At 42.8% G+C, this 72,089-nt stretch overlaps 1 long non-coding RNA gene across 1 annotated transcript; it reads left to right on the top strand.

Moving 5' to 3' along the window:
* The first annotated feature begins 22,565 nt into the window (after nt 1–22,565).
* Nucleotides 22,566–51,500, top strand: LOC126298619 (uncharacterized). The gene is made up of 3 exons (XR_007552630.1): nt 22,566–22,652; nt 48,101–48,330; nt 51,097–51,500. It is a non-coding gene; the product is annotated as an uncharacterized LOC126298619 (long non-coding RNA).
* Nucleotides 51,501–72,089: the final 20,589 nt, after the last annotated feature.

The raw sequence follows: 72,089 nt of genomic DNA, 5'->3' as shown, positions 1-72,089 counted from the left end.
TATCATTTTTGTCTGGTAAGATTATTTCGTTCAGCCCTAAAAACTAAAACTAAACTCCGCCCGAACAGGCCATGAAGGCCTTACGGTACCGACCGGCCGCCGTGTCATCATCACCCACATGCGTCATTGGATGCGGATATGGAGGGGCATGTAGTCAGCACACCTCTTTTCCGGCCGTATGTCAGTTTACGAGACCAGAGCCGCTACTTCTCAATCAAGTAGATCCTCAGTTTACCAGGGCTGAGTGCACCCTGCTTGCCTACAGCGCTCGGCAGACTGTATGGTCACCCATCCAAGTGCTAGTCCAGCCCGACAGAGCTTAACTTCGGTGATATGACGGGAACCGGTGTTACCACTGCGGCAATGCCGTTGGTTTCGTTCAGCCCTACCGTTCATTGATACTATCATAGCCACGTGGCCACTGATTCCTGTGTTTGCATTCACTAAACTGAAAAATTTGGGAATGCTTTTTGCCATCAGAGATATACTCCCCACAGTACAGGTATACACAAAATGTAGGCACGCATTCCAGAACTGACACCAGGTCATAGTAACCAAGAAAGAAAATAAATCAGAAGCACTGTCGAAATCGGGTGCCACGAACAAGCAGCCAAAGATTCATAAGCAATCATTCAATGTGTCCTGAAATCAGGTACCTTCAGCGACAGTTTTAGTGTGAAAGATAGACGAGTAATTAGGTACTCTTTAGATAGAAAGAGAGGAAAATTCTTTGACAAAAGACGAGTGATACACTATGTGATGAAAAGTATCCGGACACCTCCGAAAACATACATTTTTCATATTAGGTGCATTGTATTGCCACCTACTGCCAGATACTCCTTATCAGCGACCCCAGTTGTCATTAGACACCGTGAGAGAGCAGAATGGGGCGCTCCGCGGAACTCACTGACATCCAACATGGTCAGGTGGTGGGGTGTCACATGTGTCATACGTCTGTACGCGAGGTTTCCTCGCTCCGAAACATCCCTAGGTCCACTGTTTCCGATGTGATGTGAAGGGGAAACTTGAAGAGACACATACAGCACAAAAGCGTACAGCCCGACCTCGTCTGTTGATTTACAGAGACCGCCGACAGTTGAAGAGGGTCGTAATGTGTAATAGGCAGACATCTATCCAGACCATCACACAGGAATTCCAAACTGCATCAAGATCCTTTGCAAGTACTATGACAGTGAGCCGGGAGGTGAGAAAACTTGGATTTCATGGCCGAGCGTCTGCTCATAAGCCACACATCACGCCAGTAAACGCCAAACGACGCCTCGCTTGGTGTAAGGAGCGTAAACATTGGACGATTGAACAATAGAAAAACGTTGTGTAGAGTGACGAATCACGGTACACAATGTGGCGATCCGATGGCAGGGTAAGTGTATGGTGAACTTCATCTGCTAGCGCGTCTAGTGCCAACAGTAACATTCGGAGGCGGTGGTGTTATTGTGTGGTCGTGGTCTTCATGGAGGGGGGCTTGCACCTCTTGCTGTTTTGCGTGGCACTATCACAGCACAGGCCTACATTGATGTTTTAAGCATCTTCTTGCTTCCCACTGTTGAGGAGCAATTCGGGGATGACGATTGCATCTTGCAAAACGATCGAGCACCTGTTTATAATGCATGGCCTGTGGCGAAGTGGTGATACGACAATAACGTCCCTGTAATGGACTGGCCTGCACAGAGTCCTGACCTGAAGCCTATAGAACACCTTTGGAACGTTTTGGAACGCCGATTTCGTGCCAGGCCTCACCGACCGACATCGATATCTCTCCTCACTGCAGCACTCCGTGACGAATGGTCTGCCATTCCCCAAGAAACCTTCCAGCACCTGATTGAACGTATGCCTGCGAGAGTGGAAGCTGTCATCAAGGCTAAGGGTGGGCCAACAGCATATTGACTTCCAGTATTACCGATGGAGGCCACCACGAACTTGTAAGTCACTTTCAGCCAGGTATCCGGATAGTTTTGATCACATAGTGTAGTTATTCTTATGTACAAGATAAGCAACAAAATCCTAAATATTTTCTTCCGATGGTTAGTTGCTTATCACGAAGTACTTGGCTTATAATCCTGTACTATATGCAAATTTTTGATCCTAAAAATTTAGAATACCTTGTATAAGATGCGTCATTGTTAATGGCAGATGAAATTACAATGTTACACTGAATGTTTAAAAATTAAAAGCTTACCAAACAATGTCACATGAACAGCAGTAAAGGCGTGAATTTGTTATCTCATTCCTTAACCATTACTAGTGGTACTATCGGAGTTTCATTGCGTACCGTGCCTTGTGTAGGAGGGGTGTGAAGTTGATGAACTAAAGGTGGGGAGCAGATGCGGAACTCACTCACGAATAGGGCAAGGTCGTCAATTTAATGATGATGGGGTGGCAACCATTTTAATGACTGGAGAGGGGTCAGTTGGCAGCAACAGGTAAAATGAGCCGCAGAACACTCGTAACGTAAAGACAACAGAGGGGAATAGGGTCTGGCTGAATTACGATCAGTAGAGCAAACACAAGCGTAATTACAGCGGACAGACAATACAGTGATTCACTTTGAAACTGGCGAAAAGCAAAGAATTTTGTGTGTAACTACACATAGATTTACTTAATGATTTAGCATTTATCTGATATCGCATCACGAAGAAAATGTAATCGTATAGACGATACACATTTTACTTTAAAAAGTCACAGATTTTATGAATGTCTCGAACATTTCTCGACAGTCAGGAAGCAGGACTTGCAGAAGCTGGAGTAATATACACTGTTTTTCAGGGAGGTGTTACAGAACTAAGACTGTTCGTGTTATATATTAATGACTTTGGGTGTGGGACAGCTTCTCGTAGATGCTAGGGTTATCTACGAGGAAAATTTATCGCATGAAGACTGTAGTAATAATATCCAGTTAGATTACTACAAAATATTAGCATTGTGCAATGAGTGGCAACTAGCTTTCAATGCACGTAAAGTTAAAGTTGTGTACTTTGCAACACATGGAGACGTAGCATCCTTTGACTGCATGATTAATAAGTCACAACTACACACAGTATTGAATGTCATACAATTATTTAGTAGTGATAATGTATAGGGATACGAAGCAGACTGACCTAATAGGCTCAACCATATGTAATGGAAATGAGATGTTTAGATTCATTGGTAGGAAACTGGGAAAGTGCTGTTTATCTATAAGGGAGGTTACACACAAGACACTTGTACGGACTATCCTTTAACACTGCTCACGTTATGAGATCAATGTCAAATCAGGCTAACGGGGCATCGAATATATACGAAGAAGGATGAGTGAAATGGTTGCAAAACCCAGTGTATGTGAGAACGTGAAATCTAGCTGAATCTCTAATTAATCAAGAATCATTCACACCCTTGAGATCCAGTGCTGAATTTAATGTACGCAATGGGATTACTAACGCTTTAATTTACTGGCACTATCAGTGAATCTGAAGGTGGGGAACTGATATAATATTTCATTAAAAGAAATTGGTTATTATAATAAACTCAAGATTTAAGTAACATTATGGTTTATTATAAAAGGCAGACGAGTAATAATGTAACAAAACACAATTATGTGGCCAAGAAGCTTTACAAAGGTCAATAACATTCCAGAAATGGACTGACCTGCCCCCAGTGCCAACCTGAATTCAATGGAATGTCTTTGGGATAAGGTAGAACGTCGACTTCGCTCAAGACCCTAGCATCCAACATCACTACTTTCTCTGGTTATGGTTCTTGAGGAGGAATGTACAGACATTCTTCCACAAACATTCAGACACTTCAGTGAAAGCGTCTCCAACTGAGTTCAAGGCGTCATAAAGGCGTAGGACTGACACACCCCATGTCCACAAATAGGTTGAGAGGTACTTTTTTTGACGCAAAATAGAAGGTGCCCTCTGCCACAGGTTTTTTTAGTGATTCCAGATAGAAATGTAGACGTAATGTGTAAAACTTTCTTTTGTTGTTATTACAGTGTTTAAACTTTGGGGAAGGGTTTCCAACGTGGATACAGATTAACAGGACAGTATCAGTGCTTATGCGTTTCACACCAAACGAAAAGAAGACAGAGGCTCACATCTAAGAGACGACTCGAGCAATCACTAGTAATTTTTGTGTAAGACAGGAGTTCATTTGTGTCACCAACTTATCATGCTAAAGCTGGAATAATCGCAGTCTTATCTTAGTGGGCTAAATGAGTTTGAAGACGGTGATGCGACTACCTTGAGTGTGTCTTTCACGATGTGAACTGTGTGGATTTTTATCAGTCAATAATGACCGTAGTCAGTCGAAACCAGCAGTAAATTATGTGATCTGTCAAAGACGACTATATACTTCGCCGTATATTTTTAAGTAAATTAGAATATTAAGGAGTAACCCCCCCCTATGAACCATGGACCTTGCCGTTGGTGGGGAGGCTTGCGTGCCTCAGCGATACAGTAAGCCGTACCGTAGGTGCAACCACAACGGAGGGGTATCTGTTGAGAGGCCAGACAAACGTGTGGTTCCTGAAGAGGGGCAGCAGCCTTTTCAGTAGTTGCAGGGGCAACAGTCTGGATGATTGACTGATCTGGCCTTGTAACAATAACCAAAACGGCCTAGCTGTGCTGGTACTGCGAACGGCTGAAAGCAAGGGGAAACTACAGCCGTAATTTTTCCCGAGGGCATGCAGCTTTACTGTATGATTAAATGATGATGGCATCCTCTTGGGTAAAATATTCCGGAGGTAAAATAGTCCCCCATTCGGATCTCCGGGCGGGGACTACTCAAGAGGATGTCGTTATCAGAAGAAAGAAAACTGGCGTTCTACGGATCGGAGCGTGGAATGTCAGATCACTTAATCGGGCAGGTAGGTTAGAAAATTTAAAAAAGGAAATGGATAGGTTAAAGTTAGATATCGTGGGAATCAGTGAAGTTCGGTGGCAGGAGGAACAAGACTTCTGGTCAGGTGACTACAGGGTTATAAACACAAAATCAAATAACGGTAATGCAGGAGTAGGTTTAATAATGAATAGAAAAATAGGAATGCTGGTAAGCTACTACAAACAGCATAGTGAACGCATTATTGTGGCCAAGATAGATACGAAGCCCACACCTACTACAGTAGAACAAGTTTATATGCCAACTAGCTTTGCAGATGACGAAGAAATAGAAGAAATGTATGATGAAATAAAAGAAATTATTCAGATAGTAAAGGGTGATGATAATTTAATAGTCATGGGTGACTGGAATTCGGTAGTAGGAAAAGGTAGAGAAGGAAACGTAGTAGGTGAATATGGATTGGGGCTAAGAAATGAAAGAGGAAGTCGCCTGGTAGAATTTTATACAGAGCACAACTTAATCATAGCTAACACTTGGTTCAAGAATCATAAAAGAAGGCTGTATACATGCAAGAAGCCTGGAGATACTGACACGTTTCAGATAGGCTATATAATGGTAAGACAGAGATTTAGGAACCAGGTTTTAAATTGTAAGCCATTTCCAGGGGCAGATGTGGACTCTGACCACAATCTATTGGTTATGACCTGTAGATTAAAACTGAAGAAACTGCAAAAAGGTGGGAATTTAAGGAGATGAGACCTGGATAAACTGAAAGAACCAGAGATTGTACAGAGTTTCAGGGGGAGCATAAGGGAACAATTGACAGGAATGGGGGAAAGAAATACAGTAGAAGAAGAATGGATAGCTTTGAGGAATGAAATAGTGAAGGCAGCAGATGATCAAATAGGTAAAAAGACGAGGGCTAGTAGAAACCCTTGGGTAACAGAAGAAATATTGAATTTAATCGATGAAAGGAGAAAATATAAAAATGCAGTAAGTGAAGAAGGCAAAAAGAAATACAAACGTCTCAAAAATGTTATCGACAGGAATTGCAAAATGGCTAAGCAGGGATGGCTGGAGGACAAATGTAAGGATGTAGAGGCTTATCTCACTAGGGGTAAGATAGATACTGCCTACATGAAAATTAAAGAGACCTTTGGAGATAAGAGAACCACTTGTACGAACAGATGGAAACCCAGTTCTAAGCAAAGAAGGGAAAGCAGAAAGGTGGAAGGAGTATATAGAGGGTCTATACAAGAGCGATGTACTTGAGGACAATATTATGGAAATGGAAGAGGATGTAGGTGAAGATGAAATGGGAGATACGACACTGCGTGAAGAGTTTGACAGAGCACTGAAAGACCTGAGTCGAAACAAGGCCCCGGGAGTAGACAACATTCCATTGGAACTACTGACAGCCTTGGGAGAGCCAGTCCTGACAAAACTCTACCATCTGGTTAGCAAATTGTATGAGACAGGCGAAATACCCTCAGATTTCAAGAAGAATATAATAATTCCAATCCCAAAGAAAGCAGGTGTTGACAGATGTGAAAATTACAGAACTATCAGTTTAATAAGTCACAGCTGCAAAATACTAACGCGAATTCTTTACAGAGGAATGGAAAAACTAGTAGAATCCGACCTCGGGGAAGATCAGTTTGGATTCCGTAGAAATGTTGGAACACGTGAGGCAATGACCCTACGACTTAACTTGGAAGGGCAAACCTACGTTTCTAGCATTTGTAGACTTAGAGAAAGTTTTTGACAACGTTGACTGGAATACTCTCTTTCAAATTCTAAAGGTGGCAGGGGTAAAATACAGGGAGCGAAAGGCTATTTACAATTTGTATAGAAACCAGATGGCACTTATAAGAATCGAGGGACATGAAAGGGAAGCAGTGGTTGGGAAGGGAGTGAGACAGGGTTGTAGTATATCCCCGATGTTATTTAATCTGTATATTGAGCAAGCAGTGAAGGAAACAAAAGAAAAATTCGGAGTAGGTATTAAAATCCATGGACAAGAAATAAAAACTTTGAGGTGTGCCGATGACATCGCAATTCTGTCAGAGACAGCAAAGGACTTGGAAGAGCAGTTGAACGGACGGACAGTGTCTTGAAAGGAGGATATAAGATGTACATCAACAAAAGCAAAACGAGGATAATGGAATGTAGTCGAATTAAGTCGAGTGATGCTCAGGGAATTAGATTAGGAAATGAGACACTTAAAGTAGTAAAGGAGTTTTGCTATTTGGGGAGCAAAATAACTGATGATGGTCGAAGTAGAGAGGATATAAAATGTAGACTGGCAATGGCAAGGAAAGTGTTTCTGATGAAGAGGAATTTGTTAACATCGAGCATAGATTTAAGTGTGAGGAAGTCGTTTCTGGAAGTATTTGTATGGAGTGTAGCCATGTATGGAACTGAAACATGGAAACACGATAAATAGTTTGGACAAGAAGAGAATAGAAATGTGGTGCTACAGAAGAATGCTGAAGATTAGATGGGTGGATCACATAACTAATGAGGAGGTAGTGAATAGGATTGGGGAGAAGAGAAGTTTGTGGCACAACTTGACAAGAAGAAGGGATCGGTTGGTAGGACATGTTCTGAGGCATCAAGGGATCACCAACTTTGCATTGGAGGGCAGCGTGGAGGGTAAAGATCGTAGAGGGAGACGAAGAGATGAATACACTAAGCAGATTCAGAAGGATGTAGGTTGCAGTAGGTACTGGGAGATGAAGAAGCTTGCACAAGATAGAGTAGCATGGAGAGCTGCATCAAACCAGTCTCTGGACTGAAGACCACAACAACAACAACAAGGAGTAAAAGAAAAGGTTGCAAAATGACTCAGTTCGTATCTTTGTGATAAGAACCAAAGGATGTCAGTAAGAAAGAGGCCTGTATTAAGCAACATTGTCCATTACTCAGATGACGCAGAGATATGTAAATCTGCAAATCTGTTGCCTTTAGTATTTTCAAGAGCATAATGGCAGGTGCCTGTACGAACCATTAAGTTACTGAAATACATGAAATATGAAGTTATTGTTTAATGGCTGCTATGAAGGCTTCATGGTGTATACATGCATAGTTCTTCATTTATGTTCGTACAAGTAATAATTACAGTGATAATCTCTGTTGCTATTTGGGTAAAGTGAGAACAATTTCCGACCGGCCTTAATATCGAGCAATCTGTCTGTGTCTCAGTCGCCTGTCTCGAAGGTGCAAAAGAACAGACGAAGAAGTCTTCTTGGAAAAAATTGAGATGCACAAGGTGGAATTTTAAACCGAAGAGGTCAAATACAGACGAAAAATATGTATCATATTCTGAAAAACTGGAGATTAAAAGGCTATAGGACCTAGCTGCCACTGTCCATTTAAATATTTTGAGACAGTAAAAAATGATTCATATGTCTCTGAGCACCATGGGACTTAACAGCTGAGGTTATCAGTCCCCTAGAACTTAGAACTACTTAAACATAACCAACCTAAGGACATAATACACATCCATGCCCGAGGCAGGATTCGAATCTGCGACCGTAGCGGTCGCGCGTTTCCAGACTGAAGCGCCTAGAACCGCTCGGTCACACCGGCCGGCTTTTGAGACAGTAGGTGAATGCAATATGAGGAACTGGTGATTTTGATGTTCAGAATGCATCTGGCTGTCAACCAGAGGAATATATGCAGGTGAAAGGTCACTTCTGAATATTCATCAACTTTTTTCATCACCGAGATATGATGTCATGACCCAACATAAAATAAATTTCAGGGAACCCTGGATGCAAAACCCACCTCTTACTCTTCGATTAAATATGACGGACCCAGTCTCACTCAAAAGAAGAAATTTGTAGACGTTCTGTCATTCTTAGATTACATTACTCCTATTAATAATCTATTTTTAATGTGACTAAAACTAACATGTTTGGACAATGGACACGTAAGTGTAAGAGTTATGAGTGACTTAACGAGCTATACAGTTAAATTGTCCAGTAACTCTGTGGAAATTTTCTCAAATGGTTATCTATCACTAAGTTTTATTGTTAGCGTATGTGATTTGGTTAACACAGTGGTATCTCCACTATAGTTATATGTCTATTTTCGTATATTTCATGTGTTACAGTTTGTTTTTTGTTATTTTATGTATGTATGGAAGGACATAGATGTTACACAAAAATTGATGTTAGAACAAAATTATTCAAAATTTTGGATCAGTTGCAAACTTTAATCGTCTCTACCTCCCAATCCCAATTTGGACTCTTATCATTTTGTTCCGCGAGCAGTTCTGTTATCGGAAAACAAAATAAGTTTATATAACATGCTGACCACGTCTCATCTGATGGCAATGTCTGCCTGAATACGATTGTGCCATAAAGAAAGGAAGACGAATGGAGAAAGGTACAGGTTTGATGTCCCGTCGAAAACGACGTCGTTAGAGACGAGAGTACAAGCGTCCCCGTATTTGCCTAAGCGATTTAGGGAAGCTACTGAAACCTAAATCTGTATGCCAGTACGGGATTCTAACCACCGTCCTCACTAATGGGTCCCGTACCTTAATAGTTACACCTCTGACTAAAGAAATTTGATAATTTAGTGATGGATGATGCTTTCTTTCTCCATGATACATTTGTAATAATATCCAACTTCGATATAACGACCGAGATAATCGCATAGTTCGTTAGCCCCAAATCATTGCTTGGGGGTCATTAAAGGCTGATATCAAGTGATTGCTTTTGAGGTGTGTTTATTCGTTGTACAAATTCATCCACTTACCACGCTGTTTTAATACACCAGATGTTGCAGTTATTAATTCTTGAGCTCTCGTTTCCTTAAAATCACTGCGAATTACGGATCTGTAATTATATCTTGTTTTAGGCTACAAAGAAGCTTCTTTGTTTTGAAAAATATTTTAGTTTGCGTTGCAAATCCTTGCATATTTTACACACAGATGAAATTAAGAAAACCGTCTAAAGGTTACTGCCTTATTCGTTCCATCATCAGCTTTTATTTTATTTTATTTTTTGCAATGAATCAGTATTGTGGCGTAATTTTTCTCTTTTTCCTTTTACAGATCTATGTACTCTTATGCACCTGAGCACTCCAAGACAGTTTTAAGTGCCTGACCCGTGTGATATTTTTATATGCTGGTAAAACGATACAGTGAATGTCTTACTCTACAGAATTCACTGTGGGAAAAGAAGAAACGACGTCAGACTGCAAATGACCATACGAAAACAGGAATGTGCAAAGGTGTACAAGAATAACACTGTAAGTAATACTCCCCGTCCGTACATTGGTAAGAGCGAGATAAATAAAGGGGAACTGTGTAACCGGGCCCAAAAGGCCACGTAGCGCTGACTGGACCCTGTAACATCCACTGAAAACGGTCTCATTTGGATGCGGAACGCTTTGTACCGCTCTCCTAGCCGTTGACTGCCTCCAGAAGCTTACAGTCGCTAATTCTCAATATTGGCTACATGATGCTGAATGCACTCCGTTCCCAGCACTATCACGGAAAAATTCCTAGTAGTTTCGTGAACTGAATTTTTTGGGAAACAAATATGTTTTTATTTGCGTATAACAAGGTGACAGAACCACGTTTTTTGCGATTCAGATTAGTTTTTAGCTTGTTAAGTTTTAATCTGCTTTTGTTTTAGTTACTCTGGTTGTAAGTTACGTTTTCGGTGGTTTTTTTTTCCTTTCGCGTGTAATGATTGGATAGGTATATAAAGCAGCATAATACACTACCGGCCATTAAAATTGCTACACCAAGAAGGAATGCAGATGATAAACGGGTATTCATTGGACAAATATGTTATACTAGAACTGACATGTGATTACATTTTCCGCAATTTGGGTGCATAGATCCTGAGAAATCAGTACCCAGAACAACTACCTCTGGTTGTAATAACGGCCTTCATACGCCAGGTCATAGACTGAAACAGAGCTTGGATGGCTTGTAGAGGTACAGCTACCCATGCACCTTCAACACGCTACCACAGTTCATCAAGAGAAGTGACTGGCGTATTGTATGATCCAGTTGCTCGGCCACCATTGACCAGAAGTTTTCAGTTGGTGAGAGATCTGGAGAATGTACTGGCTACGGCAGCAGTCTAACACTTTCTGTATCCAGAAAGGCCCGGACAGGACCTGGAACATGCGATCGTGCATTATCCTGCTGAAATGTAGGGTTTTGCAGGTATCGAATGAAGGGTAGAGCCACGGCTCGTAACACGTCTGAAATGTAACGCCCACTGTTCAAAGTGCCGTCAATGGGAACAAGAGGTGACCGAGACGTGTAACCAATGGCACCCCATACCATCACGCAGGGTGATACGCCAGTATGGCGATGACGAATACACGCTTCCAATGTGGGTTCACCGCGATGTCGCCGAACACGGATGCGACCATCATGATGCTGTAAACAGAATCTGGATTCATCCGAAAAAATGACGTTTTGCCATTAGTGCACCAGGTTCGTCGTTGAGTACACCATCACAGGCGCTCCTGTCTGTGCTGCAGCGTCAAGGGTAACCGCAGCCAAGGCCTCCGAGCTGATAGTCCATGCTGCTGCAAACGTCGTCGAACTGTTCGTGGAGATGATTGTTGTCTTGCAAACGTCCCCATCTGTTGACTCAGGGATCGAGACGTGACTGGACGATCCGTTACAGCCATGCAGATAAGATGCCTATCATCTCGACTGCTAGTGATACGAGGTCGTTGGGATGCAGCACGGCGTTCCGCATTACCCTCGCTAACCCACCGATTCCGTATTCTGCTAACAGTCATTGGATCTAGACCGACGCGAGCAGCAATGTCGCGATACGATAAACCGCAATCGCGATAGGCTACAATCCGACCTTTATCAAAGTCGGAAACGTGATGGTACGCATTTCCCCTCCTTACACGAGGCATCACAACAACGTTTCACCAGGCAACGCCGGTCAACTGCTGTTTGTGTATGAGAAATCGGTTGGAAACATTCCTCATGTCAGCACGTTGTAGGTGTCACCACCGGCGCCAACCTTTTGTGAATGCTCTGAAAAACTAATCATTTGCAAAGCACAGCATCTTCTTCCTGTCGGTTAAGTTTTGCGTCTGTAGCACGTCATCTTCGTGGTGTAGCAAATTTAATGGCCAGTAGTGTATTACGGTACTAAATGAAGATGAATCATTAACACACAGTAATTTATTAGTAAAAAAGTAGCAAAATAAAAGCACTGAAATCGTATCACACCACATTAAAGAGAGGGGAATACGAGTATATAAACACATAATTGAGAAAAGAACATTCGCGTCACGTTTATTAAGGCGCAGAGTACGAAATGGGCATGTAAGGTCCACTGGTTCCCAATCTGGGGCTAATTACACAATGAAGCGTAAAATTTAATTTCTTCCGGGGCAAAAACAAAAGTGAATAATTGTTTTTCGGTCGCGTAACTAAATTATTTTTAAGATATTAGTACATTATCACTGTTTCGTAAGACTGTACTTCTGTTACATAAGTTACCAACGTTTAATTTTTTTTCAATATTAGCATTAACGCATTATTGTGTTACGAGGGCTACAGTTGGTTAAACGAATTTACCAACACCTTTCTCACGTATTGTTGTTGTTGTCTTCAGTCCTGAGACTGGTTTGATGCAGCTCTCCATGCTACTCTATCCTGTGCAAGCTGCTTCATCTCCCAGTACCTACTGCAACCTACATCCTTCTGAATCTGCTTAGTGTACTCATCTCTCGGTCTCCCTCTACGATTTTTTTCCCTCCACGCTGCCCTCCAATGCTAAATTTGTGATCCCTTGATGCCTCAAAACATGTCCTACCAATCGATCCCTTCTTCTAGTCAAGTTGTGCCACAAACTTCTCTTCTCTCCAATCCTATTCAATACTTCCTCATTAGTTATGTGATTTACCCATTTAATCTTCAGCATTCTTCTGTAGCACCACATTTCGAAAGCTTCTATTCTCTTCTTGTCCAAACTATTTATCGTCCATGTTTCACTTCCATACATGGCTACACTCCAAACAAATACTTTCAGAAACGACTTCCTGATACATAAATCTATATTCGATGTTAACAAATTTCTCTTCTTCAGAAACGCTTTCCTTGCCATTGCCAGTCTACATTTTATATCCTCTACTTCGACCATCATCAGTTATTTTACTTCCTAAATAGCAAAACTCCTTTACTACTTTAAGTGTCTCATTTCCTAATCTAATTCCCTCAGCATCGCCCGATTTACTTTGACTACATTCCATTATCCTCGTTTTGCTTTTGTTAATGTTCATCTTATATCCTCCTTTCCCTAGTCCATCCAATACACACGTACTTTTTCCATGCACTTACGACAGTAAATATGGGCATATATATCACATATGCTTAAATATATCATAAAAATTCGTAGATAGGTCCCACAATATAACAGAAATAGCTTTATTTAATTCGTAATAGTAAAAAGAAATAATTCACAGCACAACAGTAGCCACGTAATGGCTATTACACTCCTGTATGACCTACACTGTGTTATTATTAATTATTTAAATTGTTTAGAGCCATAGAGGATTACACAAAGCGAACTGTGGTTGCTATTTTTCTTGTCCTTCCAGAATTGTTTCATCCTCTCGCTATGTTTAGCTTGACGTTATTCCGTCCATTTTGCCGTAGATCTTTTGGGTATTTTTTTCTAGTGCAACTAGCCAGCAATGGATCTTCTGTCTGAAGATTTTTCGATTTGCGATGTCTGCGGATGTGTTTGATCCAGACTGTTGTCGTTTTTGAGATCAGTTTGAACTTGTTTGATCCAGACTGTTGTCGTTTATAGTTTCTGTGAGTACATTACAATTTCTTTGTTAATCTGTTGTCATCCAGTCTCATGATGTGTCCACAGAACTTCGGTCGTCGTTTGCGTAAGTCTGTTTTAATGTTGGAGTATTTTTCAGTTGTCGCGTTTGAATGTGGCCGATATCCGTCTGTTACATTTGGACCCGGGATTTTGCGAATGATTTAACTTTCAACTTTTTTGATATTGTCGAGATCCCCTTTGTAATTGAGGCTAAGGGTCTCGCTTGCATACAGTGTTTCGGGTTTGATGACAGTCGCATAGTGTCGAATTTTTGTTTTGATATTCATACACCTTTTGTTGTAGGTATCCGCAATTTTCTAATATGCTTTTTGCATTTGGACTTCACTAGCTTTTCGGGCTATTCTTTCTGTTCCTGTGAGTTCGATGATTTCAGCCAAGTATTTAAAGTGACTGACTCTGTTTGTTGTGCCGTATTCTGTGAACAGATTTTCTGTTTTGACGTGTTTTGTGGCCATAAATTCAGTTTTTATTAAAGAGATTTGGAGTCCTACTCTTTTCAGCAAATTCTTTGAGTACTTCGATCTCACGAATTGCTGTTTGTTCGTCAGCGAAGGCTAAACATGTAACGTTGATGTGGTCCCGTTTTTTTCTTAGCATGATGGGTCTCCAGCTGTTTTGTTCTTTTTCAGTTCTTTCTCCCATTCTTTGATGCCTTTATCGAGAACGATGTTGAAGAGTAGTGGGTAGAGTCCGTCTCCATGTCGGACGCCTGTTTTCGAGGAAAGGTTGGGAGATTTATCCGCTGAACTTGACTTTGGAAGTTGCGTCGGTTAGGGTTTGTTGGATGAGTCGTCGTGTTTTCAGATCAGGATTAATTTCTTCGAGTATGTTAAATAGGGATTGTCGATCGATGAAGTCGTAGGCTTTCTTGAAGTCGACGAATGTGCAGATGGTTGGGATATTTCGTGTGGCCCGAAGTTTTAGTGTGGATTTCAGGTTGAAAATTTGTTCAGTGCGTGATCTGTGTTGTCTAAACCCTGTCTGGTATTCACCGATTAGGGGATCGAGCTGTTCTTGTGCGCGTTGTAGGAGAAAGGCGGAGAATATTTTGTAAGGGACGGGGAGGTTCCTCTGTAGTTATTTACGTCGGATTTGTTTCCTTTTTTTGTGGAGTGGGTGGATGAGTGCACATTTCCAGACGTCTGGGAGTTTTTCACTTTGCCAGATTTCTTGGATGATCTGTGTGATTTCCTGAAGTGATTGTGGCTCCAGATTTTGCAGTAATTGTGCGACGATTCCATCTTCTCCTAATGCCTCTCTGTTCTTGAGTTTCTTGATGTGGTGATGGATTTCTTCTTCTGTTGGTGGTTCTGCATCGGGTTTTGTGTGCTCTGGGACTAGGTGCTGGAAACGTTCTGGTGGTTTGGGGCAGTTGAAGAGGTCGCAAAAGTATCGTACCAGTTCTTCGCAGTTTCCTTGGTTGATGAGAGCAAGTTATTATTATTATTATTATTATTATTACTGTTAGTAGTAGTAATAGTGGTAGCACTAGTGTCAGAGGTCAGACGCAAATCGTTAGGAGCCTGAAGACTTCCAGTTTCCACCAGTCCTGAAGTGGAGTCCAGCAGTCAAGCGATTTACAAACAGGAGGTCCAAGTGCAGTGCGCACATTTTAATTTCGTTGATTTTGAATTGTGGTGCAGGGGCGGGTGAAGAAAGTGATGCTAGGGAGTGGAGTGCTGCAGTGGACGCATGTTTTATAAGAGGTATATACCTTTACTACGGTTAGTTATCTCTCTATTCTGAGAAGTAGTTTCAGGTAACACTCGCAATGCTATGAGAAATGAATCATCCTTCCATAAAAAATTTGTTAGAATCAATTGTCACGTTGACTCATTAGTTCCAGGTTTAAAAAAAAGCCAACAAAAACTAAATGTCATCTGTCCTCCGTCATTTTAAAAAAGAAAGTGTTCAAAGTTCTGTTTGGTGCTGATGATAGCGGAAGGAGGGGTCGGAGTTTTAGCTCATATCTGATTGCGCTGAGGGATAGTGGTCTCAAAAAGGTTGAGAACCATTGCGTTAGCGTGTACTGAAAATATGTACACCTGCTTAGGTACAAAAGGAGAAAAGCAGGCTTTACCAAAACAAATTATGGAGAAGTACAAGGAAAAGTGAAGTAAGGAAAGACGAATCACGTCAGACAGTACTTGCGGTAATTGAAGAGCTATTGTATAATTTTTAGCTGTGCTATACTTGGCAGCGCGTATTTAAAAGACAAACGAGAGCACTGTTTACGACGAAATAAATATTCCGCTTCGATTTTCGTTAGTCAAACACGCTGACTACTCAGCTGTGAAGGTGAGGGAGAGTCGGGTGATAATAAAGGCAAGAATAAGCAGTCACCAGCAGACCGGTACCGCACCCTTAACTTCTTTCTTTTTTCTTTTTTTTTTTTTTTTTTTGAAATTGTAACTTTAGTGAGAATGTTTGGAAGACACATTGAGGAAAACTTATGAGGTCATAACGGATGCTTTAATACTGCAACGAGTAGCATTATAATGCTTTTTAAAAACATGAATTATTTTATTAAATAGATTTCGAGCCGATGAAAGCTCATCCTAAGGTCGGTGGTATTTAGAAGCACTTTACATTTTATTCCACGTACAGCTAATTGATGAGGCCGCAGCGTTGTTGGAATTAGTAGGAATTATAGACATTCTGCTGTTTTATGCACGTCAGTAAAGCACTGCGTTTTTATTCTGTTATCCACACGTTACGTAGTTCCTGAAGTGGCAAGCACAGTACTTTATAACGATTCATTACACACCAGCCTGGAAAACACAGCACTTAGGTGCGCTTGGTTCAACAACTTCTGTACAAACATTTAATTTAAGCGCTAAGAACTACAAGTTATGAGATACAACACTGCACAACTTGTCTAACAACCTGATGTGGTTGCTAGTCCTCTAAAAACGAAGTTACGCCAATATTATACATAAACTCATAAGAATCCACACCTTCCCTTTAAACATGTTTGGTAATGCCTCTCGCTTGTTATCGAATTTTATCATGCGATAACCGCTTCGGCTTTATCTTTTGAAAGGCATCATCAGTGGCCTTAAATATAGAAATTTATGTATTTTTGTGTATACTGTCTTCTTTGACATATTTGACAATGTGTGTTGATGTTAGAAACGGTTCTGGCAATTTATGATTTTGAGTAACGTAATCTTAGTTCAGATTATTGCTTATAACGTTTGTAGATACTGTTTTACGTGTGTTCTTGTTCTGGTTTTGAAGTTTTTCTGCCTTCTGTCATTCGAGTTTTCATTAGCAGAGAATTAACAGTCCGACGAACATACAAAACATGACAGGAAGTAAACAAGTGTTCATACTCTTTGTGCTGTGTCTCTGAAAATTCGTATGGCAGAAATCAGAAGAACAGCTGTACAACAAGAACACATGTAGAGCAGCATAAACAACGTGAGAAAAAATTTGTACTATGATTATGTTATAGAAAATCAGAAACTGCCAGAACTATTTCTAACCTCAATATACAATGTCAAATAAGAAAAGAGTATGTTTATAACACAACAAATGATGCCTTTCAAAAAACAAAGGCGAAACGCTTTGAGCACGATGAAATTCGTTTTATTCCGTTGCATACAGACGGACCTAATGTGAAAATCGTGAACATAATGTTACACGCGACTGAGGACGACAGGACGTCAGAAGATAAACATATTACAACACCATGGTTTTGAAATGTTGTAAGGTGTCATATCACATAACTTGGCACTTCTAATGATTAATTTTAGTGTTTGTACTCAAGTTATAAAAGCACCAGCATTTAAGTGCTGTGTTTCCGCAGTGGTTGTGTAATGGATCGTTACAAATTTCTAGACGTACAAATTCAGGAATTATGTAACGTTTAAGTAATAAAATAACATCGCGATTCTTTATGTACATAAAACGGCGGAATGTGCATGATAGTAACTATTTCCTCGACTCTGGAGACTAGCTTCACGCGGTATATAATATGAAGTGTTGGCAAATACCAACCATCTACAAATGAGCCTCCAGTGTCTCTAAATGCCGGCCGGAGTGGCCGCGCGGTTCTAGGCGCTACAGTCTGGAACCGCGCGACCGCTACTGTCTCAGGTTCGAATCCTGCCTCGGGCATGGATGTGTGTAATGTCCTTAGGTGGGTTAGGTTTAAGTAGTTCTAAGTTCTAGGGGACTGATGACCTCAGAAGTTAAGTCCCACAGTGCTCAGAGCCATTTGAAGCATTTGCCTCTAAATGGAAGAATTAATGTTTTCAAAAGCATTAAAGAGCGACTGGTAGTAGTATTTTTAATTATTTATTTGATCTGGCAAGATTAGGGCTGTTAGATCCTCTCTTGCATATCTAACCAGGCATTTCACATACAATGATGAAAAAAAATCGCAACACCTCGAAGGAGTTGTACGACATAAATGAAATTTGGTAGGCGAGTTTCAACACCTAAAAGATGATGTCTGTTAAAATTTCGCGCCAGTCGCATAGCAGTGCCGCTAGCAGCGGTACTATGGGGAGGCAAATCAGGTTTGCTTTCAATACACGCTGTAAATGTCGTGGGCGTTAGTTACCTTTGAAATTGGACGTCATGTCCAAGGATGCCTTTAAGGTGACAAAGACGCCACTATCAACACCTCACTGAGTTTGAACGAGGTCATGTAATTGGGATACGAGAAGCTCCATGATCCTTCTGCGATATTGCAGAAAGACTTGGCAGGAATGTAGTCATTGTACATGAATCCTGGCAGCGGTGGTCACCGGAAAGTACGATCGCAAGAAGACCGGGCTCTGGTCGACCACGTTGCACTACCGAGAGGGAAGGCCATCATGTTCGGCTTACGGCTCTGTCGAATCGCACTGCATCTGCCGCAACAATTTGAACAGCAATTGGCACTATAGTGACACAACGAACTATTACAAATAGGTTCCTTCAAGGCCATCTTCGAGCCAGACGCCCTGTTGCGTGCATTCCACAGACCCCAGTCCGCAGCTCGTGGTCGTGCGGTAGCGTTCCCGGCGGGGTCAGGGATTTTCTCTGCCTCGTGATGACTGGGTGTAGTGTGCTGTCCTTATGTTAGTTAGGTTTAAGTAGTTCTAAGTTCTAGGGGACTGATGACCATAGATGTTAACTCCCATAGTGCTCAGAGCCATTTGAACCATTTGAACCACTGACCCCATACCGCCGCCATGTACGGCTTCAGTAGTGTCAAACGAGAGCTTATTGGAGGGCTAGGTAGAGATCTGTTGTGTTTTTAATGAAAGGTGATTATGCCTCGGTGCCAGTGATGGCCGTGTATTGGTTAGAAGCAGGCCAATGGAGGACCTGCACCCAACCTGTACGTGTTGCTAGAAATAACTTAAGCCGTCGGCACACGTACATTGCATCCGAACGTTGAGCGTTGAGCGTGCCGAGTTTCTGACGTCATAACGTGGAATAGAACGTTCGGGAGTCTTTCCGAACGAGCAGGTTACTATCTGGCATGTCATATATTCTGAGCGTGCGTCTGAGCGTTGACCAATGAGATGGCACAACGCCACCTACGTCACACGCCCGCCGTCTTCCTTCAGTACAGAGTTGTGAGGCGCCATATTGGCATTCATTTCAAGCCTATATTTATATATGCCGTTTCTGAGCACCATCAAATTGAGAATCACTGGAAAACCCGTTGTTAGTTGTGTTATTCGTTCCAATAAAATAATGAGAAACCTCACATTCGTGGCAAAAGAATTATTGTAACTTGCGTATTATGAGAGTAGGCTATTTGAAGGGCAGCGAGACACTGAAGATCCACCCAAAACGCATTGTTCTTGGTACAATTGTTATAGTTAAATTTCAATTATTAACATAATTATCTACGATTAACGTTTTTAGCAAGGGGTAACACAATATGGCTAACAACAAGGAGTGTGTTGTTGGTTTAGCGCATGCCGGTACAGTAGCTCGTGTGTTCGGTCAGAAGGGTAGCTGCCCTCTGTAATAAACTGAGTTAATCGATCAACAACGAACTTAAAAGGGTGTCTTACGACTTCCGCCCCGAGCAGTTGCGACGAACAAAAGCGAACAAAATGAGACTTAAAAAAAAAAATGCCTAATGAGTAGCGTCTCTGTACAGTAGTGTGTTTAGGTTGGGGCGATGGTTCGCGTCTTAACATTTCCAGGTTTGTTTTCCTAACATTCGCGTTTTTATTAGGTTCTGATACTTTATTATTAGTTTAATATATGTTATAATATTTGATGTTATGAAAATATAACCTCACCTTTTTTTGAGGGGTGACTTTGTTTGATTGGCTTAATCTACAGGACAGGTTGCGCGAATTGTATAAAGATATTTTGCTCTTTTTCTTTTACGCTTCATAATTCACATGTTACAAAGATTCTTCTACTGGGTAGGAACAGTGATCAAATAAGACTGACCTTGGGGTTTTATTAAAATGTGGGAATGATGAAATAATGTTTATCTTATGCAGAGAAGTATTCCAAATTTGTACCGCACTGTTTGTAGGGGAACTTTTATAAGTCCGTTTCCTTATTGTTTGGACATGGTACTTTCCTTTTCGTGGAAGATGAAGGAAATGTGCATTTTAATAGAGCTAAGGTGGGAATTTTACGCGCGCTCGTTGAGTAAACAGTGTGATTTACGAACTAGAAACATCCCTCAACTGCCGCTGGAGTGCGTTGCGATCGCGTATACCACGTTGGGGCCCACTTACCGTATGCACGAGTCGCATCGTTCGTGAGCGTTCAGCAAAACGTTGAACTTGGCACGCTCAACGTTGACGTTCAACAGCACGGTACGTGTGCCGACGGCTTTACACCTGGAGTTAGGATCCGGGATGCGATTTCGCACGACAGCAGGAGCACTCTTGTGGTTAACCCACGCACCCTGACTGCAAAATTGTACGTCAGTCAGGTGGTTCGACCTGTTGTGCTGCCGTTCATGAACTGCATTCCAGGGTGTTTTCCAACAGGATAACGCACGACCACGTACCGCTGTTGTAACTCAGGCTGCTCTAATGAGTGTCGGCATGTTGTCTTGGCCTGATCGATCACAATATCTGTCTCCAGTCGAGCACATATAGAACATCATCAGACGACAACTCCAGCGTCATGCAGGACCAGAATTAACCATCCCTCTATTAACCGACTAAGTGCAACAGGTATGGGACTCCATCCTGCATGGTGACACCCGGCACCTGTGCACCACAATGGACGCACGTTTGCACGGTTGTATTCGATGTTCTAGCGGTTACATCGGTTATTAATGTAGCAGCATTTCACAATTGCAGTGGCTTATCTCGCTCTTACCTTAGCCTGTGTTCTTGCCATGTTGACCATTTAAATATGTTACCTAGAAATTCGAAATGGGACCAAACTGCTGAGGTCATTGGTCCCTAAGCTTACACATTTACTTAATCTAACTTAAACTAACTTACGCTAAGGGCAACACGCCGGCTGCTGTGGCCGAGCGGTTCTAGGCGCTTCAGTCCGGAACCGCGCCACCGCTACGGTCGCAGGCTCGAATCCTGCCTCGGGCATATATGTGTGTGATGTCCTTAGGTTAGTTAGGTTTAAGTAGTTCTAAGTTCTAGGTGACTGATGACCTCCGATGTTAAGTTGGATTGGGTTGTTTGGGGAAGGAGACCACAGAGAGAGGTCATCGGTCTCATCGGATTAGGGGAGGACTGGGAAGGAAGTCAGCCGTGCTCTTTCAAAGGAACCATCCCGGCACATGCCTGGAGCGATTTAGGGAAATCACGGAAAACCTAAATCATAATGGGCGTACGCGGGATTGAACCGTCGTCGTTCGACGATAAGTCCCATAGTACTCAGAGCCATTTGAACCAAGGACAATACACACACCCATGTTAACGAGACAAATATTTTCTCTAAATATGATTACTTTACAGGAATAATTTTTTTGATGTTACGATTTTTTCCATCAATGCATTTAGAAATTAAAAATTACAGTAGTATAGATGTAAAAAATACACACATTTTACATTCATACTTGATAGGTACATCAATAGTTATAAATTACGAGAAGGTGTGGTTTAACCATAAGCGCCAGCGGCAATGGGAATGGAGTAATGGGTGGAAGAGAGGAGGGAAAGAGGAACGTGATAACACGATAAATGCATATAAGCGAAAAGAAAGTGACGTGACTCATAGAGAAAGCAAAGGAGAAAGAAGCGTGACTGGGAGAAGGTAGGAGCATTGGTTCAATAACTCACAGTGGGGAAGTTGGCCATGTTCACAAATTTTTGGGAAAACGTTGAGAGGGTGACAGAAGGAAGTGCTTCAGGTTTTTGTTAAAAACGACAGGGGACTGAATTGTGCACAGAGTGCAGGACTGCTTGTTCCTTAGGCGGATAGCAGCAACGGCAACCGAGTTTGCGAATGTTTTTGTTTTCTGAATGGCCACAGCTAGGATAAGTGGGAGCTTGTGTTTCGATTGCGATGGATTGACAGGTATTTAATCTCCGATGCGAGGTACTATGGTTGTCACCCACTGAGAATCCAAAGTAGACATAGCGTATTAATACAAAGCATCCTCTGTTTTAACCACAGTCGCAGGTGCAACGTCCCTAATGGACAGGATAACTTGAGAGGCCATGTTTACGCACTGCGGTATTTCTGTGCCGGACACAGGCACAGCTATGCCCTGTGGACACAGGCGGTCGGTTAGCTGGGCAGCGCGTGGCAGGCGAAGAGAAGGGAAGAAGCCAGAGTCCCAAGGGGCGGAAAGGGAAGCGGCCAACCCGCGGGACGGGGAAGCGCGCCGACGTTGCCAGCGCAGCCCGCCGGTCTCACCCGGCACACCCCCGGCCGCGTCACGCTCGGCCATTTATAACTCTGTATAGTAGCCGGCGGTCCCGCGGCAAGTGTGGACGACAGCGGAAGTAATCACACTTCTTGAGATTCCTGCTGGGTTTTGAAAACGGATTACAGATAAAAGTAAGTCCAGAATATGTCTCATTTATGGATTCTTCCGTCACTTCTAGGTAGAAAAATTCCATATTTAACGTTTAACAGCAAGTAAACTATTCTTGTTGTACTGATTTTTGTTTCTTTCTAACTACTTTTCGGCTTATTGGGCCGTTTTGAGGAAACAATCCACTAGCGTCCACCAGGGACACTACTTCTTAGTTAACCAAACGTTATAAACAAAGATACAATCACGGGTTCCCAGCTAGATGCCGTGTTTGTTGACTCCCGCGAGGCGTTCGATACAGAACCCCAGCAGCGTGACTGAACAAAGTAAGAGCATATGGACTATCAGACCAATTGTGTGATTGGATTGAAGAGTTCCTAGATAACAGGACGCAGCATGTCATTCTTAATGGAGAGAAATCTTCCGAGTGATTTCAGGTGTGCCGCAGGGGAGTGTCGTAGGACCGTTGCTATTCACAGTATACATAAATGACCTTGTGGATGACATCGGAAGTTCACTGAAGCTTTTTGCGGATGATACTGTGGTATATCGATAGATTGTAACAACGAAAAATTGTACTGAAATGCAGGAAGATCTGCAGCGAATTGAGGCATGGTGCAGGGAATCGCAATTGACTCTCAATATAGACAAGTGTAATGTGCTGCGAATACATAGAAAGAAAGATCCCTTATCATTTAGCTATAATATAGCTGGCCAGCAACTGGAAGCAGTTAATTCCATAAATTATCTGGGAGTACGCCTTAGGAGTGATTTAAAATGGAATGATCATATAAAGTTGATCGTCGGTAAAGCAGATAACAGACTGAGATTCATTGGAAGAATCCTAAGGAAATGCAATCCGAAAACAAAGGAAGTAGGTTACAGTACTCTTGTTCGCCCACTGCTTGAATACTACTCAGCAGCGTGGGATCCGTACCAGATAGGGTTGATAGAAGAGATAGAGAAGATACAACGGAGAGCAGCGCGCTTCGTTACAGGATCATTTAGTAAACGCGAAAGCGTTTCGGAGATGATAGATAAACTCCAGTGGAAGACTCTGCAGGAGAGACGCTCAGTAGATCGGTACGGGGTTTTGTTGAAGTTTCGAGAACATACCTTCACCGAGGAGTCAAGCAGTATATTGCTCCCTCCTACGTATATCTCGCGAAGAGACCATGAGGATAAAATCAGAGAGATGAGAGCCAACACAGAGGCATAACGTCAATCCTTCTTTCCACGAACTATACGAGACTGGAATAGAAGGGAGAACCGATAGAAGTACTCAAGGTACCCTCCGCCACACACCGTCAGGTGGCTTGCGGAGTATGGATGTAGATGTAGATATAAGTGGTGTCTGTTCTTTCAGACATTTCCGGAAGAACAGACACCATGTATATAAATAAGGCGAGGACGGTGAACGCCGGCCGGGGGTGACCGAGTGGTTCTTGGCGCTACAGTCTGGAGCCGCACGACCGCTACGGTCGCAAGTTTGAATCCTGCCTCGGGCATGGATGTGTTTGATGTCCTTAGGTTAGTTAGGTTTAAGTAGTTCTAAGTTCTAGGGGATTAATGACCTTAGAAGTTAAGTCCCATAGTGCTCAGAGCCATTTGAACCATTTTGACGGTCAGCGATCTCTTCAGTGCAGATGCTCACCAAGATGGAACTCACGGCGAAAGGCGGCGAGTAATTAGGAAAATGGACAAGGGGCACTACATTAATAGTGTGTGGATAAGTTGAGAATTTGGCTGTGACAGGAGACGATCACCGTGTCCGGATGGCGCAGTGGTCAGATCATCTCCCTAGTAAGCAGGAGACCTGAGTTCGAATCACGGCCTGGCACAAATTTTCGACTTTCCCCATTGATTTAAATCAATGCCCAATGGTAGCTAATGTCTTGCATGATACAGTCCACTTGAACAGAATGTTGTACAATAAACTTGGTTTCTAACGCTGTAAGTTAAGTAATGTGTATTTTACAACGTTAAAAAACAAGTTTGGTGCACAACATTCTGTGCAAGTGGATTGTATATACAGCTACCTCTACTTGGACACTCCGCAAATCACATTTAAGTGTCTGGCTTATAATGTTTGGATACCTAAGAACTAGTGTCACTCGCCGACGCTAGTTATTCTCTGTTGATTGCCTAACAAGCCGAAAATTGTTAGAAATAAATAAAAATCAGTAGAACAAAAACAATTTACTTGTTATTCAACCTAAAAAATCCAGAATATGCTCATATACTCGAACATTACTTAGATACATGACTCAACTAATGACGCTATGTGACTGCAATAGCCGGTCGGGGTGACGGAGCGGTTCTAGGCGCTACAGTCTGGAATCGCGCGACCGCTACAGTCGCAGGTTCGAATCCTGCCTTGAGCATGGATGTGTGTGATGTCCTTAGGTTAGTTAGGTTTAAGTAGGTCTAAATTCTAGGGGACTGAAGACATCAGAAATTTTTTTACTGCAATACATATAGGATATGACCTACGCAATGCTGGCTTACTTAGTGTAACGACTTAGAAAGGACGCAATAAAACAGTCATTAGTCCAAAAGTTGTTCTGAAGACCCACAGCTTAACGTGGTTTCTGAACCACTCCGAAACTCGATATTTTTACACCAACGAACATTACCAGAGGTCAAAGAACGGATAAAAACTACTATTGACCAGAGATCGACACCGAGAACTTACGATTTGTAATCTGGCACTTTACCACTAAGAAGGGCACAGTAAGAACTTAACTTCCACTGATTTGATTCAAACTGACAGGGTGTGTAGGGCACGACTATGACTTGAACAAACCGCACCCCGTCAAGAAAGTAACATAACTCAGAAACGTAATACTTAGGCAAAATCGACTTAAATGTAATTCTGTAAACTTATATTACGATAATATAAGCTTCTTTTACAGTGCAAGTAAGCATTTTTGCCAGTAAATTCCATTATATTATATACAACAGTGAACGGAAATGTAGTTCTGCTCTCGTCGAATGTGGGATGTTACAAGGTAATTATTAATTAGTTCCTTGAGTTGTGCCACTTTTCTTGCTTTTATATAAACTTTTTGTTCTTGGTATGACCTCTCATGTAAAACGTTTGCAACTCTTCCACCGTAAATAATATATTTTATATATTTTTTAACTTACTATAATATAATACGACATTCGAGCCTCCATGAGGCAAAATTAGTACTTAAGTTAGAACTAAAATTAAAAGCACGTTGAAATTGTTTTATTATAAAATGCAAAGTCTAAAATTATAATTTATTACAACTGATACTGATTAATAGCCAACATCAGTTTAGTACAGTTTAAGGAACACAGTTTACGAAAACAGAGAATCATAAATGGGCTTAAATAATGTAGGAATACTTTTCGCCGAGAAAAGGGATTCAATAAGAGCTTTGTTATAGCAGCAATTTCCATTTTTTCCCTGCACCCTGCAACGCACAAAATTCGTGGTATTTACAACAGCTGTAATCGTTAAAAGAGTGCCTGAAGAGCATTATAATGTAAGATACAGGCACCGTATAAACCCTACACATCCTGTGAATATGAATCAAATCGGTGGGAGGAATTACGCACGGTCCCCTTACAAGCTACAAATGTAAGTCACCGGATGAGATTGTCACTCTGCAGCGGAGTGTGCGCTGATATGAAACTTCCTGGCAGATTAAAACTGTGTGCCAGACCGAGACTCGAACTCGGGCCCTTTGCCTTTCGCGGGCAAGAGCTCTACCAGCTGAGCTACCCAAGCACGATTCACGCACTGTCTTCACAGCTTTACTTCCGCCAGTACAGTACCTCGTCTCCTACCTTCCAAACTTCACAGAAGCTCTCCTGTACACATGCCCCACCGGCACACACTTTTAATCTGCCAGGAAGTTTCATATCAGCGTACACTCCGCTGCAGAGTGAAATCTCATTCTGGAAACATCCCCTAGGCTGTGGCTAAGCCATGTCTCCGTAGTATCCTTTCTTCCAGAAGTGCTAGTTCTGCAAGGTTTGCAGGAGAGCATCAGTGAAGTTTGGAAGGCAGGTGACGAGGTACTGGCGGAAATAAAACTGTGAGGACGGGGCGTGAGTCGTGCTTGGGTAGCTCAGATTGCAGAGCACTTGCCCGCGAAAGGCAACGGTCCCGGGTTCGAGTCTCAGTCCGGCACACAGTTTCAATCTTCCAGGAAGTTTCATAAGTCACAGGAGCCTGAATAGCTGTAACAAAACATCTGATTTTGTATGAAAAGCGTGTAAGCCACAGGGCTTGTAGCAGTACAGCGTTCCATGGGCATGTGGACCCACACTGCTAATGCAAGACATCAAATAATCGCATTTTATGAAATAAAATAAGTGTGACTCTGCCATTGGCATCAAATTCCGACACTCACCTTCTGTGCTGAAAAAGCATGCTTAGAAATGCAAGTATAATATGGACAGTGATTGATTCTAATTTTGAGCCCAATCATAGTAAGAATCCTGGAAAGCTGCTACCATCACTGAAAGCATCACGCGATCGTGTAGTAACTGCTAAATGCAACAAGGTATAGACTCAATTAAATAGGAGAGTACTGGAAAGGAAACATAACTGATTTAAAAGATTTTTGAATATAAACTATGTACACTACCGAAAAAATGCAACAATCTCAATCAAGGATGAGGTCACTTAATTGACAGGTGAGGTGATAGGTGGTTCATCTTCGTAGATTCAGACCAAATGAAGCATACATGTTACACTAAGGAGAGTAGAAACAATGGAATCAATACGTTGTGTATCCCGCACTGGCAGCAATGCAGGCATGTATTCTCGCATGCAAACGTTCATAAAGGTGCCAAATAGCATCCTGCAACAGACTGCCCCAATCATATTGCTCCGTTTTTTGTAACTCCGAAATGGTTTTTGCAGGCCCTGGAGAAAGAGTAAGTTACGGCTTCGTGATGTCCCATAAGCGGTCAATTGACGAGATATTTGGTGACCTTGCTGGCCAGGGCAGTTTTTGTACACCATGATGAGCACGCTGAGTAATAAAAAATGGTCCAAATGGCTCTGAGCACTATGGGACTTAACATCTGAGGTCATCAGTCCCCTAGAACTTAGAACTACTTAAACCTAACAAACCTAAGGACATGACACACATCCATGCCCGAGGCAGGATTCGAACCTGCGACCGTAGCGGTTCCAGACTGAAGCGCATAGAACCGCTCGGCCAATTCAGCCGGCGCTGAGTAACAGCAGCGTATTTGGATGATCACTGCGCTGCTCAAAAAGCACATCACCTTCCTGTAGAGGATATGGCAGCAACACGGAGATACCAAACTCTGCATTGTAGCAAGTACTGGTTAAAATATTCAGATGTGTGTAAATTCCTAAGGGACTAAATTTCTGAGGTCATCGGGCTCTAGACTTACACATAACTTAAACTAACTTATGCTAAGAGCAACACACACACCCATGCCCGAGGGAGGACTCGAACCTACGGCGGGAGGGGCCTCACGCTCCGTGACATTAGGCCTGAGACCGCGCGGCCACTCAGCGCGGCAAGCACTGGTTACTTTACCCTGTTGAAACACAGGGTGTGACCGTGAATTGTAACTGATGCCCCCTGAATATCATGAATCCACGGATGGGTCCTACAGTATGTGGTCAGAAGTATCCGGACGCCTGGCTGAAAGTGACTTACAAGTTCGTGACGCCCTCCACCGGTAATGCTGGAATTCAGTATGGTGTTGGCCCACCCTTAGCGTTGATGGCAGCTTCCGTTCTCGGAGGCATACGTTCAATCAGGTGCTGGCAGGTTTATTGAGGAATGGCAGCCTAGTCTTCACTCAGGAGAGACATCGATTTCGGTCGGTGAGGCCTGACACGAAGTTGGCATTCCAAAACATCCCAAAGGTGTTCTAAAGGATTCAGGTCAAGAATCTGTGAAGGCCAGTCCATTACAGGAATGTTATTATCCTGTAACCACTCTGCCACAGGCCGTGCATTATCAACAGGTGCTAGAACGTGTTGAAAGATACAGTCGCCATCCCCGAATTGCTCTTCAACAGTGGGAAGCAAGAAGGTGCTTAAAACATCAATGTAAGCCTGTGCTGTGATAGTGCCATGCAAAACAACAAGGGCTGCAAGCCCCCTCCGTGAAGAACACAACACACCATAACACCACCGCCTCAGAATTTTACTGTTGGCACTACACACTCATGCAGATGACGTTCAACGGGCATTCGCCATACCCACACCCTGCCATCGAATCGCCATATTGTGCACCGTGATTCGTCACTCCACACAATGTTTTTCCACTTTCAATTGTCCAATGTTAACTTGCACCAAGCGAGGCATCTTTCGGAATTTACTGGCGTGATGTGTGACTTATGAGCAGCCGCTAGACCATAAAACCCAAGTTTTCTCACCTCTCGGCTCACTGTAATAGTACCTGCAGTGGACTCTGATGCAGTTTGTAGTTCCTGTGTTATGGTCTGTATAGAGATGTCAGCCTATTACACATTACGACCCTCTTCAACTGTCGGCGGTCTCTGTCAGTCAACAGACGAGGTCGGCCTGCACGCTTTTGTGCTGTACGTGTTCCTTCGCGTTTCCACTTCACCAGCACATCAGAAACAGTGGAGCTTGGGATGTTTAGGCGTATGGAAATCTCGCGTGCAAACCAATGACACAAGTGACACCCAATCACCTGACAACGTTCGAAGTCCGTGAGTTCCGCGGAGAGTGCCGTTCTGCTCTCTCACGGTGTCTAATGACTACTGAGGTCGCTGATATGTAGTACCTGGCAGTAGGTGGCTGTACAATGCACCTAATGTGAAAAACGTATATTTTCGGGGGCGTCAGGATACTTTTTATTACATATTGTATGAGTCGTTGGCGCATGCATTCTGGAATAGGCAGCTCACCAGATTTACGAGTGTCACTAGCATACAGACAGAAACTACTCCCATTACTGAAGACAATAGAGCGCCATTCCTCTATCCAGCAACTCTTTCACCAGAGTCGCCGTCCTTGACGAAGGCGTCGTGTCAGTGGTAGACTGGTCAGGGACAAATGTCATCATAGCACTGCTACAGGCAGACGATTTCCAATGGTCCTTGGTGACTCAGCAGGTACAACATGTGCCCGGATTTCATCTCTGTATGATGTTCGGTCGGTCACTGCTACTCTCAAAAAATGGTTCAAATGGCTCTGAGCAGTATGGGACTTAACTTCTTAGGTCATCAGTCCCCTAGAACTTAGAACTACTTAAACCTAACTAACCTAAGGACATCACACATATCCATGCCCGAGGCAGGATTCGAACCTGCGACCCTAGCGGTCGCGCGGTTCCAGACTGTAGCGCCTAGAACCACATGGTAACTCCGGCCGGCTGCTGCTCTCACAACGCGTCGATCTTCCCGTGCGTCTCTACTAAGCGGACGTCCAGAAACTAGTCTATAGGTGTGGGAATGTTCCGCAGACCACTGTTGAAAGCAGCAACACACCACCGATACATTGTGCCCAACATATGCAACAATCCCACGATTGGTCCATCCAACTTTCCGCAGGCCCACAGTGGGACCACCTTCAACTGGCTGAAGCTGCTCAAGTAGAGTGCGTACTTTATCAATGGAGCATGGTTGTACCCTAGAATAAAGTTTGCAAACGCTGTTCATCTCTAAGCTCAGTACAGTTACTGCCATCAGAGTAAAATCAGAGGGTGCACAGATAGGCCTCCTGAGGGCCATCTGATCGCCGATGACCGTGACAAATGAATTCCTGACACTACATCCTCTCAGTTCAAATGGTTCAAATGGCTCTAAACACTATGGGACTTAACAAACTGGCTCTGAGCACTGTCGTACTTTACACTGGGCTCGCATTCGGGAGGACGACGGTTCAATCCCGCGTCCGGCCATCCTGATTTAGGTTTTCCGTGATTTCCCTAAATCGCTCCAGGTAAATGCTGGGATGGTTCCTTTGAAAGGGCACGGCCGACTTCCTTTCCCGTCCTTCCCTAATCCGATGAGACCGATGACCTTGCTGTCTGGTCTCTTCCCCCAAACAACCCAACCCAACTATCGGACTTACCACCTGAGGTCATGTCCCCTAGACTTAGAACTACGTAAACGTAACTAACCTAAGGCCATCACACACATCCATGCCCTAGGCACGATTAGAACCCGCGACCGTAGAAGCAGCGCGGTTCCGAATTGAAGCGCCTAGAACCGCTCGGCCACAGCGGCCGGCCATTCTCTCAGTATGCACATTATTATCCCTGGTGCCACCGAGCACAGTTCTCGAGGGTGTTGTACATTTTTCCGGCAATGTAATTGTCTGAAAAGTAGTTACCTCACGATATAATGTGCAACATTAGTATCCACAAACATGTGGTACACAACGTTCTTAACACGCGAACAAATGAAAAAATGCACCATCTGTACACAGCGGAAAAAAATTAACAAATCTCGTTGGTAGGGACTGTGGCGAATTTCAGCGCTCTAGCACGCGGATTGATTAATAACAAACAGAGTCTGTATCTTGAATCGAAACCTACTCGCCTCACAAATGCACAAAGACCAAGTATCTACATGGAAAACACGTTCCAAATCGTGAATATTTCAGTGAAATCCTCTACCTTAAACTTCGCGATACGAACCAAGGAAATAATTACACGTGAGCTACACGATATAGGTGATTGATGAACAACCTCATAGTGCTGTGTGAGATGGTACATCCCTAAAATGCCTATGAAAAACTTTAACAACAGATGTGACCGTGCGCGCGCACCATGTGGTAACATAGTCAGCCTAGTCTGCAGGTGGCGTGACAGCCAGGAGAGCGAGGTTTGACAATTGTGGCCCATGGCTAGGCCGTACGAGATTTGAAGCTTGGTTAATAAGTGGCGGTACCTTTGTCGCTCGATGACTGGCGGTGCTCGATGTATAAGAAATCCCGATTGCAGGTCAGCTAGCCTAACGCTCTGAAGACGCAGTTTGGGAAACCCTTACGTTTGAGCTCCCCAGTGAGAGTTACCGCCATGACAGATGTAACTGAATAAGGATAATATGAAATAAGGGAAACTCTAAACCAAAACAGTCACATGGTTTCAAGGACAAAAATTAAACGAGTTCGTGAGTGAAAAAGTGCACACGCTGTGAGATTTACTTTAAAAGCTATTAAATGTTTTAGATATAAAGCGATCTTTAAAAATTAATTACTCATTAACACATTAAGCGTTAAGGACAAACGTAGTATCAATGCATAGGGCTCTGGGCACTGACTGTTTTGCCGGCCGGAGTGGCCGAGCGGTTCTAGGCTCTTCAGTCCGGAACCGCGAGACCGCTATGGTCGCAGGTTCGAATCCTGCCTCGGGCATGGATGTGTGTGATATCCTTAGGTTAGTTAGGTTTAAGTAGTTCTAAGTTCTAGGGGACTGATGACCTCAGAAGTTAAGCCCCATAGTGCTCAGAGCCACTTTGATTAATTTTAGCGGCTTTGCTAAATGTTAACAGAACACGCGGTGCTGGTCGACGTACTTAGGTTCTCGCACCGACAGATATTATTTTAACAGTAAACTATGGTGGATAGTGTAAAAGGATACTTCCTTTGTATTTTTCTCAAATAAATTCAGTTTGTGAAAAGTGAACATTATTTCACCGCAGATTCCTGCCGGCAGTTTTACTAAACTTGTGATTGCATTCACTTAGGGTAACATGAGACATATGCGTTGGTTGTCCCCTGTACAGTGATGAAACGAATATTCTGAAATGTAATCACGCATTGGGAGGCTCTATGAACAGGGTTTTTCTTGCTTTCATTAATTTTTTATTCGTGCTGAAGCACCTGGGGGCTCACGAGTCGAGCTTTAGTGGAACCAACAGTTAATAACTGCACTATTTTTCATTTATTGTTTCATTGGGCAAGCAGCAAGAAGAACAGAATATTTTAAAATAAACATTATTTTTCTCTCAAATATAACCACAAATTACGTCGCATTCGAGATCAAAGGAAACATTTATTTTCCCCCAACTACTACTACCAAAATTATGTCGCAAGTGATTGCAGCATTTATAGAGTTAGCGAAATGTTGACGTTGTTGACTGGAATACACTCTTTGAAATTCTGAAGGTATCAGCGGTAAAGGCTTTTCACACCTTGCACAGAAACCAAACGAAAGTTATAAGTGTCAAGGACCATCAACAGGAAGCAGTGGTTGAGAAGGTAGTGAAACTGGGATACGGCCCATCCCCGGTGCTATTCAGTCTGTATAGTCAAGGGGAAAAAAAAGAATGGAGACGGAGTTAATGCGCAAGAGCCAAGGAGTTGGAAGAGCAACTAAAGGGAATGAACAGTGTCTTGATGGAGGATATAAGATGAACATCAACAAAACAAAAGTAATGGAATATAGTCGAATTAAACCAGTCGATGCTGAGGGAATTAGAGTAGGAAACGAGACACCAAAAGTCGTAGATCAGTTTTGCAATACGGCCAGTAAAATACTCATGACGGCCGAAGTAAAGAGGATATAAAATTTAGACTGGCAATGGGCAGAAAAGCATTTCTGAATAAGAGAAATTGTAAACTTCGAATATGGAATTAAGTGTTAGGAAGTCTTTCCTGGAGGTATTTGGAGGCCTATAATGTATGGAAGTGAAACATGGACGATAAACAGATCAGACAGGAAGAGAATAGCAGCTTTTGCAGCGTGGCGCTGAAGAAGAATGCTGAAGCTTAGATGGGTAGATCATGTATCCAAAGAGGAGGTACTGTATAGAATTGGAGTGAAAAGTAATTTTTGGTGTAACTTGACTAGAAGAAGGGACACATTCTAAGACATCAAGGTATCGCCAGTTTAGTAGCACTGCAGTCATGGACTGTGCAGCTGGTTCCGGCGGAGGTTCGAGTCCTCCCTCGGGCATGGGTGTGTGTGTTTGTTCTTAGGATAATTTAAGTTAAGTAGTGTGTAAGCTTAGGGACTGATGACCTTAGAAGTTAAGTCCCATAAGGTTTCACACACATTTTGAGTTGCATCAAACATGACGACAACAACATTATTTAAATATTTTCAACATTTCACGGCCCTGTCAGCAAGTGTATAAATATTAATTTTAATTTTAATAATCAACAGCCTCAGTTGCACCGTTTATGTAGAATTTACCTAGGTTTCAGTCGGGATAACCCAACCTTCTTCAGAATAACAGTAACTACCGTTTGTCCATATTGGACGTAGTCAAGCTTAAGCTACAAATCCATAAATTATCGTGACACTGTTATTCTGAAGAAGGTTGGGTTATCCCTACTGAAACTTAGGTGAATTCGAGGTAAACGGTGCAACTGAGGCAGTTGATTATTAAAGTTAACAATATTTTTGCTAACCTGCTCATCCAGCACACAACCAAAATGTATCTTACCACACCGTAGGGCCGCCAACAGCCAACCGCTCCATCAGACTGCCAAACAGAACGTCACGCTAAGTACACCAGAACTACTAATGTTTTCAAACCCAGCGACCCAGTTCGCCAAGAGGCGGGCTGCAACCTGATTGGTCCGCTAAAGAGAAACTCGGAAATCTTGCTGAACACCTTATCTGTAAACGGTTCCAAATAAGAGTTGGGAGTAATAGAAAATTACTTGCAGAATTGTATCTTTGTAGTAAATCTGCAAATTAAATAATGAAAGTTGCAAATAAGGCAGCCAACTTTTCAACTTCCTAAACTCAACAAAAATCATCTGCAGAACTATTGTTCCGTGTCCCTGTTCAGGTTCCTAGCCAGAAACCTAGACTCCTTGATCTTATTCCCTCTCCACACTTCCTGTAAGAAAGGTATGTGACAGCACCAGCAGAATCTGGTTTTCTCTGAGCGTGACCACCCGATTGTTAGAGGAGCTAAGTCGTGCCAGGATGAATGGCCTCAGCAGAGGAACAGTACTTCTGAACATCGAAAAGGCATCTGACCGTTTCTGACATGACTAGGGACATGGATACTTCATAGTATCGAGTGCTTTCATCTCGATAACGATACTTTTTTACTTGATAGTGACCAATTCACGCTTTCACTAATATCGGTACTTCAGATCAGGTATCGTACTGAAAGACCCTAACAATGTACTGTGTGCGACAGATATACTTGGCGTCCAATATAAACGTGGCAGACAAAGAACCCCCTATCTAATAGTACACTACTGGCCATTAAAACTGCTACACCAAGAAGAAATGCAGATGATAAACGGGTATTCATTGGACAAATATATTATACTAGAACTGACATGTGATTACATTTTCACACAATTTTGGCGCATAGATTCTAAGAAATCAGTACCCAGAACAATCACCTCTGGTCGAAATAACGGCCTTGATACGCCTGGGCATTGAGTCGAAGACAGCTCGGATGGCGTGTGCAAGGTACAGCTCCCCATGCACCTTCAACACGATACGACAGTTCCTCAAGAGTAGTGACTGACGTATTGTGACGAGCCAGTTGCTCGGTCACCATTGACCATACGTTTTCAGTTGGTGAGAGATCTGGAGAATGTGCTAGCCAGGGCAGCAGTCGAACAAGAGGTGACCGAGACGTGTAACCAATGGCACCCCATACCATCACGCCAGGTGATACGCCAGTATGACGATGACGAATACACGCTTCCAATGTGCATTCACCACGATGTCGCCAAACACGGATGCGACCATCATGATGCTGTAAACAGAACCTAGATTCATCCGAAAAATAACGTTTTGCCATTCGTGGACCCAGGTTCGTCGTTGAGTACACCATCGCAAGCGCTCCTGTCTGTGATGCAGCGTCAAGGGTAACAGCAGCCATGATCTCAGAGCTTATAGTCCATGCTGCTTCAAACGTCGTCGAACTGCTCGTGCAGATCTACATCTACATCCATACTGTGCAAGCCACCTGACGATGTGTGGCGGAGGGTACCCTGAGTGCCTCTATCGGTTCTCCCTTCTATTCCAGTCTCGTATTGTTCGTGGAAAGAAGGATTGTCGGTATGCTTCTGTGTGGGCTCTAATCTCTCTGATTTTATCCTCATGGTCTCTTCGCGAGATATACGTAGGAGGGAGCAATATACTGCTTGACTCCTTGGTGAAGGTATGTTCTCGAAACTTTAACAAAAGCCCGTACCGAGCTACTGAGCGTCTCTCCTGCAGAGTCTTCCACTGGAGTTTATCTATCATCTCCGAAACGCTTTCGGGTTTACTAATGATCCTGTAACGAAGCGCTCTGCTCTCCGTTGGATCTTCTCTATCTCTTCTATCAACCTTACCTGGTACGGATCCCACACTGCTGAGCAGTATTCAAGCAGTGGGCGAACAACCGTACTGTATCCTACTTCCTTTGTTTTCGGATTGCATTTCCTTAGGATTCTTCCAATGAATCTCAGTCTGGCATCTGCTTTACCGACGATAAACTTTATATGATCATTCCATTTTAAATCACTCCTAAGGCGTACTCCCAGAAAATTTATGGAATTAACTGCTTCCAGTTGCTGACTTATTTTGTAGCTAAATGATAAGGGATCTATCTTTCTATGTATTCGCAGCACATTACACTTGTCTACATTGAGATTCAATTGCCATTCCCTGCACCATGCGTCAATTCGCTCCAGATCCTCCTGAATTTCAGTACAATTTTCCATTGTTACAACCTCTCGATATACCACAGTATCATCCGCAAAAAGCTTCAGTGAACTTCCGATGTCATCCACAAGGTCATATATACTGTGAATAGCAACGGTCCTACGACACTCCCCTGCGGCACACCTGAAATCACTCTTACTTCGGAAGACTTCTCTCCATTGAGAATGACATGCTGCGTTCTGTTATCTAGGAACTCCTCAATCCAATCATACAATTGGTCTGATAGTCCGTATGCTCTTACTTTGTTCATTAAACGACTGTGGGGATCGTTGTTGTCTTGCAAACGTCCCCATCTGTTGACTCAGGAATCGAGACGTGGCTGCACTATCCGTTACAGCCATGCGGTTAAGATGCCTGTCATCTCGACTGCTAGTGATACGAGGTCGTTGGGATCCATCACGGCGTTCCGTATTACCCTCCTGAACCCACCGATTCCATATTCTGCTAACAGTTATTGGATCTCGACGAACGCGAGCAGCAACGTCGCGATACGATAAACCGTAATCGCGATAGGCTACAGTCCGACCTTTATCAAAGTTGGAAATGTGATGGTACGCATTTCTCCTCTTTACACGAGGCATCGCAACAACGGTTCACCAGGCAACGCCGGTCAACTGCTGTTTGTGTATGAGAAATCGGTTGGAAACTTTCCTCATGTCAACACGTTGTAGGTGTCGCCATCGGCGCCAACCTTGTGTGAATGCTCTGAAAAGCTAATCATTTGCACATCACAGCATCTTCTTCCTGTCGGTTAAATTTCGCGTCTGTGCCGCGTCATCTTCGTGGTGTAGAAATTTTAATGGCCAGTAGTGTAACTGCGGCTGGAAGACAAATGTTCACTTGGAATTATTTGCGCCACGTCAGACGGAAGCATGACTCTCTTAACTCTCAGACCGCGTGACAGTTCACGAGGTCACTCACCAAGGTAAATTCTGGTGATAGGAATCCTTATCTCCCGTACTTTCCTTAAAATTCCAACTCTAAAGTATTATATTGTCGGTTGCGTTGTCGCCTTTCTCGTTTGTTGTTTACATGTACTGGGGTTTCCTGAACAAAGCGTCCTGAATTACGTATCAATTTTCTTCAGTATCTTACTACATATGCTCGCAGAAATGTGAAAATTTCAACGATCTTTAGTTTAATGAAATTATTATTCGGAGGACGGAGGCAGATGTCAGTCACATACATTAAGGAATAGACGAAAAAGACAACGATTTTGCAGTAGTCAAAAATCAAAAGTGTGTTGAATGGCGGCGAAGAGAAGTGTTGATTCCAGCAGTGAATGTCAATTTTGTATACTTTCATTATGTAACTAGTGCAATTTTTATGTGCAGATTTAAGCACTGGAATTTAATTTCGTGTGAAAGCTGACTTGCTACAGAGATAATTATTCTGAATATAAAATTCAGGTGTGTAACAGTTCATTTATGTGTAGTATTTAAGCAACGTCTCAAAAGTATGTAATTTTGTGCGATAAAAATTAAAATACCGCATTGTTTATTCAGTGCAATAAAATCAACAAAAGTACTTAAACAACACTTAAATGATTATAAAAATAAAAGCTATGTACTTACATTAAAATTTTCAAATGATTTATACCTTAAATCTCAGTTTAAAGACAGTGGTCTCAAAGACCCCACCATTTAGTAAACGTTACAGAAAACTCACCTCGTGAGTGAAGGGGTATAGTCTGTGTTTTTTGCGGTCTTGTGACGTCGGATGATAACCATGGCGGACGGCTAGGGCTATTTGAGCGACGTATGGCGGAAGCATATCTGTCCATGATGTGCGCGCTCTCTCTGATATAGCTGTGTAGTGTCTCTTCTGGTAAACTCAGCATTTTGATTTATTATACTACTATTAATTGCTCAAAATTTTTGGGCGCAAGATTCGATTCCAACATTTAACACTACTCAATGCGCGAACACTAAAAAGACAACAAGAATGAGTAGTGTGCATGCGAGCGTCAGATTGTGTATACAAAAACGTTTTGCTAACCTCAGCAACCTTTCGCATGCAGTTCATACAACTGGAAAGACCTGTTTTTACAATTCGACTGACATTTTTGTTTTTGTATTGTTGTTTAAATCATTTTAAGTGCAAGACTTACTGAATCAGCAGACAGAATAGCGATTCTCCTCTTGAAACAAAGTACGTTATCATAAGATATTAAGATATTGAAAACAAAAGGAGAAGATGGAACTGTCGCCTCTTTCGAACATGCTCTGGCTGATCAAAAACATGGGATGAGCCTTTACTTGGTAACACATGTGATACTGCTAGGGGCCAATCCTTGAGAAACGGGAAGACAAATGTTTCATTCCTCCAGTTGTAAGTAGGTTATCAGTGAGAGTTCAACCCACGATCTGGTTACAACTGGTGTCTCATTACTAGGTCATTGAGAGCTATGCCCAGTGTCACGTTACACAAATGGACGATTTATAATCAAGATCATCCCGCACCTCGCCTTACCTCCCCCCCCCCCTTGGAAACGGATTGGAATTGACATAGATCACCCAGGGGAACGCCACCCCCTCACCTCCAACCCCTCACACCCTCCCCTTCCATCCTTCCCAGACCAATGAGACTGAAAAACCTCCTCCCCAGATCTGTCTTTTATAACTGGAGCAGCTGAGGGGGTGGGGTTCACTTTAAAGCTGCACATCATAGGTAGAGGATCAGGCTGTGTCTATTTGTTAATAACAAATTATATTGAGCCATGTCACTCGAGATCTGTTTATTAGTAACAGTTTAATATTACCTCATTTGAGGCACCAGCACAGACCAAATCATTATTTGCATGTGTGTGACATTCTGCGTAATGGAGGTGGCACAAAACCTTATAAACTGAAAAGACATCTACAATGCAAGAGAGGCTGAAATTCACAGGTGCTGGCATCACCAAATACTAGTCATGTAAACATATGCACTTCAAAATGAGAACTAAGTTTCGGAACGTGTTGTGCTGTCATGTAAACAAATGCACTTGAAAATGCGAATAAAGTTTCGGAACGTGTTGTGCCACGTATGAAACAATAAATAACTGCCGCGCGGGATTAGCCGAGCAGTCTCAGGTGCTGCAGTCATGGGCTCTGCGGCTGATCCCGGCGGAGGTTCGAGTCCTCCCTCGGGCATGGGTGTGTGTATTTGTCCTTAGGATAATTTAGGTTAAGTAGTGTGTAAGCTTAGGGGCTGATGACCTGAGCAGTTAAGTCCCATAAGATTTCACACATTTGAACATTTGAATAAATAACTCCAGAATGAGATTTTCACTCTGCAGCGGAGTGTGCGCTGATATGAAACTTCCTGGCAGATTAAAACTGTGCCGGGCCCAGACTCGAACTCGGTAAGTTTGGAAGGTAGGAGACTAGGAAGGCCCACATCTTGTGGTCGTGCGGTAGCGTTCTCGCTTCCCACGCCCGGGTTCCCGGGTTCGATTCCTGGCGGGGTCTGGGATTTTCTCTGCCTCGTGATGGCTGGGTGTTGTGTGATGTCCTTAGGTTAGTTAGGTTTAATTAGTTCTAAGTTCTAGTGGACTGATGACCATAGATCTTAAGTCCCATAGTGCTCAGAGCCATTTGAACTTTTTTTTAGTAGACGAGGTACTGGCAGAAGTAAAGCTGTGAGGACGGGGCGTGAGTCGTCCTTGGGTAGCTCAGTTGGTGCCGGCACGGTAGCTTAGCGTGTTCGGTCAGAGGACTAGCTGCTCTCTATAATTAAAAAAAACTGAGTTAATGGACCAACAACGAACTGAAACGGGTGTCTTCTTTCGACGTCCGCCCAGACCAGATACAACGAACGAAAACGAACAAAATGAGATAAAATTTTAAAAAAAGTTGGTAGAGCAGTTGCCCGCGAAAGGCAAAGGTCCGAGTTCGAGTCTCGGTCCGGCATACAGTTTTAATCTGCCAGGAAGTTTGAATAAATAACTGTTGCAGTCTTCCATTATTTACATAATGAATGACACAATTGCAGGTTTTCCTAAAACATCGATTATGAAGACGAAATTAAGAAATTAAGATGTTTGAGTAGTCTCACTCTTCCCCACTTCCACGCATTTTCAGCCATTTTCGTATGTTTCCATATTTTCCAGAATTTTATTTATTTTTTCACATTTTATCGTATTTTATCAAATTAAAAGAGTTTCATTCCATTGTTCCCGATAATGTATCGAAGTCATGATTTGCTTTTCCAATCAGAATGCAGCATATGTCTGAATTATTTACCATTGCTATTGAAGCACCTCCTCCCCATCTTCAATTTTTACAACAGGAACACTTGAGGGGGTAGAAGTCACTCGGTAACTGGGTAACATAGGGAGAGGATCAGGCTGTGTATATTTGTTAATGAGAAATTGTGTTACGCCATCTCACTTGAGTTCTGTTTGCTAATAACAATTTAATATTACGTGATCTTCGTCATTTGAGGCACCTACAGAGGCCGCACACTGACAGATATATAAGTATTCTCATTCTTTCATATTTCCCACAATTTTGTTTCATGCATTTTTCGTATTTTTCATGGTTTCCCATATTTTCCACAATATTCAGTATCTACCCACATTTTTCATATCTTAACAAAGTATTACGTATTTTATCGAATTACGTGAGCTCCTCCTGACTGGTATCGACGTCACGTCAACAACGTGTCGACGTCATGATGCTCCCAGTGAATCACAATACAGAATGTGCTCGAATTATTTGTCACTGCTAATCCACCACTTCATTACTAGTGTGTGTGAAATCATAGTGTATGAGTTGCAAGCGAACACATCGGTGCAAATAATGGTGTCACAGCAAATTCTATAAACACTGTAGTTTCACCAAATTCCAAACAAATGTACGGTATGTACAGGAAATCCCCGACCACGATAGATAAACCGCTGCCAAGCCACTACCACATTACTAGACGGTGTGGCGCCATATCAATATTCTGGTGGTTCCAACCAAGCCAATACTACGTTATTAGACTGTGTGGCGCCATATCAGTATTATGATGGTTCCAACCAAAGTATTCTACGTGTATAAGAATTAGCACAGCGCTACACTATACGCATCTAGAGAGCGTGGCACTGTTTTCTAAATTTGATTCTTATGAGTTATTAGATGTTTTGCAAAATGTTAGTCGATCCATGCATGTAGGTGAACTGTGTGCATCCACCATTCTGGTGTGATGCTACCCTGGTGGGAAGATCTAGCAGAAATACCGCAGTTCGATATATAAACTCTTGCAAAGCCATCCATGTGGTACTGGTGTGCGTGAAAATGAGCTTATTTTTATATTTGTGGAAATAATGTTCTCACAGCAAAATTCTGATGCTTCCAACCAAAGATAATGTGTGCAGTAGAGACAGAAAAGTGCTACAACAAATACGCACCTAGAAGATACCTCAAACAATTCCCCCCCCCCCCCCCCCCCCCAAGTAGCCAGCAGCTAAGAGCAGCTTTCGAACTCAGACATGTGGAGTACAGCCGCGAACACTACTCCAGCCCTGCAATGGCTAAGAAAATTATAGGTGCAGTCATCTTCGACCTGGTGGCTGACATAAAAAGGCACTGTAACAAAATCTGTCATTCAGGGAGGGGACATCCCGCCACAGCAAATCAGTCGTAACTCGCATAGGTTTCAATGTTCACCAGCGGAATGCTGTGGACGACTTTGCAAATAAACTTTTCTGACAGTTTAAGCGTCAAACACTCCCCTCCCCCTTTCTCTCTGTACCAATAAGAAACAAGCTTTCCATCCTTCCCCAACCATCATGCTTTTAAGATTAGTGATTACGGGTGGGCAACCCCATTTCAGCCACACAGCACTTTCAGGTGGAATGAAAACACGTAAATATAATGATGATACTTAAACAAAATGACCCTGCATTATTATTAGTGTATGTGACATTACAATAAGTCTCATATATTAAGTAGACGAAAATCCGAGTACGGCAATCGCTGTTAACATTATTTCGACTGACCCACGGAACTTCAAAGACACTCGCTGGACAGCTAGCACACTGCACTATTTTAAAAAAAAGTGGAAAGCCAACGTATCAGCACTAGCCTGCCATTTGCCACAACACAATATTTATACAAATCAACCCTGAAATATTATTTGTTTGTGGTGATGCTAAGAGATTCATAATCCTGCGAGTACACTGGCTGTGGAAGAGGTCTAGTAGGACTCTAAGACAGAATGAAAGAAAAAGTAACTCTCACAATACGAGTGTGTGACGTCACTATAAGATTCGTTAATAGATACAGAGCATATGTCCTCGTCGGTCCCGGGCACTAATCCGCCCGGCAGATTTGTGTCGAGGTCCGGTGAGGCGGCCAGTCTGTGGATAGCTTTTAGGCGGTTTCCCATCTGCCTCGGCAAATGCGGGCTGGTTCCCCTTATTCAGCCTCAGCTACACTATGTCGGCGATTGGTGCGGAAACAAGTTCTCCACGTACGCGTACACCATCATTACTCTACCGTGCAAACATAGGGATTACACTCGTCTGGTGTGAGACGTTCCCTGGGGGGTCCACCGGGGGCCGAGCCGCACAATAACCCTGGGTTCGGTGTGGGGCGGCGGAGGGGTGAAGTGGACTGCGGTAGTCGTCGTGGGGTTGCGGACCATTGCGGCTGCGTCGTTTCTAGGTCCCCGGTTAACATAACATAACATATGTCCTCGTGCCCACCACACAAATGATATTGAACAATGATTGCTGTGCAGCAAAAATAAAATGGCTCTGAGCACTAGGGGACTTAACATCTGCGGTCATCAGTCCCCTAGAACTTAGAACTACTTAAACCTAACTAACCTAAGGACATCACACAAATCTTGCCCGAGGCAGGATTCGAACCTGCGACCGTAGCGGTCACGCGGTTTCAGACTGAAACTCCTAGAACCGCACGGCCACACCGGCCGGCAGGAAAAATAAATTATTCCTTTCTACACAGTCATAGACTCACAGATGTCATGTCAGCTGTCTCGCTATATGGTAAAGTGCGACACTAGAGAGAGGTGCAGAGGTTGTTCACCATCTGTCGATAAGCCGATTCCCCAAAGATGAACAAGTGATCTGCAACCATCTACGAGATTCAGTTTACAAACAACACAGATGCAGTGACTGGTAATGGTCGATTCCTTTCCCCGTCACCATGAATCTCCATCACACCATCCAGAGGCTGCTCTGCGACCAGTAAACGAACAGTACGTGAGTGCTAGCCATGCACGAGTGACGACGTCTCTAATCGCAGGAACTTTTGATAAGGCGGACAATGTGTGTCACTTGTCGAAGATACGAAGCATCCAGGCGTCACTGTATCAATACAAATACTCTAGAACAAATTTATTATAAAGTATCTCTCTAAGTACTGAGAATAATTACAGTGATGACGTATCGTAAACGGTAGTGGAGGTTACATGCACAGTGAGAAATTACTAAAAAATGGTTCACATGGCTCTGAGCACTATGGGACTCAACATCTGTGGTCATCAGTCCCCTAGAACTTAGAACTACTTAAACCTAACTAACCTAAGGACATCACGCATATCCATGCCCGAGGCAGGATTCGAACCTGCGACAGTAGCTGTCACGCGGTTCCAGACTAAAGCGCCTAGAACCGCACGACCACACCGGCCGGCCCGAGAAATTACTAAGTCGATTGCACTAAGAAAAACCGTTCTGAGACAAATATGCAGTGATCTGGGCGATATTTACCATCGTGATGGCACCATTAAATATTTGTTTTGATTAATATTCAGCGGTAAATTACGATCGATGTATTACAAGATAGGTCCACACATTGCTTCCTTCGAAGAAGAAAAACGATTAAAAGAAAAGAGTCATGATAGATTCATGTGTTATAGGCTTACTGCCCTCACATCAAAGCAGTGAATCTCTTGTTGCTTGCGGATATGCTGTAACACACCCCTTACTAACAAGCAGAGGCCACGAAGTTGCGATCACAGATTTTCTTCAAACTTTGTAGACCTTTAGTAGGCCATTAAAACAACATAATGTGCAAGAAGTAAGGTGCACTACTCTGGCAATTCCGAGAAAATAGCAAAAGAGGTTTTACGCGTCTGTTATGTGGTTTATGTCCTTGTGTGTAGGTGCCGGTCTTTAGAGTTCATTTTGGTCAAGTGATTAGCTTACGAGCATCTTAAGACGAACGTGTATGAGGCGACTGTTCGACTCCGGCTCGAACTGCATTACTAATCTTATTTTTCATCACTGCTCATATTATTTAATTTTATATGACGTTTGAGAGTTAATATAATGAAAAAACCACGTGTATTTGCATGAAGTTTCAGTTTATGTTTCCCATGACTGTATGACAAATAACATATTGCAAAATGTGGTGTCGAGTGCACATCCGAAGAGTAACTGTACATTATTCTTACGATCTGGCACACTGTGACTTACTATATTACTGATTGTGAATAATGTCATTCGTTTCATTATTAATCGAAGTTTGACCTGCGTTTTCCAAGCCTGTCCCTCGTCCTTGAATATTCAATTACAAATAGTAAGTTGTCGAATAACATATGAAATTCACTATAACTTCATGAAATGCACGTAGTTTTTTTTCATTATATTACCTCTCAAATGTCATATAAAGTATGTAATGTGATTAGTGATGAAAAAAATATTGATTAAAAGTACGTGTTAGTGGGATTCGAACTTTCGCCTAGTCCATGACACCTCTTGCGAAGTGCGAAAGCTAACCTCATGACCACAGTGACTTTTCGTAGTAGGCCCCTTAGCACACATAGATAATTTACACAATAGACGCGTAAAACTTCCCTTGCTATTTTCTCGGAATTGACGGAGTAACGCACTTTACTACATTCACATCATGTTGTTTTAATGGTCTACTAAAGATGTACAAAGTCTGAAGCAAATCTGTGATCCCAACGTCGTGGGGTCATCTTGTAAGTAGAAGACTTCTCCTAAAATGCTGAACGTAGCGCTGAACTTATTAGCGATAGGTTTAATCAATACGCTACTATTTCGTGCATTCAAATTGGACATCGTATATTCTCGTAAGATAAAGGAAATTAGGACTCGTTCAGGTTAATGTTTCCACTCTAGATCCACTTTTGTAAGTGGCACAGTGTACCAAACGGATTATATGGGTATTATAAAAAAAATTTCGGAAGTAATGTTGCGATAGCGTGATTCTTTTATAAGCAACCTGGAGTACGGACAGACATTATCAAACACTATGAATCTGTGCTCAAGCGAATGTCTAATATTTGTTCTAAAATATATGTATGTAAGTCAGAGAATAACAGGCTTTCATAAAAGATCTACAACGGAGTTCTCGCTCTAATTATAGCCCACATCTATTAATTTAACCTGGTAAGTGTCTCAGACTGATGAGTAAATCCTGTATTTTTTCGTAAGAAAACATAAAAATCCTAAATGCATTATGCATGTGATAAATAATTATAGATCGGTGGGTAATCGTAGGTATTTATTTACAACACCATACTGACAAACTTACTGACAATATTTACTTAATTAGTTCATAGTCAGTATAACTTACTCATACTGTCACTTTAGGCATTCAAATAATTTTAATACTAATTGTCATATTAAAATTGTTATTTCTTATGCAATTATGATATAGAAAAAGGTTCTGTATATGTGAAACCTCGCCTCGATGCAAGAGAAGACATGGTGACCCTAACCAGATCAGGTTAAATCGATGTGTGGTGGAACCTAAACACATCTGGGTAGTTATGCAGAGAATTGGAAGACGGTATGCTGCTTGATGTTTTATTTTAGTATATGAGATTATTCCGGCTTTATTCACTTCACCAGTAAATGACCTGGAGCTGTAGATGGACAATGTCAACTTTGAGGAAACCATTATTTCTGTCTGCAATTGTTGGTTGTAATGTCTTCAGCAACATTTTAAAGTTCTTCGATAATCTGCTGTTGCACGTATATTATAATACATATTTTACTACGTGAAAGTTTTAGAAATTCAAGTAAACAGCTGGCTGTCAAACTTGTCAGGTAGTAAAACACGTGCAACAGCAGATAATCGAACAACTTTAAAAAGATGCTGAAAATAGTGTTACAACCAGCAACTGCCAACAGCAATAACGGTTTACTCAAAGTCGACGTATGTCCATCTACAACTTCAGGACCTGTACTGATGAGGGCAACAGAGCAGAAATATACTAAAATAAAATATCGAGCAACATACTGTTATCGAATTCTCTGGATAATGTCCTAGTATGACATAATACATGCTGCACGTCGCACAATAAATATCTAAGAAGGCTATATTTCTGCCAGCCATAACTGTGAGTGCATAATAAAGCATTTTTACCAGTCTTAGTTCTATAGGAAGTAACGGTGTAGATGAACTGATTTCAGTAATCTGGCACAGCAACTCTGAATTCCACCACCGAATAGTCTACGAGGGCGTGCTGAAAAGTAATGCCTCAGAATTTTTTGTCTCATAACTTTTAAAGCATTTTAAATAAAACAGGCTTTATTAACAACCTACATCTTTTTTATGTCTACATATTTATTTCTCAACATAGTCACCCTGTCGACGAAATATCTCTCCCAATGGAGTCCAGTTTGTTGATACCGTCACTGTATGATGTTTGACTTTTTTGATGGGGCAACAACCTCACCTCTGTTTACACCACTCCATCACTATCGAAGTGAAGTCGCCGAAGGTGACATTTAAGGTCTGGAAGCAGATGAAGCTCATTCACACACATCGAAGTTAGCACCATCATTTCCTTCATTACGAGTATGAACAACCTAACGTTGCACATAACTGATGTCTACACAATCATCACTGTACCTAACCTCTATGGATTTCAATTTGGGGCTCACACACTGCGATGTTAGACGCTAGAGTGCTAGACGCTACAAGTCGGAGCCCTCTAGCGGCAGGGGGTTACAAACTGCGTTAACGAAGCAGGGAAGTCGACCGAGTAATATGCGTGACATGTAATACCTCAATCGATATTGAGACCAGAATAATAAAACTCGGGGGCACCAACTATGCTCGACAGTTTTTAGAAAGCTACTGGCTGACTGTCATAGATGCATTTTCAAAATTTTCAAATGTGATACTCATGTCATCCATAACTTGAATGTATACAATCCAAGATTTGTCAAGAAATTTCTCAGTTGAACGCTTACTGAAATCAATAGTAACGAACAATAACACTCAATTTTCATCAAAGTAATTCAAACTTTTCAGAGAATGAAATGGCATATCACATTTCAAAGCCGCACCATTTCACCTGGAATCCAACAGCCAACAGCCTCAACGGATAATTTGTAAGGAAATTCAAGTCTCATATGACAAAGCTTGCTCAGCAGAACAATAAGGGTAACGCACTGTTAGTTTTTCTTCCATAGTATAGAGCCACTGCACATGATGGTCCGCCACCCGGTAGCTGAGTGGTCAGCGCGAAAGAATGTGAATCCTAAGGACCAGGGTTCGATTCCCGGCTGGGTCGGAGATTTTCTCCGCTCAGGGACTGGGTGTTGTGTTGTCCTAATCATCATCATTTCATTCCCATCGACGCACAAGTCGCCGAAGTGGCGTCAAATCGAAAGACTTGCACCAGGCGAACGGTCTACCCGATGGGAGGCCCTAATCACACGACATTTCATTTCACTGCACATGATACGAAATCTCCATGAGGATATATTAAGTGGACGACCGCACTGTACACTAATGTCTGTTCTAAAGCTACTGATACATCCACAGATCAGGGGTAGACAGTAGTCGAGACCAAAGTTTTTCAGACTCAGTGATCACGTTGTGCATCTATAGACATAACTCCTAGGCTGTTTTCTTCTTCAGGCTCACACAATAAGGCCAGCTGTCTTGAGGACCTACAGTGGCAGCCAGCAGTCGCCTCCAACTTCGCTACAAGCAGTGGGGCCCAGCTGCAGCCAACCGTCGACGACCAGATGGAGGGGACGCCGTGCCTCACTCCACAAACAAAAATGTGGACAAAAACCGCCCCATTCACTGAGCTTTTGGGTACCGTTTTCCTCGGGTGCCACAGGCAAAGCGAGGACTAGCAACACGTGTGTAAAAATATGCACATTAGCAAACACTGAAGCACGAAGCTAATGAAGTATCATGAGTTGCCTCCTTCCTCTACCGCCTCCCATGGAAGTGATGCTGCGTGCGCCAATAGAGACGATACACAGCCTTACACGTAGAGGTGCCACATTATAACGCCAGCCTCCAGTGTGGCGCTACATAGCTGTGGTCATACGCCATGGAGGGACTATATTATTCTTCCACCACACGTCATAATTATGAACTCACGCCGTATAGGGCGCACTAAACACGGACGATATCATTCTTCCACCTGACGTCACACAAATAGTCCACAAATCAAGCTGCAGGAGCAAATCGCTGATATACAGGACGTCCCAGAAATATTGCGACAAACTTCGAAGGGTTGTAGAGGGTGACTTGCGGAAGAAATAGATGATAGGAAACCGTGCCTGGAAACGTCATCCAATGATGCTACAGAGCGTCGAAGTTACAGGCACCAGCACCTGCCACTAGGGCACGTCTTCAGAATGCAAATGTGACTTTGTTCACAGAAGGTACGTGGGTGGAACGTCTCGCAATGTTGTTTGTTATTCAGTGATCATGACTGATTGCCAGTGTAAAAGATGGAGGAAGATGTTGCGTAGAAAGGCCTTGTCTTCTACGAGTGTGATGCTATGTTGCCATGGTGAATAACGGTTTCAGATACAGGTTTCCATTTGCAGTTTATTTTTCTCCTACAACCCTCTAAAATCTCCAATATTTTTCAGTATGCAGAAGAAAAATACACTGGACACGGAAACCTGTGTCCATCATCCACGAAGGCAACAGAGGAGATACTGCCTGTCTATGCAGCAGCTAGCTCCATCCACTCCACTGGCGATCGTGGTAACCAGTCGCCATCACTGAATAACAAACAACATTGCAATATTTTCTGCCTCTGGTCCGTCAGAATACGAACTCATGTTTGCCGCCGAAGGGGTGGCCTACTTACAGGCGCTGGCGTCTATAGCTACGACTTTCTGTAGCGTTGTTGGATGACGTTTCCGGACATGGGTTCCTATTCTCGATTTATTCCTCAAGATACCCTTATAACCCATCGAAGTTAGTAACAACATTTCTGGGACACCCTGTATAGCAGATGAACAGTACGAGTGCCAGCACCAGTGTCGCAGCAACTGCCGAGTGTCACAGCGTGCGAGAATCAGCGGAACAGTACATTTCTACTGTCGCTGCCAGCAGAAACAGGCTGGGCATTCTACTAGTTTACTGAGACATTGTCCTCTGGATCAGTAATAGGCCAGTGTTTGCAACTTTAACAACAATGCCACCCATCATCACATCCAAACTATGTATAAACTTCATTAATAAATTATCATCTTATCTTAGTCCATGTTGCCAACATTATTATCTTTACCTTGTAAGGAGACTCATTACGTGTGTGCTTTGGAAGCCACCTCAATAACAACTACTTTCTGTGACAGGCGATTCTCTTCCTGTCACCTTTATGTTGGACACTAAGTGTTTGGTGTACACAACACTCTGCTTTATCCCTTTATCCCCACCCCCCTGTGCGTGTTTGTGTTGTACGTAGCGTAAGTTAGATTAAGTAGTGTGTTAGCGTTGGGACTGATGACCTAAGCAGTTTGGTCCCATAAGATCTTAACACAAGCAACACATGCCAAATCACAAGCGAGAGGTGTTCCTTCAGCCATGTCTTGCTGACTGCTGTAACATTATGTGTACATAGGCGAGCGATATGGCCACCTGGAGGTAGTATCAGGGAAGGTGGAATTATTGTAGGGCTGAACGCTAGCGAGCCTGGGGCTCAGGTTACGCCGAGTAAGGTGTGACTAGGTGACCTGTATGGGCGTGTCCAGTTGCAAAGCCGAGCAGAGTAGCTGGAAACGTGTAATCATAAAGCTGGGAATTTGGACGGCTGTTGCTCGCATAGCCTTTTGTGCAGGAGATGCACCAAAAATGGTGGAGTGTCAGACAAGTTGAAAGATGGCCTCTTACAACTCTTTGAGAACGTGTGACAATTTACAGTCAAAGTATTAAAGCAAATCTGAATACATTTGCGATATCAGAAAACTGAAGCGCATCCAATGACACAAAAATTACTATGAAAACATTTAATAGTAATAAACATTTTCACAGTGAACCTCTGAATGGTTTCATGTGATTTCAACAAACGATATCTCAGATAATAACATTGCTCGATAGCTATCACGCCAAAAAGCCACTCATTTGTATCTATTTTATTTATTGACTTTTATATCATTTTTATTACGCACATGTTTGTCAGAACATTGTTTTCGCCACAGTTACACAACATATGAATGCAGCATGAATACCACATATCTTCACATACTTGTATAGTTACTTAATGAACAGTTTACTATTTGCCAGTAACTTTATTTAAATGTTAATTCCAAATGCTATTAAAAACTGTGTTAATTTAAAAGTGGTCAGTCAAATGTGTCAGTGGACACCACAACGAAAAAGAGAATCAAAAGACCCTTCTGTCACGAAGGCATAAATAACTGTTTAAATAATATTTGACTACAATTAGTTGTCATTTAATTTGAGAGCATTTGCATAAGAATACCAGCTTGTTTATTTATGAACAAACCTTTATTTGTAATCATTGTGAATCATCTGAGTGTGAACGAATATTTATAACGTTTCTTTATTTAAATATTGTGTAATATACTAGTTTAGTCCGGGAAGTGATCAAGTTGAGTCAAATAATGTCTCTAGAACTTAAGGACGATGCATTTTTGCAGGGGACGTCTTTCAGGCAATGGAAAAGCAGACAGTTGCGGAACACTATGGGAGGCAAGTGGAGACTCGGACTTTTCGAAAGAAGACCTCAAGGGAGAGGTTCTGGACATTTGGATGTACGTTCTGGAAGAAGGCAGACCTACTTGTGGTATCGGGTGATATCTGACAGAGTGGGTGACAGATTCTGGGTGGTGAACAGCTGCTATGAGACTTTACTTTTGAGGACACTTTAGGCGGAGATATTGTAGAACACAGACCTGTCCGAGGTAACGTGTGATATTAGGTCACGTCGATGACACACTCTGGGCGGTGAACGGCTGCTACACACTCTATCTTTTGAAGGGACTTTGTATTTCCAGAGGTCTGAATGTACTTCAGTGTACAACTCTTAATTTTTTCCGTTTGTATTGTGTCTGTACACGAGATTTCCACACTCCTAAACATCCCTAGGTCCACTGTTTCCGATGAGATAGTGAAGTGTAAACGTGAAGGGACACGTACAGCCCAAAAGCGTACAGACCGACCACGTCTGTTGACTGACAGAGATGGTGGTGGTGGTTAGTGTTTAACGTCCCGTTAGAGAAGGAGCGCAAGCTCTGGTTAGGGAAGGATTAGGAAGGAAATCGGCCGTGCCCTTTCAAAGGAACCATCCCGGCATTTGCCTGAAACGATTTAGGGAAATCACGGAAAACCCAAATCAGGATGGCTGGAGACGGGATTGAACCGTCGTCCTCCCGAATGTGAGTCCAGTGTGCTAACCACTGCGCCACCTCGCTCGGTGACTGACAGAAACCGCCGAACGTTGAAGAGGGTCGTAATGTGTAATAGGCAGACATCTATCCAGACCATCACACAGGAATTCCATATGCATCAGGATCCACTGCAAGTACTAGGACAGTGAGCAGGAACGCGAGAAAACTTTGATTTCGCGGTCGAGCGGCTGCTCATAAGCCTCACATCGCGCCGGTAGATGCCAAACGACGCCTCACTTGGTGTCTTGTTCCATGGCTCCAGCCGAAGTGTTCTCCGCCAACACGGGATTCTTTTCTCCTCTCTATCTGGCGACGCAATGAAATGATCGTGTGGCATTGTTTGCTGGGAGGCCCCGTCCAGTGAAGTTCGACCGCCGGGTCCAAGTTTTATTTCAGGTGACGCCACATTGGGCGACTTTCGCGTCGGTGATGATGAGATGATGATGAGGACCACACAATGTCCAGTCCGAGGGCGAAGAAAATCTTCAAGCAGGCCGGGAATCGAGCCCGAGACCGCAGCATGGTAGGCAAGCACGTTACCACGCAGCTAAACAGGCGGACTGCTCACGCAGTTTCATGTGCCAATGAAAACGGCTCTGAAAAATGCTGGTCAATGACATTTTTGTTAAGAAGTCCCACATATAGCAAAAGTTACACAACATTAACCAATCATTTCACTCCCATATATACAGCTCTTAAACAATTCTGTGCTACATGCCCACCTCTTGGCTAAGTTTTTAACTTCAGCTGATACACTACTCTCCACAGCTGCATTTTGCAGAGACTGGCTTTCTGGCTTCCTGACTCCCCTTTCACTACTGTTTTTTAAGATTAACCAAATTTTTAGACGAGAAGTTGCTCATTCCTCTCAAGGTGGCATCAGAAAATCGGTCCATCGCTATACAGAGAGAAAATAATTCCTGACCACTGTGCAGCTGGATCACTTCTCACGGAATGCAGAGACCTGTGTATGTTACTGACTTACCCTCACAGTGTTCCCTTCAGCACGAAGAAATTTCGTTTGAAATGTGTTTTGGCCAGATGGCACTGCTTGTATGAATTAAGGTTCTGCACAAATACAGATGACTGTCATGCTATGTTATATGACTTCTGTGAATGTAGCGCTCATATTGCACAGGGTAAAAACTGCCAGAACGCAGTGCCCAGACGCCTGGCTCAAACAGTGCCTGGGGTTGTGGTGTGTAACTGTCACTAGCGGTCGCTTCGCCCATTCCACTCTCTTTCCTCTCTGAAACCCAAGACGAAACTCCCAGGGAACCCAGACCGAACACCAAATCATTACCCTGGGCTCCTCTCCTGACCCTAGCTCATCACGGACCCAGCTGAGCTATGCAAAACCACACTGGAAAAGAGAAGAAATTAATATAAATGTCGACGGCTTAATTCTGGCAATCTGTCACAAGCGTTAAAGATGTTATTAACTGATGGGAACAGAATTCAGATAGTAATTAATTGCAAATGGCTCCGACCACTATGGGACTTAACAAATGGTTCAAATGGCTCTGGTGGCTGTGGTTAGTGTTTAACGTCCCATCGAAAACGTGGTCATTAGAGACGGAGCGCAAGCTCGGGTTAGGGAAGGATTGGGGAGGAAATCGGCCGTGCCCTTTCAAAGGAACCATCCCGGCATTTGCCTGAAACGATTTAGGGAAATCACGGAAAACCTAAATCAGGATGGCCGGAGACGGGATTGAACCGTCGTCCTCCCGAATGCGAGTCCAGTGTGCTAACCACTGCGCCACCTCGCTCGGTCGGTTCAAATGGCTCTGAGCACTATGGGACTTAACATCTGTGGTCATCAGTCCCCTAGAACTTAGAACTACTTAAACCTAACTAACCTAAGGACATCACACACATCCATGCCCGAGGCAGGATTCGAACCTGCGACCGTAGCAGTCGCGTGGTTCCGGATGGAAACGCCTAGAGCCACTCGGCCACCGTGGCCGGCTAGTAATTAATTTAAATCAATTATGAATGACACATGAGACAGGCCAGTGTAGCAATGGACTGATTCGTATCACAGTCAGTATACATAAACAGTTTGTCCGGTAGGGACAGCAGCACTCTCAGATTATTCACAGATGATGTAATTGACTACAGGTAAGTATAATACCCGGATGACTAAGGAGATGTAGAATGAGTTAGGCGATATTTTTACCAGATGAATCGCAGCTTTCCGTTTTGTGGACGAATGCTAGACAATGACTATAACAAACTAAATATCTAGGGTTAACACTACAAAACGATATGAAATGTAACGAACTCCTAAAAAGGCGAAAGTGACTAGGACACGTAGATACGGCCACGGAATGGTACTGTGAAGCTACTGTGCACGTATCATGTAAACAGCGTAAAAGACACTAGTAAAACATATTTTGGGGTGCTACTAATAAGTTCGCAATTCTTGTCATGTGAGACCGACAGAGAAAGAATGCAGAGACACTCAGTTACGATAGCAACGGGCGTAATAGGAAACTGAAATGGGTGTCGTCGGAAGAAAGACAAGTTTTTTCTCACCAAAGGTTATTGCTGAATCCAGAGAACCAGTAACGAACAAGACTACCAAGATGCAAATTTTCCCCACGTTACTATACAGGTCAGTCAGAAACAGCCTGAAACCATTTTAAGGGTTTTTCAGGGTAGGTTGTGCTAACAAATAGTTGTTGACAAAAAAGTTCGATATTTTGCACCGTTTTCGAGTTAATTAGCATTCAAGTTAGCCAATAAGGCCATTGCGCTCGCATATTCAAGTGCCCGTCAGATGCAACTACCGTCAGTTGTTCTCTTATCGTAGATGATAGTGCACGAAGCTGCTCAGCCTTTGGCTTGGGTTCGATCCTTACTACGATCCCATGTTCAATTTTTGTATAGCCCTCTTGTTTGATTTTAGGAACCCAAATGAGGAACACGTGTGGCGACACTATCTCTGGCGGGCCACTTGAATTTGCACCCACAACGGCCCGATTGGTTAACTTCAGTGCTAATTAACTCGGAAACAGCGCAACATACAGATTTTTTTTCTTAACAGTCATATCTCTAGAAAAACTAAGCTGTAACACACTTGCAAGCTTTTTAGACTTTTTCTGTTCATCCTGTATATTCCGCGTAAAGACCATGAAAATAAAATAAGAAAGAGCAAGGTACGTACCGAGTCATTTATCCTAATTCCGCAAGGGTTGCGTATGGAAAAGGATAGAAAGTCGCTCTTACGACGTACTATTCACCATGCGCTGCACAGTGTCTGACGTATTATGTACATTATATGATCAAAAGTATATGGATATCCTTATGTGACGTGGAATTGATCATAACATGTCACGAGAGGAGGCCCTGTCGGTATGAAAGGAGGCGAAAAGTCTTGTGTTGTCAGTAGAGAAGCAATAAGAACAGAATGAGTCGATTAGGAGAGGTCATTGACTCAGAACGTGGACTGGACATTGGATGTCACCTGAGTAACAAATCTATCAGGGACATTTCAACTCTTGTAAAGCTGCCCAAGCTGACTGTTGGTGATATGATTGTGAAGTGGAAACACGAAGGGACAACCACATGTATATCAAGACCAGGTAGACTGCATTTACTGATGGACAGCGACCTTCGACAGTTGGGTGACTATACACCAAAAGCATGATATCAGCGGAAGGAATTACTCGAGATTTTAAAAACGTTACCAGCAGTCCAGCTAGCACAATAACTGTGTGTCAGGAGTTAATAAAGAATGTCGTACAATGGTGAACCAGAAGACGCTTGATGTAGTGTAAAGAGCTACAGCAGCATTGGACAGTGGATGACTGGAAAAGAAATGAATTGGAGTGATGAATCACGTTATACCCCGAGGCAATCCGATAGAAGGGTTTGGATTTGGCAAATGGCTGGAAAATGTTACCTGGAGTTATGTACAGTACCAAGAATAAAATACGGAGAAGGTGGTGTTACCGTAAGGGTTTGTTTTTAGTGCTAGTATCCGGTCCCTTTGTTGCGCTTAAGAAAACGCTAAATGCAGATGCATGTGATACATTCTACAATATTGTTTACTGCGTACACTACAGGAACAGTTCGAGGACGACGATTGTTTGTGTCAACTCGACGGTGCAATATATCATGAAGCAGCATCTGTGTGGCAATGTTTTGTGGCCACATTCTCTGGTGTTGGCTCCTGAGGAAGAGTTGGGTGCTATTCCTCCACAGGCATTCGGACACCTCACTGAACGTGTCGCCAGCAGAGTTCAAGTCGTCATAAAGGCGAGTGTTGGACACACCCCACATTAAAGTACATCAATAGGTGTCCTGATATTTTGAGCGGGCAGTGTACGTGGACGTAGCTTGAGAGATTGCATGCTTCTTGTTACATCCTCACATGAAACTTTCTGCATAATTCACAGCATTCTGTGTATAAACCAATGAAATCAGAAAGTTAGTTTGGAAACCATTACAAATATGGTTTTATGGAAGATGGCGCGCCTCTTCATTTCTCCGACCATATAACCGGTTTACTCACACAACTACCTGTGCCTGTGTAATTTTACGTGAAGCCGGAATACAGCTGCTACTTGGAATTGTCCAATCAACTGCCGGAAAACAGTACCCGCGTAAAAGCAACACTGAAGCTCATATTGCAACTAACAGAGCGAGTTAGTGGCGTTAGCTCATTGCGAGAAGCACTTTAGTAGCTTGTCCCCCCTGCTTCGTCCTGTCGTCAGCCGCCCGTAGCTATCTGCAGTCCCAAGTTAGCTAACTTACCCTCCGCAGGGGGGTGTCTGCGTGCCATCTGTCCATGAATCCTCTAATCTTGTTCCCTATGTTTACCGTAGCCTAGACGTCAGCGCCGCATGTGCTTGAAATGGAAATACGGCAACGCTCAATCTAGGTGCACGAAACGCGAACATGCCATGGTTAGCGTACCAGACGTCTTTTGTTCAAGAAGAGTAGTAATTTTAAGGCTTAGCTTAATCGACCGCTTCGTTTTCTGAGCGTTATCGTTGGTCTCAGTACGTACGTCCGTGAATTACATAACGTTATTATACGAGTATTTCGGACAGTTACGTTATATGCCGAATTCCTGCACTCACTGTATCATTTCAATATTAGTGAGGTTAATAGTGCCCCATACGGAGTACATTAACGCTAAACACAAATGAAACATGCTCATCCTAAAGCAATTGTCCCATCGAATGAAATTTAATTGACATATTAGACCAGTTTTTCATTGTATAATCAGTATCATGCACCTAATAATTCCAATATATTTTATAGCCCCCTTCTTGCTACATTACTACTCCAACTTCTGAGCGGTACTCTAGTCGTCACCTCCACTCACCCAGCGGTACGTCACTGATATCAAACTGACAGGCTGACTAATTAAGCTGATCATGTGAATCACTTTTCATGTTGAGCAATTTTCTTCCAGGTGTCGGATAACACTTTCCCTGGAGGGAAGACCTTGTTCTTTTTGAGGAACACTATACTCCGCCACACACTGTACGATGGCATGCGAAGTAAGCAATGGGTGTAAATATAAATTTAGTATACCTATTAAGATGTCACTGAATCCATTTACAGGCACACAAACCTCAAGGAAGAATTTTGCCTCTTATTTATCGAGAAAACAAAACACAGAACTTCTGCTGCTAATTGTCTTTCGGTAAAAAGCTTTGTATTAGCTCCTAAGTTTCTCACTGCAGTCAGTTCGAAAGACGTATGTGAGAGGCTGTAGTATGTGCGCCCACAACACTTAAAAGGAGTGGTTGGAGCTCACCTCTCAACTCCCCTTTCGTCAGACCATTGCTTACTTGCCATATTATCACGAATATTCCAGTCTTCGATGTATAGCATCTGAAACCACATGACTTCCACGAGTAAGAGATGTCCCCCATCAAGTCATAGATCCCTACTAATTCTCTAGAAATCCCATCACTTTCCAACAGTATTGTTCCATTACTTATTAGGCTATCTGGTTCTCCACCCGTCACTATCACAATTAGAAAAATAGCACACTAATGTACGGGAGGAAATTCACAACCATGCAGAGTACATGCTGGCTGCACAAAGAAATTCAGAAGCATAACACCGATAATTTATCATTATCGAATGGCGATCTAGAAATATCACCCTGTACATGTCCTGATGTCCTTCATCGTGTTCGTATGACCACAATGTTAGATACATACCAGTGTAATGGTGTCAGAGACTTCGTTCACAGCAATATCTCTCTCTCTCTGTCTGTCTCCTCGTTATTTCATAACATCCAAAGGAGTAAAGCTACAAAACACAAAAAGTTCGCTAACATCAGCTGGTTAAGAACTGGACAAGATATTACCATGTCTCTCTCTTCTGATACATCTAAAGCAAATACAATATGAGTGTTGACATGCAACATATGTGGGGATCCTATTAAATATACATGTATTGGTCCACTAGAGCATGAGCCAGTGATCGAAGTCACTTGCACAGACCTGTGAAAAGTTTTGCTGCCCATATGATAGGAAGATCATATCCTCACAAGAGAGGGTTATTGTGTTATTCTTTCATAAACAGTTTGATACATTGTTTTCCTGCTGTAGCACACCCAAGCAATGTATGACTACAGCTTTGTACACTGCCATAAACTGGTTTTGTTTCTATCATGAGTCTGAGGTCTGTGTCAACTGCTAAACCGCCATTAACTCATTTTGATCCATCAGCTCTCAGAGAAAGCTGGGCATCACATGGTGTAAGGTAAGCTGATCTCACAACACACAGAATGATTGAAATAAAAGGCACAGGTGGTGTTTCTTAATGACAATAGTGTGGAATACATCTCAATAAATGGAAACTGGGAGAGTTTGTGGAATTGTGGAGCACTCACAAACAGCTATCCAAAAATGATGACCAGTACATTTAATCTCATCTTTCACAGTGACAGGGTGGCGATGTCTTGGTATCTGTTTTCGAAGAGATTGATAGCATTGATTCCTCACATTGATGGTGCTTATTGCACACAGGTATTTGATTGCTGTTTCGTTCTCCTATGTGATAGTCATCTCGACCCCCAAATCTTTGAACACTGTGTCATTCATTTTTATGACTTACAGTGCAAAACCACATGTGGAAGAAGGGGGATTTTGCAGGACTTAAATCCATAGAACATGGATGGTATGCACCATCAGTTGTCTACCCCATTGGTGGAGGAGTGGAATGATTTTCACACACCCAGGCGAACATATAAGTACCCTCATCCTTCCACTTTTTTGTTGTATTTTCATCAATTTTACGTATTTTACATGAATTTTCGTACTATTACCAGGTTTTCTTTAATTTCAACACATTTCACTCAATCACTCGAGGTCCAAACCGCCACTCTCGACGGGTTGTCAAGTCAATAAAACGTCTCATCACGCCCATCTCATGATGCTATCAACCAATGACATTGCAACACTGTTCTCAATTTCTGAATCATTGCTAAACCAACCTATCCATTACATTACGAGAGTCTTATATATGTGGACATAATGCGAACTCTGTTACACTAAATACACCACATGACACAGATACTGTTTCTTAGTGTAGGAAATAGCCATCAGCAGAGAGAAGGTTCAAAAACTGGGATCCTTAGCCGAAACACTTTATAAATTCGGTAAGATGCTATTACCATTGGCCATCTGTCACCATGTGTATGGGAGTGATAAAACATTCTCGCATTTGTGGATCCTGAGCAAAACTCTAGACGGTCTCTCTATACATCCTGTAACTGCCCCTCTCTCTTTAAGAAACCCTCCTTGAAACATTGTCTCCGATTTAATATGGAATTGCCCAGAAACAGGAGCACACTATCCCACTGCACTCAACATATCATTAAGGAACGGGATGAACTAAGTTCCACGTAATGAATACACTTCAATATTTGGCTTTTGGGAAGAGCGTAGTAACATTTGTTCCAGACTTGCACAACCGACCGATACTTGTGATATAGACCGTTATTTTTATTCCAATACCGTAACTACCTTCCCCCAGACACAAGGAGTTTGAAATATTTTATGTAAATCACTTTTGCTATCAATTCTGTTGTACTATTGTAGTGATTGGTTTGCATACTTGGGAGATGTTGGAAAAGAGAAATGGCTGTAGACATAAAAGCACACTCCTAAGGCTACACGGTTTTGCACTTATGATGCTATAATGTTAAAACAGTGTGGTTTCAGACATATTACTCGCATGGAATGGAACGTTGTTAGTATCCCAGTGCAGGAAATATATTTCTAACACCTGACATACATTCGCCCTGCAAGTTTTCTATACCATTCACTGTGGCAAGAAACTTCCAGATGATAAAACTGCTATCCTGTACAGCAAAGAAGAGAAAATAGATTCTTTGTGATGCTTGGCACTATATACACTCCTGGAAATGGAAAAAAGAACACATTGACACCGGTGTGTCAGACCCACCATACTTGCTCCGGACACTGCGAGAGGGCTGTACAAGCAATGATCACATGCACGGCACAGCGGACACACCAGGAACCGCGGTGTTGGCCGTCGAATGGCGCTAGCTGCGCAGCATTTGTGCACCGCCGCCGTCAGTGTCAGCCAGTTTGCCGTGGCATACGGAGCTCCATCGCAGTCTTTAACACTGGTAGCATGCCGCGACAGCGTGGACGTGAACCGTATGTGCAGTTGACGGACTTTGAGCGAGGGCGTATAGTGGGCATGCAGGAGGCCGAGTGGACGTACCGCCGAATTGCTCAACACGTGGGGCGTGAGGTCTCCACAGTACATCGATGTTGTCGCCAGTGGTCGGCGGAAGGTGCACGTGCCCGTCGACCTGGGACCGGACCGCAGCGACGCACGGATGCACGCCAAGACCGTAACATCCTACGCAGTGCCGTAGGGGACCGCACCGCCACTTCCCAGCAAATTAGGGACACTGTTGCTCCTGGGGTATCGGCGAAGACCATTCGCAACCGTCTCCATGAAGCTAGGCTACGGTCCCGCTCACCCTCAGGCCGTCTTCCGCTCACGCCCCAACATCGTGCAGCCCGCCTCCAGTGGTGTCGCGACAGGCGTGAATGGAGGGACGAATGGAGACGTGTCGTCTTCAGCGATGAGAGTCGCTTCTGCCTTGGTGCCAATGATGGTCGTATGCGTGTTTGGCGCCGTGCAGGTGAGCGCCATAATCAGGACTGCATACGACCGAGGCACACAGGGCCAACACCCGGCATCATGGTGTGGGAAGCGATCTCCTACACTGGCTGTACACCTCTGGTGATCGTCGAGGGGACACTGAATAGTGCACGCTACATCCAAACCGTCATCGAACCCATCGTTCTACCATTCCTAGACCGGCAAGGAAACTTGCTGTTCGAACAGGACAATGCACGTCCGCATGTATCCCGTGCCACCCAACGTGCTCTAGAAGGTGTAAGTCAACTACCCTGGCCAGCAAGATCTCCGGATCTGTCCCCCATTGAGCATGTTTGGGACTGGATGAAGCGTCGTCACACGCGGTCTGCACGTCCAGCACGAACGCTGGTCCAACTGAGGCGCCAGGTGGAAATGGCATGGCAAGCCATTCCACAGGACTACATCCAGCATCTCTACGATCGTCTCCATGGGAGAATAGCAGCCTGCATTGCTGCGAAAGGTGGATATACACTGTACTAGTGCCGACATTGTGCATGCTCTGTTGCCTGTGTCTATGTGCCTGTGGTTCTGTCAGTGTGATCATGTGATGTATCTGACCCCAGAAATGTGTCAATAAAGTTTCCCCTTCCTGGGACAATGAATTCACGGTGTTCTTATTTCAATTTCCAGGAGTGTAGTTTTTCAGAGATGTACAGCGCTCACTGTTCACATCCGATTTTGGTTCAGAAATTTAGCTATGCTGGCATCAGTCCTATAAGACTATCGTCAGCAACAGAAAATCCATGAAACTACGACATTTTATGAGGAAATAGACAAATGCATAGTGTCGGTGTTTGACATATGAAATTACAAGTCATGCTCCACATACCCCATGAAGAGAATACAGTCTCTTCAACACACACAGACACACACACACACTCACACTCACACACACACACACACACACACACACACACGCACACGCACACCCACGCACAACAGCACAGTATCTGTGAAGCAAATGTTTATCCAGTGACTTCAGTACTTCACAAACCCTATGTTACTAACTTAGAATCACTGCAGTTATGAAACTGAAGACTATTTATGTCCGAGATGTGTCAGGGAAATGGAGGACTTGCACTTCATTCGTCTAGAGGAGGATGCCGAAAGAGGCGCAAAGGTAAAGAGTATTTAGTACGCAAGTAGAACAGCTAATTCACAGGTCAGTCATGAAAGCAATCTCTGGCCAGCAGTGCAAGGTCGAGGATATACAGTCACTACGCAATAAAAATTAAAAATGTTTCTGACACTGGTAAGTCAGATATATGAACAGTACTTAAAATCGCTTTCTGTACATTGCTGGCGAATTAAATAAAAACTTAATTTCTACAGGAAATCATACAACTCTCCTGCAAAATGTCTCTCCGAGACTGATATCTGAAATACTCCTCTGTGATACAGACAAGGGGGAGACTGAGTCAGTAATTAAATCAATGAAGTCTAAGGACTCTCGAGGATATGATGGAGTATCTAGCAGAGTATTAAAGCTAGCCATGGACTTAGCCATATTTGTAATTTTTCCGATAGGAATGGTCAGTTTTCTGTACGATTAAAGTATTCAACAGTAAAGCCGCTTTATAAAATGAGAGAAAGGGATACGTTTGACAATTTTGAATCTATTTCTATACCATCAGTGTTTGCTGAAGTTATTGAAAAGTCTGTGTATGTAAGAATAATTGATCGCTTGTTTCACATAATTTGTTATCAAATGCTCAGTTTGGCTTTAGAAGTGGTTTAACAAATGAAAATGCTATATTCTCTTTTCTCTGTGAGATACTGGATGGATTAAACAAAAGATTTCGAATGCTAGATAATTTTTTGATTTAATTAAGGCGTTTTATTGTGTTTATCACGAAATATTGCTCCAGAAGTTGGACCATTATGGAATATGGGGAGTAGCTGACTGTTGGTTCACCTTTTACTTTGAGAACAGGCAGCAAAAGGTAATTCTCCTCAGTACTGAGAATGGCTATGTTGTGAGATTTAAGTGGGGGGGGGGGGGGGCATAGTTAACTGGGGGTGCCCCAGGGATCAGTGCTAGGACTGTTCCTATTCCTTAGTTATACAAATGTTATGCCCTCTAGTATTACAGGTGATGGTGAAACATTTCTGTTTGCTGGTGACATTAGCTTGGCAGTCAAGGATGTTGCGTTCAACGTTGATGCAGTTTGAAATAGTACAGGTCACGATATAAATTCATAACGTATAGAAAATAAACTAAGACTCAGTTTTTACAGTGTCTAACACACAATTCAACAAAACCTGTCGTTTTAATTTCACGGAATGGTCATATGATTAATGAAACTAAACAGTTCAAGTTTTTAGGTGTTCAGATGGATAGTAAACTGTAGTGGAAAGACCAAGTTCAAGATCTTGTTCAAAGACTTAAAGCTACCAGTTTTGCTACTACAATAGCAGGTCTGAAGTATGTGATAGTTCGACAGGAAAAGTAGTCTATTTTGCATATTTTCATTCGCTTATGACCTTTGGTATTATATTATGGGTAACACTTCCTATTCTCAAAGGGCATTTTTGGCTCAGAAATCGGCAGTTCGGACAATAAGTGGTGTAAATTCTTGTCGACCCCGTTTATTAGTGTGGGTATTCTGTTATTGGCCTCTTAATACATATATTTTGTACCGTCATTTCTTGCTAACAATATCGGCCTATTGGCAAGAATTGGCAGCTTTCAGTTAGTTAATGTAGAAATCCAATCTGCATTTGAATTGCACATCCTAGACTCTTGTGCAGAAATGCGTGCAGTATTCTGTTGCATCCACTTTCAATAAGCTAGTGCAAGACTACAAAAATCTTAGCAGTAATCCACACACTTTCAAATCTAAACTGAAGAGTTTCCTCATGGATCTCGTCTTCTATTCCGTTGAGAAGTTCCTTGAAAAATTAAACTGATTCCTATGTTATATTGTTAATTACGTTTACATAAACTTACAGCCTGACATTTTTAGGATTCATAAACATTTTACTTGTCTGTTATTACTTTTCTGTTGTAATTTCATGTACTGACACGTTCCATGATCACCGAGATTTGCTCTTCTTTTCGATTCTAAGAAAGAAGACGTGTAAAAGAAAAAAAATAGGTTTTTCATCGGTTTAGTGGACATGATTCATCACACATGCGCTGGAAGTTCTCTGCTGACTGTGGAATGGAAAGGTTTGCTGTTAACGATCTCAGTAGATAGCACTCTAAGTGACACACAGAACACACAACTTTAAATGATTCGAGTGCAGATAATATCAAACAACTTATACACGCCGAGAGAACAAAGAAAAAAATTGTTAAATGCTTGATAAAGGACCTCTAGCAACACCTCCCTTTGTCTATAATGCATCATCAGTCTACCGTTAAATCATTTATCGTTACAACCTCTCTCACCTGATTATTCCGCTTACTTCCTATCATCTGTTAACGCTGATCCATGTCAATTTAGAGGTAGATGTCTATGTTTTGCAGGAAAGTATCAAAGACAGTGGTCATCTCGTATGTATCCCTCCTATGTCAATGCACATACAAGAAATTGTTGTTAAAAATCATTAAGCAACTTTCTGTAAGGTATTTGTTAGCTGATACTTCATGGTTGTGATTGGAAGAGACTACAGAGAAGCACGGTGTAAATAGCGTTTGCCAGAGTTTAAAACACGTTAACAGTCTTGCACAGGCTCAAACACGCGATCCGTTCTGTAGTTGTACATTGCAGTCCCATAGCTGGTAATATGATGGTTCTTAGCTAAGGACACTTAATAAAAATCTGTAAGTTGGTTGCTGATAACTTTGGGGTCGCACCTAGGCTTGTGATCCCTCATATACAACTTTATCACTCTACATTTGGTGGTCATCCACGTTAAACAATATATTCCAGCCAACTTATCGCTGTCCACGAGAAATGACTGTTTCCCTGGTTCCTGGCGTCTGATGCCAATTTTTCTCGTACTTCTCTTGCTGTCACATACTTGTTCCCATGTACGACAATTTTCCTGCACCAAGTAGAGATGTGAGTACTCCCTCATTTTCCCTCAATTTCCCCGCATTTTGGGGTATTTTCCCTCACTTTATACGTATTTTCCTTCCATTTTCGTAACTTTACCGATTTTGTGTCACTTCTGCTCATGTGACCATCACATCGCTTCTCGTCAAGTATTCTAAAATTGCTTATAAATGTAGTACAGCTGTCAACACCTAGCACTACTGCAATATTTTCCTGTAATGTGTGTGTATGTACTGGTTTCACGTCATGGCATAGGTTAGGCTAGGGATACGGTTAGGATAGAGCTCACAGGAGGATCTGCCATGCATTACTTCAGGGATAGCGTTCAGTAGTTGATATACCACATATTATGGCTGGGGTAAGGTTGGAGGTGGATGCACCATGCATTACAGCTGGTATAGTGTTCGAAAGTGATTCCACCATGTGTCACGGCCAGTATATGGGTCGGAAATGGATTCACCATGCATCACTGCCGAGATAGGTTTCAAAGTTGAAGGTACACCTGGGGTGGTATCTGAAGGTGGATTCACAGGTGGTAGGTTTTGAGTAGGGGTGTGTGCTCCTCCCCTTCCCTGTAAAACCGGTGTATCAGTTGTTTAGTATGGCCTATGTTTGACTCACATACAATTGCGTGTTCTGCGTGTGACTTACAACGCTATCTACGTGCGATCCTTAAGAGCAAAACCCTCTCCATACCACAGTCAGCAGAGGACTTGCAGATCATTGTGATGCATCATGTCGACCAGACAGAAGGAAAACCTATTTCAGCACCTTCCTCTAGACGAATGAAGTTGAATACAAAGGACTCAATTCCCTTGCACTTCCCAGACATAAATCGAGTCTTCAGATTCGTAACTGCAATGATTCTAAGTTAGTGACAGGAATTTGTGAGGTAACTAAATCCGAGTTTGTACATTTCTTGACAGATGTTGTGTGTGTGTGTGTGTGTGTGTGTGTGTGTGTGTGTGTGTGTGTGTGTGTAACGGATTGTGATCTGATACTGGGATTAGCATGTCGTGTAATTTCTCATGTCTATTTCCTCATAAGACATCGTAGTTTTATGCATTTTCCATTGTTGACAATAATTTTATAAGACAGAAGACAGCATAGCGTTATATCTGAACTGTAAATTGATGTGAAAAATGGGCGCTATATACCTCGGGAAAGCTATATAGTGCATGGATCACTAAGAAGCTATGCTTTTTTTCCCTTTACTGTAGAAGGTATTAGTTGTATATTCTTTCAGTTTCTCACCATAGTGAATGAGATAGAAAACATGCAGGGTGACTGTATGTGTTAAAAGTGAAGAATTCCACATGGCTAATATATCAGAAACCACACTGCTTTAACATTATAGCATCTTTAAGTGCAAAACCTTGTGGCCTTAGTAGAGTATGTTTATGTTTACAGTCATTTCTCTCTTTACAACATCTTTCTGGTATGGACTACACTACAACAACACCACAGAGTTGATAGCACAAGTGATTTACATAAAATGTTTCGAACACCTCTCATTTGAGGGACGGCAGTTCCTGTATTGGAATGTGAATACCGGTCTTCATCACAGGTGTCAGTTGGTGGTGCAAGTTTGGAACAAGTGTTACGCTCTTCCCAAAAGCAAAAATCGAAGTGTATTCATTACGTGGAACTTAGTTCATTCTGTTCCTTAATGATATGTTGAATGCAGGGAGTATAGTGTGCTCCTGCTTCTGGTCAGTTCCAAATTAAATCAGAGGCAATGTTGCGAGGAGGGTTGGTTAAAGATGGAGGAACATTTACAAGTCGCATAGCGGGACCATCTAGATTTTTGCTCAAGATTAACAAGTCCGAGAACACTTTGTGATCCCATACACATGAGGAGAGATGGCCAATCGTAATAAAATGTTACCGAATTTCTGAAGTGTTTCGGATAAGAAAGTTAGCTTTTGAACCTTCTCTCTGCTGATGGCTATTTCCTACGCTAACAAACAGTATCTTTGTCATGTGGCGTATTTAGTGTAACAGGGTTTGCATAATGTCCACATGTATATGACCCTCGCAAAGTAATGAAGAGCGTGGTTTAGCAAAAATAGAGAAATTGAGAAGCCTGCTGCAATGTCATTGGTTGATAGCATCATGATATTGATGCAATGAGACGTTTTGTTGATGTGATAACTCATCGAGAGTGGTCGTTTGGACGTCGAGTAATTGACTAAAATGCATTGAAATTACAGAAAATCCTAGTAAAATTATGAAAACTGATAGAAAATGCCCAGAATTCATGGAAATACGACAAAAATGTGGAGGGATGAGGGTACATACATGTTCGACTGGGTGTATGAAACTCATTCCATTCCTCCACCAGTAGGACTGACATTTGTTGGTACATACTATCCATGTTCTGTGGGTTTAAGTCCTCCAAAATATCCCCTTGTTCCACATGTGGTTATGCATTGTAAATCATAAAAATGAAAGACCTAATGTTCAAAGATCTGGTGGTCGGGATGATTGTCACGCAGGATACTGAAGCAGCAGTGACATACCTGGGTGCAACAAGCACCATCAATATGAGGAGTCAGTGCCCTGGGTCTCTTCAGAAACAGAACACCAGGACATTTGCTACCCTGACGCTCTGGAAGATGAGATTAAATGTAGAGGTCATAACTTTCCGATTGCTGTTTGCGTGCGCTCCACAGTCTGCAAACTCTCCCAGTTTGCATTTATTGAGATGTGTTCCACACTTTTGTCAATAAGAGATATCACATCTGCCTTTTATCTCAGTCATCCCGTGTGTTGTGGGAGCAGCTGCCATTACACCATGCGATTTCCAGCTTTTGTATGAGCCAATGGCTCAAAACGAGTTAATGCCAGTTTAGCAGTTAGCACATACCTTAAAGTCATGGCGATGTACAAAGCTGTACTCATACAGTCCTTGGATGTGCTACAGCAGAAAAACAATACGCTAGAACAACACAGGACCCATCTCTTATGGTTATTAGGCTGTGGGATATGGTCCTCCTACAGTGTGGGCCACAAAACTTTACACAGGTCTGGGCAAGCGATTTCAAAAATGGTTCAAATGGCTCTGAGGACTATGGGACTGAACTTCTCAGGTCATCAGTTCCCTAGAACTTAGAACTACTTAAACCTAACTAATCTAAGGACATCACACACATCCATGGCCGAGGCAGGACTCGAACCTGCGACCATAGCGGTCGCGCGGTCCCAGACTGCAGCGCCTTAACAGCTCGGCCATCCCGGCCAGCGCAAGCGATTGAGATCAATGACCTCGTACTCCAGTGGACCAATACATGTCTACTTAATAGGATCACCACATTTGCTAGATGTCAACACGCATCCGGTATTTTTCCGATATATCACAAGAGAGAGAGGTGGTAATATCTTGTCGAGGTCACTATCAGGTGACGTTAGCGAAGCTGTAGTAGTTGGTAGTTTTATTCTGTTGGATGTTACAAAAATAGCGAGTAGAGAAAGAGATACTTGTGCTGTCAGAGAAGTTCTGACACCACTGGACTGTTGTATTTCTAACGTTGTAATCATAGGAATATGATGAATGAAATCAGATCATGTACAGGATGATATTTGTAGGTCATCATTCAATATCGACGAATAGTAGGTGTTATGCTTTTGAATTTCTTTGTGCAGTCCGCGCATACTCTGCATGTTTACGAATTTCCTCCTGTATGTTAGTGTGCTGTTTTTGTAGTTGTGATATCCTCTATCTAGTCGGTGAAGTGTGGAGGACCAGACGGTCTTCTAACTAATGTAAGTGACGTCAGAACGTGATGGGATTTCGAGAGAATTAGCAAGGGTATGTGACATCTCTTAATCGTGGAAATCATGTCTACTCAAATGGTATATGTGGTGTCACCGCCAGACACCACACTTGCTAGGTGGTAGCCTTGAAATCGGCCGCGGTCCGTTAGTATACGTCGGACCCGCGTGTCGCCACTATCAGTGATTGCAGACGGAGCGCCGCCACACGGGAGGTCTAGAGGGACTTCCTAGCACTCGCCCCAGTTGTACAACCGACGTTGCTAGCGATGGTCACTGACTTCTACGCTCTCATTTGCCGAGACGATAGTTAGCATAGCCTTCAGCTACGTTATTTGCTACGACCTAGCAAGGCGCCATTATCAGTTATTATTGATATTGAATCATGTACCGTCAGGACCAACGTTCGTCATTAATGGATTAAAGTTAAGTATTCCCAGCTACGTCCGTGTTTCTCAATTCTAATTCCCTTGTCATGTTCCAGACCTCACGCCAGCCTGCGTGAGCTAAAACGCGTGCATTTCGGCCTCCTTTAGTAACACGGTGTTGGCTCTTCTGCCAACCACAACAGTATATATCGAAGACTGGGAGATTCGTGAGAATATGGCAGGCAAGCTATACTTTCACGAAAGGGGATTTGAGAGATGAGCTCTATACCGCTTCTTCTCAGTGTTTCAGGCACACATATTACAATGTTTCATATACATTTAGCGAAGTGATTGCAGTGAGAAAGTCAGGAGCTAATATGAAGTTTTTTTACCGAGAGACAACCAGCAGCGGAAGTTTCGTCTTTTGTTTTCTCGATAAGTAAGAGGCAACATTCATCCTTAACGTTTGTGTGCAGATAATTGGATGGAGTGTCATCTTAATATGTATACTAAATTTACATTTACATCTATATGCTTACTTGACAAGCCATTGTACAGAGTTTGGTGGAGGCTACCCTGGATCACTACTAGTCATTCCCTTAATCCGACTGCTGAAAAAAAAAAAATTCTCACCGTGCAACGTGAGTCACATGATCAGTTTAATTAGTTAGCCTACCAATTTGATATCAATGACGCGCCGCCAGCCGGTAGGAGGAAAAGGCTACAGTACCACTGATATGATTCAGTAATATGAGTGGTAATCAGGAGTTTTTCATTGTGGGGAGATCTTTTAACGAAATTTCAATCTCACATTTGTACAGCGAGAGACTACCATCGTAATAAAATCAGCTATATAATGTGACTCGTAGTATAACCGTGATATCCTGATATTTACAATTCCTCTGTGGTGTTACCTTAAGAGGCTTCATATATGAAGAAACATTTGATTACTTTAAGAGAGTTCTAAAGTGAAGAAGGATCCTGTGACAGAGGTAGATATTAGCGCACTGTCATGAGCCAAAAATGAGTTTAATATTCTAGTTCTGCGATGCAGGACATAATAAATATTAAGATGATTAGAATGGATTTTGTTACTGATGAGAGAATACGTAGAGGAAATATAGCCTATGCCATACTGTTACAGGATTTTCACAACAAGTTACAATAGCTTAGCGATTTCTTTTGCCTTTGAAAATAACTCGTATAAAAGTGAAAAATTTACGTTTCAGGTGAGAATTTCGAGATGTATGGTCAACAACATCCCTGTCTCAGATAGGGAATAGTGGATTTTTTAAACTGGGGAGAGTTTAGGTCATGCTGGAATTGCATTTACCGCTGCTACTTGTCTCGCAGTGAGTCATAGCTGGCGGCAGGAGTGGGCAAGAGGCTTTCGTTGACCGGGAATCGCGTATTAGTTACAAAGGATGCGCCGAACAGTTCGCTCTTGCCTGCGGCTGTAGGTACAAGTCTTGGCGGGCGGCGTTCTCTGGATGACTGACTAGCGAAGTGACCAGTATGCTGGGTGAGTGGTAACAGAAGCAAATAGGTGTGTTGGATGACAAGATTCAACATGATGGGTGTTTGCTGTGGAGGATTATCCCCCCATGTAAACTGACTGATTGACTTTTTCGTGACAGTCTGAGCATTCAGTAGGGCTGGCGTGTGGGGTGCTAGGGAATGGGAGAACAGCTGACAGGATGTCCGAGGCATAAGCGGGTCTCTCCTGAAACGCGCCTGTGAGACGATGCGATGTCGCTGCCATTGTTGAAGGTGCGGCTCTTAGCAGTCAGCAGAGGGTGTAGGTAGGAGACGAGGTACTGGCGGAATTAAAGCTGTGAGGACGGGTCGTGAGTCGTGCTTGGGGAGCTCAGTTAATAGAGCACTTGCCCGCGAAAGGCAAAGGTGCCGAGTTAGAGTCCTGGTCCGGCACGCAGTTTTAATCTGCCAGGAAGTTTCATAGCAGAGGGTGTGGTCCTTAAGATCATGAGTGTGTGTGATTGGTAGGATTTCTTCACCAGACAAGTTTAGAGGAAACGTTGCAGTGAAGGAAGGTGCTTGTGTTCTTGAACATCAATGCATACAACATCTCAGACGTATTTAATGCTATGATATAATGTGCAGAAATTAAATTACTTAATTTGCATAATGTTTGTATGTGGTATTCAGACTTTTAAAATAAGTTTTTATTATGAAGAAGGGTTAGCGTAAGGTGGTGGTGAGTGTTTCAAGCGATTTATTTGATTTGTGTAACATTTTAAACAATGATGTTGATATGGAAGTGCAAATGAACTACTTACCCTGTGTGATTCTTGAGTTTCTCCCGGCGTATTTGATAATCAAAATATCCACGGGTGTACTGCCGGTCTATAGTGTCCAACGGGCACAATATTTCGGCGATCAAACATGTCGCCATCATCAGGTGAACTGACGGACTGAGCTCACACGTTCACAGGAGCTCAGTCCGTCAGTTCACCTGATGATGGCGACATGTTTGATCGCCGAAATATTGTGCCCGTTGGAAACTATAGACCGGCAGTACACCCGTGGATATTTTGGTTACTTACCCTGTATTTCTGAAATTGTATCAGTTCTCCCTTTGATCAGCATTAGCCAGCAGGAACACAATATTCTGGGGAGAGATGAAAACCTCTGTCTGCGTATTTGGAGACATTGGTTCACACATACAAACAGGAAATAGCCTCTTGACAGAGACAGAGACAGAGACAGAGACAGGAAGAGGATCTGTAATTTCCCAATGAACAGGATGCTTTGTTTGCGGCAGTGAGGTCAAAGAAGGCCTACATGCGGCCCCTGGTCAGTGGCAATTAGTATCATGATCTATAAATAGGACATTGGGTGGTTTTTGACCTCCCGACGCCACTGTGATATCCTCTCGACTATGTAATTAATTGAATAATTA

Source organism: Schistocerca gregaria, chromosome X (assembly GCF_023897955.1).
Source record: "Schistocerca gregaria isolate iqSchGreg1 chromosome X, iqSchGreg1.2, whole genome shotgun sequence".
NCBI lineage: Eukaryota > Metazoa > Arthropoda > Insecta > Orthoptera > Acrididae > Schistocerca > Schistocerca gregaria.
The sequence above is the reverse complement of the archived record's forward strand: the minus strand, read 5'-3'. Positions and strand labels throughout refer to the sequence as shown.